The sequence below is a fragment of the Sitophilus oryzae genome, unplaced genomic scaffold, assembly GCF_002938485.1.
Source record: "Sitophilus oryzae breed Bouriz unplaced genomic scaffold, Soryzae_2.0 scaffold_1931_pilon_pilon, whole genome shotgun sequence".
Classification (NCBI taxonomy): Eukaryota; Metazoa; Arthropoda; class Insecta; order Coleoptera; family Curculionidae; genus Sitophilus; species Sitophilus oryzae.
In genome coordinates, this window is record NW_022146648.1 from 617,015 (window position 1) to 679,233 (window position 62,219).

Consider the following 62,219-nt stretch of genomic DNA (forward strand, 5'->3'; position numbering starts at 1 on the left):
CTGTTGTACTTCGTTCAGTTACGTATTTTGTTTTGAAAGATTTGTGCAAAATAGAGCTGAAGAAAATCCAAACAGTAATGCTAATATTAATCAATTTATGAATACGATAACAACCTTATTGCAACAAAATACTCAGATGTTGCAAATGCTACAAAAACAACAGCAGCAGCCATTACATGCGCCAAATCAAGAATCTCCAGTTCGAAATTATAACGTAATGGCAGATCTCTCGAAAACTATAGAAATATTCAGTGCTGAAGAAGAGCCAAGTAAAGCTAAGTTATGGTTACAGCAGTTGGAAACTGCCGCAACACTTCACAATTGGCCAGATGCGTTTATTTTCCAAACAGCCAAAAGTAATCTGATTGGTGCTGCACGCCATTGGTATTCAGGGCGAAGCAGTGAAGTTGTAGATTGGTCATCCTTCCGCATGGCTTTTATTAAAACATTTGTGTTACCAAGAATAAAACCGAATTATGGAAAAGAATGCAAGAGAGGGTACAGTCTGTCAATGAAAATGTAAGCGTATATTTTCATTCCAAAGCATCATTATGCAAAGAGTTAAGTTTATCATTCGAAGAAGAAGAGCAGATAGCTATTGGATTATGGTCCAGAGAATTAAGTAATTTTGTCATGTCCAAATTCCATATAGATGAAGATGCATTATACCAGGACATTATAGCATACGAGAGAATTGTTACTGCGAGGAAAAATAGATTGCCTGAAAGAAAAAATGAAATTAAAAAACCACAGAAGACAATTGAAGCATCTCTGAAGAAATTTACCAGTTTAGATCAAGTTAATAATAAAACCATTAAGTGTTACAATTGCAATTTGCTAGGACATTTGGCGTCGCAATGCAAAAAGATGCCTAGAGTGAGGGGTTCGTGTTTCAATTGTGGCTCAATGGAACATAAAATAAGAGACTGTCCAAAGATTAAAGGAGAAAGAGCCTCTACATCCAAGAAAGAAGTTGAAGAGAAAGAAGCATTGATGGTCGAGAACAAATTCCCTGATAGATTCACCTTGCCTTTGTGTCTTGTAAAAGACAGTAAACAATTATTTATCGAAGGTACTCTTGATTCAGGTAGTGTAATTTCTATTATTACTAATAGCATAATCAGACCATTTAATTTTGAAATCTCAGAAGCCCCATCTGTAGATTTTGAGGGTGTTAATAAATCTAAATTAGATGTTATAGGTTCAATAATGTTTAAAGTATATGTTGAAGGCATAGATGTCCAAGTTTTATTTTATATAGTACCAGATGATGCTATACCTGTTAAATGTCTATTAGGTAGAAATTTTATGACAAATAAAAATATTTCTTTAATTTTTGAGTCTGGAAAAGTCAAAATAAAATCAGTATTAAATGATAATTTATTGGAAAATCAGGAAAATAATGAAATCTTACAAATTGATTACATTGATCAAAATGAGGTTGATTTAAATATAAATTCTGAAATTGATGCAAAAAATCGTCAAAAATTAGTTGATCTTTTTGTTCAAGATTATATACAACCTGAGCGACCTGAAAAAATAGAATCTAAAATTAAAATGAAAATAGTAGTTAATTCAAATCATACTCCGTTTTATTTTAAACCTAGACGTTTATCTTTTTATGAAAAAAATATAGTGCAAGATTTGATTAACGACATGTTAGAAAACAATGTAATACAAAAAAGTACTTCGGAGTACAGCTCTCCAATAGTTCTAGTTAAAAAGAAAACTAATGATTATCGATTGTGTCCTGATTTTAGAGCTTTAAATAAAATTACTGTAAGAGATAACTTTCCTATTCCCCTGATTGAAGATCAAATTATTCAATTACAAGGTCAAAAATATTTCACAACCCTGGACCTTAAAAGTGCTTTTTATCACGTTGATATTGAACACGATTCGATAAAATATACTTCGTTTGTAACCCCAGTAGCTCAATACGAATTTTTAAAGATGCCATTTGGTCTTAAAAATTCTCCTTCTGTATTTATGAGGTACATTCACGAAATATTTAAAGAACTTATTGATCTAAATAAAATTTTTATTTATTTTGATGATATTTTAATACCAACTACAACTATACCAGAAAATATCTCAATTTTAAAGCATGTTTTTAAACTATTAGTGGAAAATCGCTTGACTTTGAGAATAGATAAATGTACTTTTTTATATACTGAGATAAAATATTTAGGATATATTATTAATGAAAAAGAAATTCGTCCGAATGATGAGCATTTATTAGCAATTAAAAATTACCCAGTGCCAAAAAATGTAAAACAGGTTCAAAGTTTCATTGGTTTGACCTCTTACTTTCGAAAATTTGTTCCAAATTTCTCAACCATTGCTGGCCCATTATATAATTTAACTAAAAAAAACAGTAAATTCAATTTTGGATCTGAGCAATTTACTAGTTTTAATAATTTAAAAGAAATATTAATGTCTAAACCAGTTTTAGCATTATACTCACCTAAAGCAGAAACTCAGCTTCATTGTGATGCTAGTTCGCATGGTTATTCCGGTATTTTAATGCAAAAACAAAAAGATTTAAAGTTCCATCCAGTATTTTATTATAGCCAACGTACCACAGAGTCAGAGTCTAAGCAACATAGTTTTATTTTAGAATTAGCAGCCATAATAAATAGCATTAAAAGATTTCATGTCTATATACTAGGCATTAAATTTAAAATTTATACAGATTGTAATAGTATCACTTTAGCACTTAAGAAGAAAGACATTAACCCGAAAATAATGAGATGGAGTTTATTTTTACAAAATTATGACTATACTTTAGAACATAGAAGTGGAAGTAATATGCAACATGTTGATTCTTTAAGTAGATGCTATCAAAATGTTTTAGTACTAGAAGAGACACCTTTTGAAACAAATCTTAGCATTAGACAATATCAAGATTCAAAAATTAACAAAATTAGAGAGGAATTAGAGAAAACTGAAAGTAAAGATTTTGAAATCAATAACAATCTTGTTTATAAAAAAGAAAATAGACGTTTACTATTTTATGTACCTAACACTATGGAATTAAATGTAATTAGAAGTTGTCACGATGATTTAGGACATGTAGGTATTGATAAATGTATTAATGCTATAAAAGAACTCTATTGGTTTCCAAACATGAGAACTAAAGTTGATGAATATATAAAAAACTGTTTAAAATGTATTACTTATTCTCCTGTAAGTGGAAAAAAAGAGGGTTTTTTACATAATATACCTAAGGGAAATAAACCATTCCTTACATTACATTTAGATCATTGCGGGCCTTTAGCAAAAACCAGCGAAAAGAAAAATCGATTTATTTTTGCTATAATTGATGGGTTTACAAAATTTGTAAAAATATACGCATGTAAAACTACCAATTCAACTGAGGTAATAAAATACTTAAGGAAATATTTTGCTGATTATAGTAAACCACTTAGAATAATCACAGACAGAGGTTCTGCCTTCACCTCTAACAATTTTTCAGAATTTCTTCAAAATTATAATGTAAAACATGTATTAATTGCGACTGGTGTTCCACGTGCTAATGGTCAGGTAGAAAGATTAAATAAATTTATTATTCCTATGATTGCCAAATTAACAGAAACTCCAGAGAAATGGGATGATATCTTAAATGACGTTGAATTTGCTGTAAATAATAGTGTTCATAGTACCACTGGAGAAACCCCTGCTAAGCTATTATTCGGAGTTCCACAGGAAGGGTTAATGAATGACGATTTAAAACAATTTCTTTTAACACATAAGGAAGAAGAAACAGACCTTGATGATCTAAGAGATAAGGCAAATAGGAATATTGAAAAAAGCCAATCATATAATAAAACCTATTACGACAAAAAGCATAAAGAAGGTAAAACTTATAGTAAAGGTGATTATGTGATGATACCTAATGTAGATGTGAATCCAGGTATCAATAAAAAGTTATTACCAAAGTATAAAGGTCCTTATGTAATAAAAAAATGTCTGCCAAATGACAGATATTTAATAACTGATATTGAAGGATTCCAGGTAACTCAAAGACCTTTTGAAGGTATTTTTGATTCAAATAGTTTGAAATTATGGTTAAAATTATCTGACACTATTGACAAAGCCATTGACCAAAATCTTGACCAATGTTAATATTTTGAATCTGCCCAAATTGATTTTACTTAACTTATTTTCCTGAAAGAGTCATATAATATTGGATTGACTTATTTTATTTTGACTTATGAAAAATAATTTAAAATTTAATCACATGAGATAATTTATGAAACATTATGATTATATAATGCAAAAATTTATGATTTTGGTTATGAAAATTATGTTATGATGTACTGAATTAGTTTTATTAGTAATATGTACTAGTTTCTAGTTTAGTCATAAAGATTATGTTATGCAATTAGTTTATGAATTACTTATGATATGATGTTATGAAATCATAAAAATATTATGTTTAGAATTAATCTTATGTATTACGATACTTATGTGTTATGATCAGAATTCTTATGTCTCTTATGTTAAATTTTTTGATTATGAATTGCTTATGTAACCTCTTATGTAACCTAAAGTATTATGTTAACGTTAGGATAGAACTATATAGATAGATAAAAATTACATGAAGTCATTTTTATTGTAAATACAATAAAAATTAAGGCTCCCCCTTTTATAATAATAAATGATATTATCTGATTGTAACATTATTTATTTAATTTATATTTCCCTATGATTCCTATGATTTGAACTGATTCAAAGCAAACAGCGGCAGTATTTTAACGCACCGTCTTTAATGTTACTTTACAACAATATTTGCCGGCAAAGCGGTCGTACTACTCGTTGGCAAAATCGGCCGCTAAAGTACGGCCGTTCTTTAACGTTACCGGTTTGTAGGAAACCAAGACTTAAGTGGTTTGTTACAATACAGATATCTAATTTAATTAAATTTTAACTAGTCTTATTTTATTTCCTCGCTATTAAGAAGCAGGCCTATGTCGGAAGCACTGCGACCTGTATCTAAGGTCTATTGGATTTTTACCCTTCCCATGTCTGCAGCCATCCCTGTACTCCGTGCCAGTTTCTGCAGGTCCTAGAGTCTGTACCAGACACTTACTTGATACAGGTTGGCCTTGTTCAGGTAGCACTTTATTGCCATATATCGTGTCAAGAGATTTGTTGTAATCAGTACATTATTCCTGTTGAGGATTAGCAGTTCCTTTGTAACTACTAGAGCACAAAAACAACCTAGTACGAATAATTGTAGGTGTCGTCACTGGAAACTGCTCCACCGGGGTAAACCTCGTGAGATGGAAGATTTCCAACAACGACTACTGCTAAACCATAGAGCACCTGCTGTGACACTGTCCGACACTGGAATATCAACGCCTTAATACTTTAGGGCAAAGTTTTTTGGAGAGTCTGGAGGAAGCAGCTGAAACCGACATCAGCACCTTCAGAGACTTTGCAAAGGGCTGTAAGTGGTTTAACGCAGAGAAAGAATGAGAGGAAAGTTCGGTACAATAAAAAAAACGGCGAGGATCCCAAACCTCAGCAACCTAACCTAATCTAGCAGTTTCTTTGTAGTTCTCGAATTGGATCCATGTATGAAGACCTTGCTATGTCTGTGCTGTCTGTTTTTCACTAATTTATAGTTTTACTACACTAAAAATGTTGTGTTTAGACAAGCTATCAAAAAAGTTAAAAAGATATGCTCACTCACCATGATCCACTGCGACCTTTTCATATCTATTGTGGTCTTCTTCTGATCCTTTAGGTTACATTCTCCAGTCCTATCCTTTTCAAAATGTCTAGTAACTTAAAGACTGAACCCTCCATCTAGCTTTTTGTCAATAGCCTATAATTGCTTATGCACTATTACAGAAAATCGCACATTTGCCAGGCTGTCGCAACCTAAACAAGAAAATAACAATAAATTGTTGTTATATACGTTATCTTCTTGTCCAGCGCTAACATTACCTTGCTAATACTAAAATTGATTACTCCTAATACTAAGAAACACGAATCATTAACTCTGTATAGCTTAAAAAACGCGAAAATTCCCAAATTCCCAGACACTAATATTTTTACTATTTTTTGAAATTTAATTCGATCGTAGATATATTATTCTCCTACACCAATTAGCATAATAATAAAGTTTCGTAAATAGTATGAAAAAAATCACGAAAATATGTTGTTTGTGGAAAAACAGATCGTAAATTTAATTGGTCTTTGACGCGATCGATATTTTTATTAGGACGACGCAAAGCAGCAGAAAAAAAAGATCGGGGCGCCAAGAGAATCATTAGAAATTCAAATGAGCTCCGAGAAGAATCCGAAATATTCGGCGCTAGTTTGTTTACTATGCTTTTCGTTTTGTAGGATTTTTTTCTTGGTTTGTAATCACATCACCGGTGGAAGATTTTGGAAAAAACACTGCGTTTCTACGCATAAAGGTGGCCACACAGATGAAGTTTGTTCTTGAGATATTCCTCAACGTGTGTGGTGAAGACCTTGAGGTTGTCGAAAACAGCACACTCCACAAAAAGTCCTATTCAAAAATAAAACATTGTGAACATTTCTGCAGAATTATTTGAATATGAATATTATATTTATATTAGGTTTTTGCTGGGTTCGGTGTGGATAATCAAAAGTCTAATTTGACGAAGTGTTGATTAACACAAAAGAAAAACACTATAAACTATTTAACACAAATAAATAAATATAAAGCTTCATTCAGAACCTCACAATTAGTGGAATAAATTAGTGGTTTCAATTACACTTTATACATTCTAGTTTACGATCATTCACAATGTATAAAAAAAAACAATTAAAATTGAATATCCTAGCAGCTTGCGGTAATCAGTTGCATCCTTATACGTAGAGAAATCCTAATATTTAGTTTAAAAAACAATAAACTTTTGATTTCTAACCACATTTTTCTCTTAACAGATGATAATCAAAGGCCAAAATAACATTCCTCGCAAATTTTGAAGTATAATTAGGGGAAAAGTTGAAAGTTTGTTAACTTTTTCCACTGATTGAAAATTCCTACCACTAATTTTAATCTTCTGAATGTTTACATTCAAATTAGAGGAGCAACCTTCTACGCTAATTGAAACCACTAATTTATTCCATTAATTCTGAGGTTTTGAATGAAGCTTATCTAATAAAACTTATTTACAAACTAATATATATATATACCGGGTGCGTCTCAAAAGTGGCTCATTCTCCATAATTGATTGACGTATTCAATTGTTTTAGTTCACTTCCTGTTTCACCGGAAATGACTGCAACTTTTGATTTTTAAATAACACCCTCGGATTTTTTTTTTTACTTTATTCGATAAAAAATGACACTCTGAATAGAATGGCATATCATATGTCCACTTTTGACATTTTCGTATATGGTTTATTTGAAATTGCAACATACGATTCATAACGACAATTTTGACTCGAAATACCAAGTGTGTGATACCAAATTATTCCTAAAAAATGCCTTTTTTAAATATGCTAATGCCACCCTCATTCCATTTGAAAAAACTGAGATGTGATTAAAAATACGATATTGGCATTTTTTATCCAGCGATGCAGGACAATATACTAAAATATTAGATGATCAAATCTGTTTTCCAAAGTTCCTTGATTAAGAATTAGTGTTTTTAACACCGAAAAGTGTCAAAAGTGTCATTTTCTATCGAATAAAGTAAAAAAAATATTGAGGGTGCCATTTAAAAATCAAAAGTTGTAGTCATTTCCGGTGAAACAGGAAGTGGCCAAAAACTACGCCAAGACAGCTGGGGAATGTCAATCGATGTCGCGAAAGGCCAAGCCCTAGATGTCATTTGCGCTATTGACAGTTGGCGTTGAAAAGACTATATTTTATTTTTATATCGAATAAAAATGATTTTTAAAAGGGGTTTTGTTTAAAATTTGAGAGAAAAAATATTTTTTTTTTGGAAATAGATTTGTGTCTATGGAAACGTTCTATTCTTTTTTAATCTTTCTATAATTAGTGTTAATTCTTGAAAAGTTTTATGTCAATTTTTATTATATGCCGTCTATAGATTGACCTCGCCAAAATTACCATCGATTGATACTTTTCCAGCCGTCTTTAACACGTATTTTTTTTCGAGCATATTATAGCATTTGTTCGAGCATTTTAATTGTAACAATTAGACTTAAAATTAATTAATTTACCACACAAACCATAAAAGCTAGTTTTGCACTAATCAAATCTTTATATTTTTAATGGCTAATTAGATGGAAGCATTAACTTACAATAAAAATCATTCCTAAATAACGGAGGTCAATACACTATAAATCCACATTAACTTTCACAATTTTAACTTGAAACATTCCATCAAACAACATTCAAGGGAATCGAGCTTTCCTATACCTTCACTTATTATATTTTCAAAATAATGATATGGTTGGAATAGACTGATTTAGTACCTATTTTACTATAGTTGTGTTAGTACAGTTATTTCATACTTTTTGTTGTTAATATTTTTTAACAAAAACTGCAAAATTTTTTTAAGATTTTCCACCCCAAAAATTCTTGTTATTGAATTCTTTGGATTGCTCATAAAGCACTAGAGTTTTTCCATTGAGAGGACATATCACAATGACATGTTTTCTGTCATTTTTTGGATGTCATGTTGATATCTTTTCTCACACGTTAGAAAGACTTTTGTAGATATATGTGTCTAATGTGACTTTAGTAGATAATACTTCAAAATTTAAAATGTCAGTGATATCAACAGACACCAAGTTTGGCAGACCTTCATTACTGTCTAGAGATTATTTTACAATTATATATTTGATGTTTCAGTTGAGTTTGTGTGATTTGAGTTTGGTTTGAAATGTTCCAGACTTATTGTGCTTCTCAAAAATTACTTTATGTTATTTGTTATATAATTTACAATTGATATTATTTAGAGGTAGTAAATCTAGAAGGATTTTTATGTCAGAATAATGAATTAAGTGCTAATATTTTTAGCGGTGCTATATTTCTACCAGAAGACACGTCTATGAAGTTATTTTCGTAAAGAAATAAAAAAAAATTGTATTAAAAACATAATATTTCGATAATGTGGCAACATAGGTAGTAGATTAAATTTAAAGTATCTATAAAAAAAATAGAAAAAATTTAGTGGTTCTCAAAATTTCAACATTTTTTTTTTATTTTTAAAGCAATATATCTAGCTATTTTGGACTTAAAAAATTAGCAACGAGAAAATAATATATTGCTTCTACCGAGATCTACCAACCCTGTATGTGTGAAAATATTTGCACTTATTTAAGACTCACTCTGTGTTCCTGTATATGTATGTTTAAAATCTGGAGTAGAATATTTTTCAAAAACATCTAAAATATACAGGGTGTTCTATTAAAAAATGGAAGTTACTTTCCTTAACTCTTTTATCGTCTTTTCTTTTTCGTCTTTTGTTTCGTCTTTTGTTACATCGCCTACATCTAATGTTTTGAACTACATACCTCTAATAGTAAGTTTACAGATATCGCACCAAATATCTCGGTAAACCCTGTATCATGTTTTTATTTTTATTATTGATGACATAACACAGCTATAAATTTTCATAACCTATAATTATCCTAATTAGAATATCACAAGATCAAAGGATCAGGATCCTGTTCTTTTTGTACAACCAAAACATTTTTTTAGAAAGCTATGCATACATAAACAACTAATACTAGTTAATAATATAATAATACCTAATAATTATTGCAAATAACAGGGGATATTCTCTCATTATTTACATTAATAACAGCAGAAATTAAATATTTACTCTATTTTGAAAAAGATATAGGTATGGCGTCAGCTTCAAGGCAAAATTACAAGATTTATGTGGAATATTCTGATGGAGAATTTTGGATCTTCTTTTTCGGGATTATTGCAAACGTTAGAGTATAAATATTACCTAGATAAGTGTCTTCTGGATATCGGAAAATCTGTAGAATGGTTTAACTCAGTAGGCAATTTAACCACTGTAACACTGTATCATGCGTCTTCTCTCCATAGTTTGTTTTTTGGTTCATCTCAATAGCTTTATTTTTATTGGAGATATTTGCTTTTAAAGAATGCTGTAACGATTTACAGCAATATAAGCATTAAAAACATGCCTTTTTGCTTTTGGCCCTTATCAACACACATATAAAATACTGGTTATTGTTTTTGTAATGTCATTGTAATGTTAAAGGCACACTAGTATTGGTTGTTTGCAGTTATTCTAGCAGCAGATATGGTTTTAAGTCCAGAAGTTGATATACCTAAAGTGATATACCTAAAAATATAGTTATATAGTTGATATACCTAAAAATATCCTGCGTCTGCTGGATCTGTGTCTATGAAAGGAATGCGGACCAAAAACATTTAAATAAACAGCAATATATTTTATACGTCGACTTGACGAGTACGTCACCGAAATCGCTCCGCCCACTCATTTTATTAGCTACTTGCAAATTTGTCGAATATTTATTGATGGGACGCGTCTTCTATTTTTTTACGAAAAACATCGAGAGAATATCGTTTCCCCGCTCACGGATACCCCGTAGCTACAGAACGGACAGACGTACTGTATACTATGTTCCATCTATGTTCAATTAAAGTAACAATAACAATAGCCGATATAGGTTAGTGTACATAATATCCATAATATATTAAGATTTATAACATGTATATTCTTTATGTTTACGTACCTGCTTATACAGGGTGACTCTTAGATGAGTGCAAATATTTTTAAGAATGGTCTATTTCGACTCTAGAAGAGGTCTATATATGTTTTATTTTCGATTTTTTTTAAATTTTAAGTTAAAAAATATATTTTGATAATATGGCAACATTAGGAAGTAGATTAAATTTAAAAGAATGAAAACCCAGAAAAAATCTACTCGTAGTGGTTCTCAAAATTTAAGCAAAAGGTCATTTTTTAAAATTTTCAAAGTAAAATAACTCGGTTATTTTTGACTTATTTGAAAAACGGTAAAGGGAATATTTCTTTCTATTATTGATATCTACCGGCCCTGTGTGAAAGTATTTGCATTTATTTAAGACTGACCCTGTATGTGTTTATAGTTATTTGAATTGAAATCAGTTTTAGAACAAAGTTATTTTTCCTTTTGCTATATATACATAACGCATCTTATTTAAGAATAATATTAATGGTTAAGCAATTCAAGTCTGTCCAACGGAAAGACCCCTGACAGTGACAGTTGTGTCTGCCATTTTAATTCACAGGCAAATAGTATTTCCTGTAATTTTTTTTGGAAGTCACCTAGTCACCTGTAGAAATCTTCCCTGGGTCGTTGGAGAGACAACTTGTTCTATTTCTTATGTAAGTTACTGGATACATACATAAATGCCTATCTATGTAGTACATATAGTCTAGCACGGAAACGCACCTGTAGCGCAATATATAAAAGTTATCATAGGTTATTTTTATTCTCAGTAAACTGAGTTGTTTATTAGGAATTAGTTGTATGATGTTTAACAGAACAAGGACTGGACTATTTACATAAGAAATTCATCAATTTTTGTTTAACAATTGTATAGCTAATAATTATAATACACAAAAAGCATTTCCTGAAGGACTAAAAATATAATTAGTGTCTTCTTCATAAAACATTATTATTTGTAATATTTTTAAATATATATTAAGTCATTAAGCAATGCCGAAGGCTAATATTATATAGAGTGGGCCTTAAATACGTGCACTTATTTTTAGGGGTATAAAATTTTGTCTTTTAAAAATATTTTCGTATTTTAAAAGTTAGCATTTAGTACTTATCATATTCAGAAGAAACTCAATCATATTCAAATCTAAATTCGACCAATGTGTACTTCCAGTCATATGACCTATGCATGCGAAGCTGGATACTTAAAACGGACATTATGAGGCAACTGCAGGTCGCACAACGCTCAATGGGAAGAAATATGCTGGCATTAACCAAGAAAGACCATAAAGGAATAAAGTGGATACGACAAAAGACTCATGTAATAGATGTCATCCACAGAATCAAATCCCTCAAGTGGCAATGGGCAGGGCACTTGGCAAGAAGGACGGACAACAGATGGACCATAAAAATTACAGCATGGTACCCACGAGGAATTAAGAGACCTAGAAGAAGACCTAAAAAAAGAAAAAAAAATACCACTCGGCAAGGGCGTGAGACAAGGAGATACCATCTCTCCCAAGTTATTTACACTGGCACTGGAAAATGTCTTCAAGAAATTAGAATGGGAAAATAGAGGTCTAAACATCGATGGGGTACACCTTAGCCATCTGAGGTTCGCAGACGATATTGTCTTGCTGAGCACCGACAAAAAAAGTTGGTTTGGTATGTGGTAATATAAAAAATATAAAACAAAATGGTTGACATGTTGGCATTATATCAATAACATCGGTGTGAAACATCGATATTCGTGGATGCTTAATATATAATATTTTTAGGACAGATATTAATGTTATGTAATAAGGTCAAATAAAAAATTTTGAATTTGTTAAATATATTTGTCTATTTCGATGTAAAATTTACCAGTAAAATACCTTTGAAATTTGGTCCGGTGTTTTCACTTAATATATTTTTTTTTTCAAAATTACATTAGTTTGGTTTGGTATGAGGTAATATAAAAAATATAAAACAAAATGGATGACATGTTGGCATTATATCAATCAGATCGGTATGAAACATAGATATTCGTGGATGCTTAATATATAATATTTTTAGGACAGATATTAATATTATGTAATAAGTTCCCATAGAAAATTTTGAATTTGTTAAAAATGTTTGTCTATTTCGATGTAAAATTTACCAGTAATTAGCTTACCTTTGAAATTTGGTCCAGTGTTTTCACTTAATCTATTTTTTTTTCAAAATTACATTTGTTTGGTTTGGTATATAGTAATATTAAAAATATAAAATAAAATGGATGACATGTTGGCATTATATCAATCACATCGGTGTGAAACATCGATATTCGTGGATGCTTATATAATATATATATAGTAAGGTGAGATGGCTGAAAAAAGTTTCACATCTGGCAACCAATGCGCCCTTTTGGATTCAGAAAGCAGGTAGGTAGACGAGTCTAAAAAGCTCGGGACACAAATTTTTCTGGCCCTCTAGCGGTCTCGATGTCGTAATCAAAATGGCCGCCAAAATTTCGAGACACGCTTCTAGATTTCCCGTTATATCTCAATTTTCCTCTCCGATATTAACAAATGTTTTTAGTGATTATGAATTAAGAGAAAACATGCTTCCCAACGGTGTATTTGGTTTTATAGTTTAGGATCACAGAACCAAAAATATTTAATTTTTTTTTTTTTTATTTTAATTTTTTTCATCGCATTTTGCTAAATAACTGGAAATCAGTTACATTTAGCTAAAAACGTGGCATATTCTTTTTTATTCGTCACAAAATTATCTTTCTAGCGGTATATATGACTTCTATTTTGTCACAAACGGACTTTGACAATTTGCCAAAATATTGTAGCGTTACACATCTAGTCGTTATGGTAAAAACACAATTTATATAGATCCTGAAAAGTAATACAACGACCTAATGACTATTTAACTATCAAATGTAATTGCTGGAATATTTAATGTGTTTGTAAAAATATACGGAAAATGGTGTTTACCCTCCTAAGTCGTGTCCCACTGTGTTTGTAAAATCAGCAATAGATAACATTGATCACAACCAGTCTTCTTTACAGCCGTTACTTCTTTCCATGGTTCAAGTGTTACTATTATTCAGCATCCTCACAGTGAAGCAACTATAGAGATTGAAAATGACAGCATTCGTATCCAGCAGTGGAACAAACAAATTCTCAATAAACAAAAGTTCAACCAAAAAAATTTATCCATGTTACAGCTTATTGCTGCAAGAAAAAAAGAAGTGTTATCCAGAAAATAACATATTAATCGTTTTGCTTTGTGAAAAAGAATCTTATAAAGTCACGGAAATCTGTACCGAAATTAAATTGCAAAGTTTAATGGACTTAACTGTTTCAAGATTATATTTATATTTAGAAGAGGTTTTTTTAACTTTAAATTAAGAGGAACGTAGCTCTCCGATTCTTCTTTGCAAATGGGGTTGTGATGGAAGCAAGCGCAATACAAACAAAAATTTCAAGATGACGCTGATTCAGATGCAAATTTGTTTCAAAGTTCTTTTGTCCCATTACAAATAATTTCAAATTGGAATAACAAAGTCATCTGGAAAAATCCCACACCATCATCGCCACGTTTTTGCCGACCCATAAGATTAAGGTTTATTAAAGAAACAGCAAACATAATTAGAGACGAAATTTGTTACGTAGAAAGTGCTGCTGCTTCCTTAAATCCAACAAATATTTATTTGCAAGATAAAGCCCTTGCAGTGAAACACGTTTTGCAACTAACAATGATTGATGCTACAGTCTGCAATGCTGCTTGTGAAAATTCATCCACTATGAAGTATTATATTTGTGGAGCAATAACGAAGGATTTTAACAACCTGAATGTTACTAAAGAAAGCAATCCGGAATCGTTTAAATTTGGCTTATTTGTTTCACACGCAAGAATTAGTGTGAAAGTTTACTTCATATTTCGTACAAACTGCCAGTAAAGAAATGGAGACTTCAGACTGAACACGAAAAAGAAACAGTTAAAAACAATGTAACATTTTTAGTTCGTTACATGTCTTTGTATATGATATATGATGTCTGGCGTATCATCACTATTGAACGGATTCCCGGCCTGAACGGATTCCCTACCGTTCAGGCCGGATAATTTATTTGACGCGCTTGGCGTAATTTTTACGTTCTCTAGTCCACAATCCTGTTATCGTTTGACTGCTCTGTGGAGGCGCTGTCAACATCGCTTCAAGGTTCGCTCTCTGCGCTGTGGACTCACTTTTGCTTTTGTCGCTCTGTAGCCATCACCAACACACCATTCCGGCTTTTAGAAATGGTAATTATTTAAATCTTGCTGTATAATCTGAATCAGCTGCTATTTCAAAGCAACAGGTAAAGATGAGATATTATCCTTTTAGATTCGATATTATTACTGCATATTTTGAAGGTAGAGTTTTGGATGTCCCAACTTAACTTGTATTTGTATTTTGCTGGCACGTTGGCGTTCCTTTTCTTTTATTCTCCAGAATGTTACATGGAAGAAAGGACAGTTTCTTTGTTTATTATTGAGCCCTCGGAAGTAATTCAAGGTAGGTTTATTGTGTTTATTACACCTTGGTAGGTTTCAACACGAGTTTCGTATTTTTAGGGTCCTATGGTTGGATGCCCTATGTACGGATGTCCTGTGGACGAGTGTCCCATGTAGGGATGGTTTATCTTATATATAGAGTGCCCCAGCGTGGATGTAGCTTGAGCCCCATGCTGCTTCTTTCCCATTTCTAAGCCTAGTCAATAGTTACGGCTGTATTGATTCATGGTGGCCTCTTTTGTTGTATTGGCCAACAGGATAGCCGAGAGACAGTACAGAGATGCGAGCCCACCTCACGCTGTTACTGTTTGAAGCATGATTGCATAAAGAACAGCTAAGTGTAGATTTAAATTCTAGTTTTCAGTCGATTTTCAGTCTTGCCATAATAACGTACATTTTAAATAATATCGTACAGACTATGTCTAGTGGTTAGATCGTTCAGAACATTTATGACGATTTAGTAGCTACAATATGATTTAGATCTTAGGTTTCATTACATTACGTCTTGTAATAGTATTACTTTCTATAGATATTATTATTGCGCTATTTTAACAGATGAATAACCAAACATAGATTCTAGAATCTACGGGTTGCAACATCTTCGATTTAACATCATACAAAATATATCAAATTAATTAAAGTAATGCTACCTTTAATGCATTTTCTATAACTTTACATGTATGGTATTTTTATAGTCTTTTCATTGAATATATTTAATATTATTTCTAACATAGCTTTACTCGACATACAACATATAACCACTATAATAATTATTAAAATTGTACAATGCTATTTACCATCAGAATTCATCATGAATGAATATAGTCACTAGTTTTAAGTAATAAACAACTCTGTTTTCTTTCTCTGTTCATGCCTGGCGCCCAATATTTGTATTTTTTTATTTATTATGGTTAGTTAGTTTCTATCCAGTGAAATACCATATCCACGACTGCTCTACCAACGAAAAGCTGCCGTTCGCAGTGGTAAACGCTATAACAAGAAAGCTGAAATTCAGGACAATTTTAAAACAACTCTTGGACTTTTATTAGATATGCCAAAACAAGGTTTGGAAATACAAACGATGGAAACATTTCTAGTGGCTATAGGGTGAATACACAAAAATTTACCTGTTATGCAAGAGAGACCTCCGAACTATCTTCTTCTTACAGTGCCATACTCTATATAGAGCGTCAGCTACCTCTCGCATGTACTTGTGATGTGTGTCATCAGTGTTTCACAAGTACACGGGACCTACAGTTTATTACCGAATCCGAACGGCACTATTTGAGAGGCTGTACAAGGCAAATATACTCAAGGTGCTTTGCCATTGCCTTCCTTGAGGTGGCGGCTCGTTGGTCGCTCTATTTAGATAAATACATATTTTTATTTAAATAAATAAAGCGACCGTACTGGCTGGGGATCGAACCCAGTACCTTCCGCTCCGCAGATCGACACACTAACGCTGGAGCAACGGCCGGCCACTCCGAACTATATGTACCACTTTATCCTTGGCATCCAATGACGCCTACTACAAATTACTTGTGCATGGTGCAAAGGTAATAGAACATGTCATTCTTCCCATCGGACAGCTGTCTGAGAGGGCTGCAGAAGCCAGAAATAAACATTTTAGGTTATATCGACAAAACTTTTCTAGAGAATCCTGTAACGTGGATATATTAAATCGTTTGCTTTTAAATTCAGATCCATTTTTATCAATGACAAGACCACAACCAAAGAAATAGACTAAACCTTTTCTAAACGAAACTTTAGAATTACTTCTTCCAGATGAACCCTTGGCTAACACAACCCTTATGGTGCGTTTAGACTTGAGCACGCACGCACTGATCCTCCGCGAATGCTCAAGTGTAAACGGCTGTGCGCGCACGCTCACTCTGAATCTGTCTGTGCGCGAGCAGCCGCGAACGTGAGCCGTCTGGTGTCGGTTTTTGGTCCGTGCTCAAAGGGATTTTATGTGTGCGCGAAAGCTCAGTTTGCACCGGCAATTTGTTTTGTCTGCGTTCGTGCGTGCGTGTGTGATTTTTTTTTGTTTTCTTTATTAAAATTATGGAGTGGATCAATGAATGTTCGTTATTATTAATTGAAGAATATGAAAAGTTGTCTATATTATGGGATGTTAAACATTCTTTGTATTTTTAAAAAATAAAAAAAAAAACGCATGGCAAGACCTTGTAAATAAAATTAATATTTAATATGTCGATATTAATGAAATTGCTATTCTTAAATTTGTATCTTTTGTTCGTAATTTTTGGTGCTATTAAATTTTGTAAATATTCAAAGTCGGGTCTGATCATTCTTGTGAAGTTTTTGAACTGATCATAGCCTTCCTCAGACACTAAGTTGTTGCAGTAAATTATATCGATTTCTAAAAATTTGGGTTTGCCACCAGCGACGATGTTTTCGATTTTTCTCCTTTTTAATAATTAAGCTGTGCATAACAATGACTGCAGCCTCGACTATTTCTTGGTCGTCCATTATTTTCGCCAACTCTGCTGTGTGCGCTCAAATGGATCACTTCATTCGTCGAAAAATAAGTTTTTAATTTGAACGGAGCCGAGAGCGCGAACGAATGCCGTGCCCGCACGCTCAGCTCGTGTGTGCTCAAGTCTAAACGCACCATTAGAACCGAATCGTCTTCCGACGAAGGTCATAGCGAAGAAAAAAATTCATCAGATGAAGATTCGTGGTTTTCCTCAAGTTCGAATTAAATTTTTAGTTGTAATTTTTCTTAAGAATATACATTTTTATTAAAACCTAGTTTTTCGACATTTTTGTTTTAAAAAGTTAATGACATCTTTGAAAAGAGCAAAAATGTTGGCTCTTACATTCAATTCTGGTTAAAACCAACAAAGTTATTTACTTCACTATCCTCAGATATTTTTGACCACCTAAACTGGGTGAGTAGTTCACCGTGCGACGCCTTCAAAAAGTGATACGAATCCAAAAAAAAGCAAACTTATTTTTTTTAAATAAATTCTTCAGCCAGTAGGCGTATAGCACCATTTAAAGGGAGTTGAAAACCTTCGAAAAACTGGATAAACCATGTAACAACAATATGTGACCAAGGATCAACTAATTCTGCAGCTATTAATTATTTATGAAACAAAACAAATACATATTGCCGCAAAAATGTCAGATCCATGCTCTGGTTTTTACGTTAAAAGGTATACAGAAAAAATGGAAACAGCCTATAAGATTCTATTTTTGTGAGAGTTTGTACAACTGTCCAATAACAGGTTCGAAGAACTGGATTAAATTTTATATTAACAATATGTGACCTAGGATCTACTAATTCTGTCATTAATTATTTGTGAAACGAAATAAATACATATTGTTTCAAAAAAAATATTGAAATACATTTCATGGATATTCCATAGATGGGGAGGAAGTAATTCACAATTCTATGATTATCCTCATTTAATGAAGAGTATTAAAAATGTATTACTTTCTAAAGACCTTTGTTTTTTGTAAATGGCCAGAAGAAGAAATAATTATTCATATTCCAAATATCTACAAGAAGGATCAAAGGCAAGTTTATTTTCGTCAGTCTCCAAAACTAGCGGATGTTTTGACACATAAAAGCAAAAAAGTGAAAGTTATGCATTGTACATAAGTTTTCAGTAGAACAGTTTCAACAGCAATTAAAGTTAGAACCCAACTAAGCTGAGAGTTAGTAGAAACACATCGGCCTTTTATTTAAATCCAAAAGCTGACGGCACAGCTGATCTAGAATTTTTTGATAAACTATTTGATAGTGTAAATGGAAAATCATTTACGTGGGGGAAAGAACTTTATAGTTTGATAACTGAGGGCATCAAAACATATACACATTTGGACACTCTCTATTAGGGCTGTGCCGATATTGACTATTTTCCGATACTCGCCGATACCTAGTACTTCAGATACCAAAGTATCTGTCAAATACTTTTTTCTTTCCATTAGATTATTGGAAACAGGAAACCACATTTTCAAAACTAAAAAAACTTGCTGCTCTCTATTTGTCAATACTAGCTGGATCTGTCTTCTCTGAACAAACTTTTTCCGAAAGAGGGTATATTGTGAAACCTACAAGAACTTTACTAACATCAGAAAATGTCCAGAGATTAATATTTTTAAAGAAAAAATTTTACCTCTTAGGTTGAGATAAACTTTTTTAACATTGAAAATGTTTCTGTTCATCTATTTCTATTTTAAATTCAATGTTTTATATTAATTCTTCAGCAAGTAGGTGTATTACACCCTCTATAAGAAATTGGAAATTTACAATTAACAGTTTCGCATATATCTGGAAAAATATTAAATGATAAAAGTTTTAAGTATATTGCTCCTCGTTGGTTTAATCAGAATCCATTAGGAAACTTGTTTTCACGAATTAGAAGTCACGGTTTTAGAAATATAAATCCAACATGCACCGATTTTACATCTTCAGTAAAAACGTTAGTTATAAATAATTTTATGTATGTATATTTTGCAGGTTCTAACTATGAACAGGATGAGTCAAAGGCTATTTTAGACAGCTTTATAGATTTTATTGAAACTCATCTCCGGCCAATTGAACCTTATCCTAATATATTGCCACCAGTATACCCTTACCTTGTGGGTGATGAACTCATACGATTTCTATTAACTATTTTTAATACAATTACCTTCACTAACAACAAACATAGCAAAATAAAACTTATATAAATGCTATTAAAGAAACAATCTGCTACTAAAGTGACAACAAAAAACGTTCAACACTTAATGCTTTATCGAGTAATTTTTGAATAGAAATATAAACAAATTTTCCTGACCTGAAGGCATTCCTGGTAATTTTTCCTTTTTTTTAATAAGTACGGATATGTTACTGCTAAAATAACACATTTTTTAAATTCGAATTTAAATTTGGATTTCCGTATTTTTGTCCATGGACCGCAACACTGTGCGATGCCACAAAAACACACCGAACCCAGCATGCATAGCTGGGAGACATGACGTAGGGAGAGTTTAATCATCGTTTGCGACAACTAATTGACGAAAACGAGACGAAGGACGGCATCCAGGTTGATACAGAGGGCTCACACGCCATCGCGATTCCTATGCAACTTAACTACTCTGGCGAAGATTCTTTTATAGTCAACAAAAGAGTCAAAATTTAAAACCTAAAGAACGACATTTTTCTTTAAATAATAAAAGTTTTGCACTATCTCTCCACAAAGTAGTGTAGTAAGTAGGCAGTAGGCCTATTGATTTTTATCTAAAATTTTCGGATTTCCTTCGCGAAAAACATTATTTGGTCGATTCAAAAAAAAATCAAATTCATAGCCAAATTAGTGAATTAGTTAAAAAATTAGCTATAAAAGATAAGTACTGGAATATTATATAAATCAAATAGAGGTTAATATATATGAAGGGTATTGTTGATTTTGATGGCAGTGAAAAAAAAATAAATTTTGTGGATAATGCTCTGGTTTTTATGCTGATGATGGAGTATAAATGGAGTATGATGGAGAGATAAAAAGTAGAAAGAGCCTATAAGCTTCTATTTTTGTGTGACCACAACATATTACCATCTTTAGTTAGAATGTTAAAAGATGTGGTAAGACATGTTCGAACAACTGCATTAAATGAATAACTGATAAAATAATGATAACCACCATAAGATTAAAAAATAAAAGTTAAGCATTGTACCCAACTAAGTCCAAAGTTAGTAAAAACAAAGGCTGTTTAACTAAATTCAAAAGCTGGCGACACATCTGATCTAGAATTTTTGAAAAACTATTTGATGGTGTAAATGGAAACTCATTTACTCATCGTGCAGGAAAAGGACTTTGTAGGTTCGTAACTGAGAAATAAAAACATATTCAATTTTAGAAAATCTTTATTCCCATTTTAAATTCAATGTTTTATATTACGGTTGAAAAAAAAACGGCATCCAGTTGGCTTTGAATAATCGATAACGATTCCCCATATAAATTTGATATACAAATTGACAAAACAATCTCTATTCCAAGCCATCTCTGACACCGTTTTCTCCTATCGTATACTACTTGCATGTGATTGTTAACTGGATCTCAAGAATAGAAAACAACCAGAAGCGTAACTCAAGAGTTTGCGCGGTAAACATCGCCTAACCTAAAAGTAGCGGTAGAACCTGCCAACGCACTGGCGTTCGCATTTCCCTTATGTTTTGCGTTTTGCTGAGAGCAGTAGCTGTTCGTGATTCGTAAGCATTGTTATTTGTGTTGTTTTATGACTGAACGGAGCGAATAGTCTGGAATAGTTATTAAATATTTGTTGTACTAGGTACATTATTTATAATGACTTCAAAGAGTGCTGGTTCAGTTTGTGCCTCAAGAATGTGCAAAAGCCGAAGTTATGTTTCGCCAGAACTTAGTTTCTTCACATTTCCAAAGGACACCACTAGGTACGTTTTGCGAATTGCGATTTTACTGGCTTTTTTTAGTAGTTTCTAGTTCTCAGTACAACTGATTATTTCAAATAAAACCGTTTAACCTAAAATTTATTTTATTAAAATTCATTTTTTATTCAACATCCATTGTAAGTAGTGTAGTACAATTTGTGGGCTAAAAGTAGTTTTTATCATCTTTTTTAGAGCTAAGATACGGGCCATGGCTTGCCAGAGGGAAGACCTGCTTGAAAAAGTGGATGCCCTTCATAGAAACTATAAGCTCTGTGAACTACATTTTGAGGCCAAGATGATAACCGAAAACTACCTGAGGAAAAGGTTACTTTCCAGTGCCATCCCCATACTGTTCCTACCATTTAAAGGGGATTCTAACACGAGTGCTAGTGATCATTCATATACGCCTTTTCCAGTACCACCATCACTACAGCCACCGAAGAAGATTCGAATATTGGAAAATATTATTATTTCACCAGCAGGTAAAACAATATTCGAGTAAATATTTTGAATAATAACAGTCCTTCATTAACACTTCTTGAATCTGAGATATTTAAAAACAATTCTTCAAAAGACAGATTGACCAAAAAACAATATTTTGCAAAATGTTTGGGTTTTATGGCGGAACTTTCCTACCACCTCAGTGCTGAATAATTATGTTTATGAATGGGGCCAGTGGCGTAACCAAGTGGGGGCGACGCACAGTGATGCAGAAGTTCCCAAAAGCGACAGAAAATCAAAATATCAAAAGTATTTTTTCTTAATTATAATTTCACTCGTATAGTTCCTAATAGACCATATTTTCAGAATGGTGAAGATTTTTGAATGAAAACGGGCCCATTATTAATCCCTGATAAGAAATGTTCGAGCTTATAAAATTATTAGCTGAAGCTAAAATATTTTAATTAAATTTTGATTAAATAAAATTAGTGCGTTTAACGTTGGTGATAAATTAGTTAAAAACTGATGGTACTCTGAGAAAGTACAATGTTTTCAACTGTTTTTCCTCATGGTAATTCTAGTTTTAACTTCCCTGTGGTACCATAAAAAAAACAATAAAGACCTTGATGTGATTAAGACCTGCTTAATCTAAAATCACATTTTATGTAAGCTAATACAAAATGCTCCAAATTGCTCCAAAAAAATATGATGTTGGTTACAATTATTAGCCTTTTTTCTTCATAACTACGAAGTTTCATGACCAACATTAGCCCACAAATACCCTTTAGGTTGCCTAACTCTCCCGAAAACCATGGTTTAGTTTCCCAAAATAAATTACGTATGACAGTAATATTACTAGGTGTTTCTTAGGTACTGTAAAATATTGTTGTTGGTTATTTTTAATTAGTTTAAGAAAGAAAACTGTAATATATTTTCTCTTATTCAATTTAATTTTCGATATACAAAGTATTCAAATTTAAAAATACTTTTTATTGTGTAATTTTAACTAGCTTTTCCCTGTTAAGCCTAAGTTTTTATTCGTTTTGTGCTTATATGACATTAAATTTAATATTATTAGAACTCTCATTAATTTTGAATAATTAATGTTAATATAAACTAAAAATACGTGTCAATGTGTCTATCATGCGTCAATATTCATTCAACAACTTTTATCAAGAATGTCATGCACCTTCTAGATACTAATTTTCTCGGATATAGTAAGAGATCACCAAGACTTCTCCTGTCAAGTAAAATAGAACAGCATCCTGAGGCTCCAAAACTTATTATAAATTAAATTATTCTATTTTTTTATCCATTTGCTAAATCCATCTTAAATATATTATCCATCTTATCTAGAAGCTTTAGGATAATTTTTAGTTTCTTTTTCTTGCGTATTAAATTGTTGTAACTAAGTTCTAATTATCATCTAGGTATAATATTTTTACCACAGGTAATTACAGATATATCTAAATTATAGAACATTTAAAAATATAACTAAAATTAAATGGTTGTAAGTGAACAACTGCTTACATCTAATGCGAAAAGAGCGCTCAGTCTTTTAGATGTTTTGGCGTTACCCTTAATCAAGGGTGTTACTTTTATTAATATCAACTACATAAAATATACAGATGTATTTACTTTCTTTTTTTTTTCTTTTTTTTTCTCGTGGAAATGAATGTCAATATCTTGAATTTAAGTAATACTTATTGGTAACTAGTTCTGAAAAAAGGATTAATTATAGTAAAAACGAAATGCTAATTCTATTGTAGGGGGCTGAAAATAAAACCCTGTATATTTATTAATGTGTTAACACAAACTTTTTTTGATTTTTTAAACTTTACAAAGAATGGAGTATTAAATTAATATGCTATTGAAGACAAAATAATATAATTAAATTTTTTACAACCCATTTTTTATTTTTTACAGCCAATTTAAGTACACACTGTATACATAATTCAATTTTCTGAATTCCAAACATCACTTATACACTTAGAAAACCACATTTAACAAAAATAATTTTAAAAAATGTAGCAGTAAGTTGAGAAATTATTTTTTGCCACTTTTCGCGTTTTCGGCATCACTGTGCGACGCCCACCCCGGTCTCCTGCCTTTAGCGCCCTTCCGCTCTTACTGTTTACATATAAAAAATAAAAAGGCAAAAAAGAAGAAACTCAACTTGAGAAAATGTGTACCATCTTAGGTTTTTTTTCTTTGGGTTTTGTCGACACCTCTTTAAATCGGTAAACAATTTAATCAAAAGAAAAGTAATAAATTATTTTTACGTTAATGTGTCAGTTAAGAGTTGCCCAGATAGCACACTTTGCGGATGAATTGCTAATAAAGTTCGAAAAGCACTCAGAGATGAAGCATTTTTAGGAAAGTGCTCAAAAAACATTTTTTAAATACTCTCATATCAATAATTATTTAAGAACATATTTCGAAAGTGCTAATACTGCACTTCATAACGGTATTACAAAAACAAGCGCAAAATAAGCATTTTAGTAGCACATGATTTACATGTTTAAAAACAACAGCTTAAAAAGTGCACAAAAAGTGCAACATTTTCATATATATTTTTAATGTGCTTGAAACGCGTCTTGTGTATGCTGCATGCCAGCAAGCTCATATAAAAAGTAGAAGAAGAAATTGAAGTCGTTTGACAGTTGACACTGTTGACAGTTGAGCGTCGGCCATTTGCCATAGCTCGTGCAATCGACCAATCAGGACCACACGAGATTCGTGAATCGTAGTGCTGATTTCTGTTTTGTTTTACATCACATCTCACATCGTTGATCTTGTAATCGTAACGGTAAAGTAAATCTAAATATATTTTTGTTTTCCTGTTGGAAGTCGTGTTTGTGAATCCTGCATTGAAATGAATTCAAAGTATCAATTATTATAATATATTGTATTGCATGCGTACTCCATCTCTGTATTTAACATTTTATATTTTTTGTTTGAAGAAAAATGGCGTGTTCTTTTGGATTATTTTACGCCTTTCTAGTAGGTATTATAATTTTGCCAATTGCCTCTTAAAAGACATTTATTCTCTTTACATGTAAAATGTACCAGAATTTTCAGAACAAAGGGTTGTGTTAAGAACCCGGCTAAACATGGTATAATGTGAATAATGTGTTAGGACAGCAACTTGTTAGAAATGAATGGTTTTTAATGCAGATTACAAGAGTAAAGCTTTTTTTGAGATGGCATTAGCCTAATCCGAACGCAGTTCAGCCCTCGGGCTCTGCCATGTACATCTACCATGTACAATTAGCCTTATTGTACTGCCCGTTGGTACTGCCATGTACATTTACTCTATGTCATTGATGATGTGAACATACACATTGAGAAGCCATATTTTACATGGCCCAGATCAGAACGATTCTATTTCACAAAAACTCTAGTTGCATTCTTTTTAGTATTGAAAATACTTCTGGCCGCGTTTATATGGGACCCATCTTTGAAAAAACGACATGCTAGAGGCGACATGGAGTTCAATAACCTGCCTAATCAACTTGTCAACACGTAAGTCGATAGCTGAATAGACCAAGGTCGTCCTAGGGCCGAAATGAGGTCTTATTAGTGTGAGCCAACTATTTTATGGATATGGATGATTAGTCTGGGAAAGCCGATATTATTATAAAAAGAATATGCGTCAAGGCATGCATGGGTTGTTAGGTACAGTGGGACTATTTTAATCTAACTCTTTCCGTATGAAAAGCAGAGGGCACATTATACGTGAAAGAGCGGAATAACATAAATAATAAATTTAGACTAATGCAATATTTTTCTTGGCGCGTAGGATAATGCGCACAATGGATGCATTAAAGGGAATGATTAATTAAATCATTAAGTTCCAAAACATATAATAATTCGGGTCTCGTCGGATCTGCTGATATATTTTGATAAAATTTAGGCTATTAGGACCTATCTTTTTTATATGATACTAATTTTTTTAATTAACAACTTAGGACAAAGAAAAAGCTTGCATGGTTTCCAGCGTCAACAGTAAAAACAAATGAATTCAAGGCGGTGCCAAATATTTATTGGGATAAGTTTTTATCGTTTAAATATTGTTGTAAATAATAATTATCATTTAATTAGTGCTAACTTATTAAATTTTACAACATAGCGAATTTTCAACAAAATCAGCCAACAAATCTTTGAGATATTAATAGGTCTATTAGAAAACACCTTGACACCCCTGTATCTTTAAAATTATACATTTCCGGGCACATGTTTATATGAACTTTTTACCTTAAAAACATTCAAAGGATCACCTCCTGAAGTTTGGCCAGATACTTAATTAACATCCTGTATAAAAAATGGCTATCTAGTGATTTAGTAAGCTTTGTTTATTTTAATAGGCAAAAAATTCATTTCATAAAAAAATAAACAAACCCATAATACAAATACTATACACCAATTAATTAATTTTAATTGTATCTAAAGGCACTTTAATAATTGAAAATGGACAGGAGCACTTAAAAATAACTTCATAGAGTATATCAAATATGCTAAAAATAATAATTCCAATAAAAACACAAATGGCACATTAAAATCTGCATTATCTGAAATCAAACTATAGCTAAACGGCTAATAAAATAATAGAGACAAGACGCCGACATCTATAACAAGATGAGCAGTTTTAATAATTATTCCGAGTTATTATTACATACTTGTTTTACAATTATTGTAATACAATAGCATTCCTTCAAATAAATTTTGATTTAAGTATTGTTAATATAGTCATATTAATGATTATAGCCCGTACGATTTCTAAAATAAATAATCAAGAGTGTTTTTATCAGAATTATTGTATGATTAAGTAGAAATAGTTAATATTTAGTAACTTCGTAAGTGTTATATTTTAATATAATTATGAATTTAATAATTAAATAATTATCTTAAGTTTAAATTGTGGTAAACTTGTATGAGTTTCAATCATTTATATTTAAAATCTTAGGGAAGGCAATATAGATTTTAGGCAGGAGAACTCAAGAGAACGACTGTGCAATTAGTAATTAAGACTACAATTTTTTTTTTACTTGCCATTTTCTTCTCGTTCACGTTGCACGTTGACTCTTCGTTGTGTCACACACAATCTGAATTTCGGATATGATGCAGAACTGATAAATTGGACCAAATTAATATAATTGCAGGTAATCAAAGACATGTTTTTGTTAACTTTGCAAACATTTAAGGCATGCAATAATTTTAAAAAATTTTGACATGAGATTACTTTATAATTCTTGGAAGTCTTGGATGATAAAGATTTGAATTATTATGAGTCTGTTTTGTTTAAGAAGCTAACAAATAATTTCAAAAACTCAACTATCAAAATATAATGGTAGCAAATTTTTAAAATCATGCATACGTATAATGTTCTATATTAATTGGGCATACTGAATGTAAACTAGGTATAGTTGCTGTAATCGATAATATATTTTGTTGCTTTTTCATATCACACAACATTTTCATCATAATAAAAACTGTCAATACCGCTACTCATATTATGGGCACCTATGACTTAAATATCATAATGATGTTTAAAAATACATAGGTATACTTACTATGAGTAGTGGTTGTGACGGATTTTACTAGGTATGATGAAAAGAAGCTGCAAACTAAATTATCGTCGAACTATATTTTAATTTGCCGCCGAAGTTTCCGGAATACAGTTCGGACCACCTATATATATATATATATATATATATATATATATATATATATATATATATATATATATATATATATATATATATATATATATATATATATATATATATATATATATATATATATATATATATATATATATATGTACACACATATAGTTTCTATAGTGTCGTGACCGTGATCGTGACCATTCATGAATCCGTACATGTTCATCTCCATCATTAATATTTTTCTTACTAAATTCTTCACTTTTTATAAAAAGCCATCACGATAAAAGTCAAATATCAAAATTATTTAACGTTGCGAACGGTTCATTTGTTCACTATACCTATCTGGAATATATTTGCGAATGGCAATTAGCGATACGTTAGACTGCCGGAGTGCTGACGTCACGAATGTCAAATTGCTTTCCAAACAAGCTTTAGTTCTTTTATATTTCTATTGAGCTCTTCCAAATGACGTCATAAGTTAATATAAAATGTAAAAAACAGGTGATTGCTGACCACCGCCGACTTTTGTGTCTGGTATTTTCAATACGCCTATGATGGTTGCGCATGTTGCAAAATCTGTGAATTTTTTTTAATCTAAAGGTGGGTCCATACTTAAACAATTTGGCCCGAACAAACTGAACAAGCATATCGAACAAACCAAATTCCAGATACTTATTTTTAATTGTTAAGCTGTTCAAGAAAGGGGCAATAATTAAATTAATAATAAATACACAAGGGAGCTAATAATAATAATTCTACACAAAATTCTAAGCATCTCTCCTGTACAGGGTGTCTCATTATAAATGGACCCCCCCTTTAACTTTTTCAATTGACATTTTAGAAAAAAGTGTCCTAAATAAAAGTTTAATGGTTTGAAAGAATTACTGTTTTTAAATTACTGTCTTTTGTGTATACAGGGTGTCTCAGAGAGTCGGGGCGTGGTCCAACTTTCTTATTTTAAAATAGAACCCAATTTTTTTTATTTGTTATATGGATTCTCCTAAAAATTCTTAATTTTTTTTAGCTTACCAACTGAAAAAGTTAAAGGGAGGTCCATTTATAATGAGATACCCTGTACAGGGTGTCCCATTTTCATGTGTTTTATGGGGTTTCTCGCTTATGAGCGGAGATAGAGACTTGCGGTTTTTGCAATGGGTACTTTTTGATGAAACTAAAGATTATCACAAGAAATTATTGCCGTCCTAGTTTTTGAGCTACTGGATGATTTTGAAAAAAATGCATTTTAGGCTCCCCGTATCATATTGTATCCCTCGTATCTCCGTTGTTTTTTAACTTATTGAAGAATATAAATTTCTTATAGGATTTTTTCTGTAGAATCCAGTGGTGTAGTTTGTTTTTTCCTTACTATAACCGTTTTTAGTTATGAAGCAAACATATGCATATTTTTTTTAAATGGAATTTAAGCATGTATTGCACTTATTTTTAAAAAAAAATTGCTATTGGCCAAAGTGTCTGAATGATACATATAAAGATATAAACGAAAACTAGTGGAAAGGCATGAAGATATTGGATTGAATAATATAAAATGTTGTATTGCCATAAAATACAAATCAAGTAAATAATTTAAATATGAAAAAAACAGCAATTATTTTTTTTTAGAAATTTACCAACGTGCACTTGAGAAAATGAAGTTGCTGCAAAATCAGTCAAATGTCTCCCAAACAGAGGGTTAAGAGTTTGAGATGGCAAGAACAAAGAAAAAAAGAAAGCCAAAAATCAACTCTAAATATAATAGCGATTATGAGGACAGCTCTTCAGAGGAGCTACCTCTTGTTCCGCCACCAAATCCCAAAAACAAGCCTGAGTCCATTAGAAATCCTGTGAATCCTGTGAAAACAATAATTACTTACCTAGTTTGTATTTTACCTTTTATTCAGGAAATTCATCAACTTATGGGCTACACTGTAGAAAAGGAGATCGCCATTATCACTGAGAATTCTGTAAGTATATACAGGTGTCCCACAGAGAAGCCCCCCTCTTTTTTGTCTCCATTATTTTTAAAGATCTCAATTATTTATGTTTGTTTGAAGTCTTAGCTGAGGTACTATATACAGGGTGGCTCGGTCTATACGACACGGTTACGAGAAAAACATTTTTTACGTAACTGATATGGTCAACTTTTTTTAGCAGTTACTGAACTATGATGTAGACATTCAAAAAAAAAAGGTTGCACCGGTCAAGTTTGCCAGGGATCCTGGACCTGAAGCAGAGACGAATTCTGAGGTTATGGTTTTGAGTCCTTCAACCAGTTCAGAGACATTTTTGTGCAATGGTTGCAAAAAGACCAAAGGTGATATACCTATAACAATTTTATTTTGCCCTAATACTATTATAATACTTATTGCTATTTGTTAGATCTGCTTCCAAAACTGATGGAAAAATTAGAAATGATTGCTGATGATGTTAAATATTTACTTCTTTGTCAAGCGGTAAACAAAGGAGATTACAGTCTCAGTAAACCATTTATGTCGTGCAAGACAAAAGAAGAATTGGTTAAGTTAGAGGAGTCGTTGGATGATGAGGGGGTTTTTCAGTCAACAGTAAGATATATGCTTATTATTATTTATAGATATTAGATATTTATAAGTATTTTAGTGTGTTGTTTTTCAAGCGGTGGGCGGAAAGGACATCATAGATACTACACGAAGGATATTATCAAAACTATTATCGGCTGAACTTGCCAATCAATACAATTGGACAGGGAGAAACTCGAAGCAACAGTTCTCAAAATTTCATAATATCCTGAAAATTTTACTTGGTAGGTTGTCCACATATTTTTATAGAGTTTGTTCTAAAGGGGAAGGGAGGTATAAGAATTGATTATTATTTCAGCAGCTGTAAGAAGAAACCCGCTATCCAGAAACGCAACCGCTAAGGACATCGAGCAGGTGACAAAACATTATCTCAGAAATTCCTTTGACCGAGGCTTGAACAGGGGAATTCGCTCAGAAAATTTAGATATTTAATAGTTATTTATATTGATTTATTACAAATAAATTTTGTAAAAATATTTTTGTGTATACATATTTTGTTAATATGCCTATGCTATGCTAAAATGCAGTAATTTTTAAACGTTTATAAGATGTGCTTATCGAGCGCAATAATGATGTATACCTATTATGCAAAATTGTGGTACTTTACATATATTTAAATCTAGTGCTTATCTAATGCTTTAATTAAGCACTGCAAAAGCATTACCTGTCAGTACTTCTAAACCTGCCTATTTTCCGCTTTTCGGAGGGACGCCGAGGCGCTTTCTAAGCGGAATTGGCATATACTTTATAAACACTGCAATGTGAACTTGAAGCACTTGCTAAGCAGTTTATTCGCATTTTTTGCTATCTGGGTGGTAAGAGTGTATGCCGTAGGGCTGCATTATTTCCACAGTCGGCATGTCCGCAATATATTAAAGCGATGCGTAATTTCTTTTTTGCTTTGATAATCGCCGATCGCCGATCATAACAAAAAAAAAACCAGACGACGGCGCGGCGGCGGCGACGGCAGGCGGCTTATTTGACGACTCAAAGGAAAAATGATACCTCCTACTGTTTGACCAGCGGATCTGAAGCTACGGAAGGAATTCGAGAAAAAAAAAACGATATTGTCACATTTATCTATAAAATTGCAAAATTGCCAGACATGAACTATAAATTTAATACATTTCTATTATATATAATGTGTTCGGATATATTTTTACGTATATTACTAAAGAATTTTAACGTACGTTTTTGTTCGATCTGTTTTATTTAATAACTTATTTCTTTTATTCTGTATAATCTGCTTATTATGAAAGGTAAAGATTTTCCAAGGATATCATTGGCAAGCTGGCATCGCCGACCATGGCCGCCTATTCATCGAACATGAGTGGCGCGAGTACGTCACAGGATTTGTTACCACGCGGTTGCCATGGCATTATCGCATTTATCAATTAACTGCTTTCTCGTTTTTCCGCACCAGCATCACAAAGTTGCCTAGAGAGAGTAAGCTTTTTTGGTAATTTGAACATCGTTCGTTCCACATATATGTTTATTGTGTGCCATGACTTTTAATAATGCCCCCCGCAAAAAAAAGCAGGAGCTGCATTTAGGAAAGACCTAAAGCAGAAAATTTTAACGCAAGCAGGCGCTTCTACCAGTCAAACAAATATCAAAACATTTTTTAAACAGAACTGTGTTTCGAAAAACATGTAAGCAGAAAAACCTATTATTAAATTGGATATATTTTTATTATTATTATTTTTTTATTTAAATTAAGTCTTGTTTTTATTTTAGAGAAGAGGCTTCTATTCCGAGGACCGCACACGAAAATATCGATGACGTCGACGTCGAAAACAAAAATATCGAAAAAGAAATTCCAAATAATCCATATTTGACCGATCTGACTACGGCGCACAATGGTTTATTTTTAAGATTTACGGGGACATCTGGCCATACAGTGGTGTTTTGAAAATTTCAAAATACCCTGTATATATAAAAACTAGATTAGTTGCTCACCTTAAAAGCAAACAAAAAATATTTGTTGGACAAAAAATTTCTTATAAAATAATTGGAGAAATTCGCAATTGAAAAGGTAAGCATTTAATAGAGATTATTTAATGTTATTAGATTTAAATTTTGTCGTGGTTCGAAATTGTTTTTGTGATAGGTGAAATGTTTATATTAATCCAACATGGATTTAGGTTCTTTGAGTAAGTTTTAAGCTGTTTTGGGCTTTTATCGGATAATTATTTTAAATATTTTATATAGCACTACAATTTGACCTTTTTATTTAGTTTAAAGGGATGCGAAAAATAAGATGCGCTTTCGATCTGACCAAAGTTAATTTTATTTTAAAGTCTGAACATTTCTCTTCAAAATCAATGTAGTCGCAAAGTGCGACGAGGTGCGTAACATTATTTTTTTTTAGTTTTCGTTTTAGGTGGCACTCCAGAAATCACTAGAATGCACTTATTTCATTTTTTGTTTCGCGTGCTAATTCTACTGATGTAAAAAGCAAAATGTTAAATTACATTAGTATATCATCTGTTGATGATAAGAAGGGGGTCAGAAGATTTAGGTCATAAGCAAAAAAATTCGGTGTTTTCTGGTAAATTATTTAATCGCTGGAAAAACTGCGGTAGAAAGAAAACACAGTTTCTTAAAAAAACATGTTATTTGGCTAAGTGAAGTAGTTTACAGTTCCAAACCTTCTAGTACTTATCTATATAAAGTTCTTCAAACCAAAAAAGGACTGTTATCCTTCCAATATTACAGTAACTGAGTCCAGTGCGCCAATAAATTTACAAAGTCTCTTAGATCATACCAGCATGCGCTTATGTACAACAGAATGAAGTTTTGGAGCGAGTTTTGAAGGATGGGGCTTTTAATTTTCAAACCGTATATAAATGAGGATTTGACGGCAGCTCACAACTTATAAGCAAGTTTTTCAAAATAATCCACATTGGACTGATTCCGATTTACTATTAACATCTATTGTACCATTAAAAATGACGTGTCAGACAAATTTGGGGGTAATTTGGCAAAATCCTCGAACTTCGTCCACACGTTTCTGTATTCCAATTAAATTTGAATTTGTTAAAGAAACACTTGACGTTATTAGGAAAGAAAAACGAAATCATAGAAAACTTAAACGCCCTTAAAAAACCTAACTTAACCGGTAATTACTTGTTGTCTGATGTAAATAATGTACAGTATTAGCATTTTATTTTGTCCCATTTTTGCCAGGCTATAACTTTTCTATTTTTGTATAGAACATTCATTAAAAAACAAATTTTAGGGTCTTTAGTTAAGTTTTATTGTTTATTATAATCAATAATATCATAATTTGCCAAATGTCACCGTTATTGGTATGAACTATTTTTTTTTAAATGGGACACCCAGTATGTTTAAAGTGTATTATACAGGGTGCTTCAAAAAACATGTGCCATCTCTTGTGGGGAGACTTCTCACGTAAAAATAAGATTAATTTTTCATATCAACATAGGTCCAATTCCGCTTTGTTTCGTATCTACAGGGTGTTCAAATCTTAATATTTTTTCGATTTATTATAATTTTCTTATATTATTTCTTTCCATGTACTTTTTGGCGTTTTGAATGAAATTTTCAGGGTAAAATTTACTATAAATGCGACATATTTTAAAGCCAAAAAAGTGTGGACATATTCACCAGGGACGTGCATATGGGTTATCACTGGAATATTTTCTTAAAAAATCATGTACGCCACTGACTTTTTTTGTCTTGTTAGCGAAATAGTCTAAGTAGTTTAATACCGATTAAAAGTTGTCTCTTGATATTTTGTCGATTTCGGCCTCCTTGTTGAGATAAACGCAAAACGATATCCTAATCAAAAAATATGAAAAAAAAGTTGCTATAAACATGAGTATGGAAATGCATAATTTTAGAGTTACAGGATGTTAAAATTTTTTAAAATTAGGTTTTTTGTTGTTATCTTAATAACCAATATTTTTTTATTTGAAGTTGCTGTATGTTGGATTAGTTAGTTTGATGTATTATTACTAGTAGAATAATGACATAGTAATAATATTTAATAATAAATTAGGTAAAGATTAGGGGATCGGCAAGACAAGAAATCTTGTCTTGACAAGCAATTTCTTGTCTTGTCTTGAAATATTTTCAAGAATTAAAAAAAACATCATATCCTATTCGGACAACGGGTAGACATCGGGCTAGTTCAAGTATATGTACGTCGTGCAAGCCAACGTGGGAACGACGTTGGGAAATTAATAAAAATGGTACGTTGTTATTTTGTACGTCGATAGATCGTTGGATTTACCGACTCGAATCCAACGACGTCGCTTTTAATAGGAAAGCGACGTCACCGGTCGTATCACCAGCACCCGACCTAAATTTGCACAAAGTTTGACGTCGCTTCATGTCAGATTTAGTTCGAAGTCAGATAGATGCTACTTGGGCGTTGATCCAGCTCTTTCTGTCGTAGAATTTTTTTATATAAACGCCATGAAAGCCACCCATATATCTTCGTCCTCCACAATAGAGGATATTAGGTTTTCTTTTTTAAATGGTACCTTAAAAATCCCTTTGATCTTTAATCTACCTGGTTCCTAGGCCGAGCATTTAAAAATGGTGTGACTGACATCGTCGATGGCACTTCTGCAATATTTACAGGCCTAGCTCTTTTCTTGAAACGATATAAATAGTATTCGAAAGCTCCGTGACCGCTAGATATCTGGGAAAGATAATAGTCTACCTGTCCGGGCTCTCGTTCAGTCCATCTTATATTCGGGATTAACATGTGTCCATTTTCGATCGTACGCCTCATCCCATCTTCTTTGCCCACTGTTGATATAATATCTCCTTCTATATTATATATATACGCCTCATATATATCTATATATGCCCACTATTGATATATATATATATATATATATATATATATATATATATATATATATATATATATATATATATATATATATATATATATATATATATATATATATATATATATATATATATATATATATATATATATATTTTTTTTTTCCTTTCCTTTCCTTTACTACCAGGTCTATTGGTGGTATACCTGCGATTACGAATACCGCTTGCTCCGCTATAGTTCTGTAGGCAGAAACAACTCTCAAGGTGCTCCGTCATTGAACTGATAGAAGTTTCTGTTTTTCTTTTTTAACCTCCAGTGCCTTTGCCCATATTGGGGCGGCGTAAAAAATACTGGCCTGGACCACTTCATTTAAAAGTGTCCTTTTCTCCTGCCTGGACGTCCGATGTTTGGCATGGTTCTTGCTAAAATTAGTGGCGAAATAGCCATTGTTGTCTGAGCCTTTACCACTACTGCATGTATTTGTTCTTTGAAATTCAGCTTTTTGTCAATTTGCACTCCTAGATACCTGAGACTTTTGAACCATTTGATTTCCGTCACATCCAATACAATCTTTGGATACGTAAAAGATCGCTTATCCGTTATTAGTACAGCCTCGGTAGTTTTATGGACAGCCAGTTGCAAATTTTTCGTCTTCAGCCAACGGTGTATTCTATCTAAACTATCGTTTACTTCAATCTCCAGTTGTTTTGTGTTACTTACCGTTGCCACAACAGCAATATCATCTGCAAATCCCACTATATATGTGTTTTCAGCCATTTCCAGTTCCATAAGCCCGTTATAAAATATGTTCCATAGGAGGGGTCCTAAGACTGATCCTTGGGGAACTCCCATTGTCATGTCATACATTTTTGTTCCTCCACACGTTAGATAGAATATTTTTCTCACTGCAAGATAGCTATTCACCATATTTTTCAGATATTCTGGGAAATCTTTTCTATCCAAGGCTTGTATAATTTCTCCCCATCTTGCAGTATTGAAAGTATTTTTGACATCTAAAGTTACTAATGCACAATATCCTTTATTTTTCCAATTCCCTTCCTTTCCACTCCTTGCAATGGTGACTACTCGATTGATTGCGTCAATGGTCGATATGCCTTTACGATATCCATACTGCCGATGTGATAATCCTCCTATGCTGTCTACATGGACCTCTATTCTTTGTAGTATTAATCTTTCCAGGAGTTTGGCACTGGTGTCTATTAGGCAGATTGATCTATAAGATGACGATTATTGGCTTGTTGGGCTTGTGTAGAACCAAATTTTGCTGATCCCATTTATTTAGGAATTATCCAGAAAGAAGACATTCATTTACTGTGTGTAGTAGTAACTCCGGCCATACATCAATGGCTATTTTAAGAACTTCGTTTGGTATGCCGTCAGGACCCGGTGATTTATTTGCCGAAAGCTGTAAATGTACTTGCTTGTTCTAGTTCGACTACAGTAAAATATTTTAGTTCCATTGTGTTGTTCCTGTACACGTTTTTTATGCTGCACCTTTAGGAAGAGTGTTTCTACTATTTGGCAAACCCAATCTAGGTCCGACAGTCCTGGTATTTTTCCGTGTCCTATCCTCTTAAACACTATTTTGTAAGGGAGTCCCCACGGGTCATTTTCAATCTCTTGGCATATATCTCTCCAGAACTGGTTTTTACTCGATCTTATAGCTGCTCTTAAAAACTTTCTCCGACTTTTGTATTCCTCTGCTAGTGTGGCGTTTCCCTGGCTTCTTGTCCAATTCCTTCTAGATCGTAAACATATCTATATCGATAGTAATCTTTTCGTAAGTTATCAATGTTCGTTGTCCACCAATATACTGAGGTTTTACTGCCTCTCCAAGACTTTCTCCTAGGCATAGAGTGGTCGCATGCTTTTGTCAACGTTTCCACTGTATAATCTAAATTGATACCCGCTGCTTTATTCCATTCTTCGTCCAGATAGGACCGTAGTTTCTCTTGGACTAACTTTTTAACAACCCAGCTTTTTCCCGGTGCTTTTATCTTCTGGATAAGCGTTGACCTGAAAATTCGATATATATATATATATATATATATATATATATATATATATATATATATATATATATATATATATATATATATATAACATATATATATACTCTGCTAACTCACATATATATATATATATATATATATATATATATATATATATATATATATATATATATATATATATATATATATATATATATATATACATACTGCTATATATATATATATATATATATATATATATACTTATACTGCTATATATATATATATATATATATATATATATATATATATATATATACATATATATATATATATATAGCATATATATATATATATATATATATATATATATATATAATATATATATATATATATTATAAGGCTTAACCTCAGTACTCTCCAATCTATTTGTCCGGAGTAGTTATTCTAATACGGGACTGCGACAGTCGGATGGCCAAGAAGGTTACCAAAGATTTTCACCTGTATTTTTTACGTGCTTACCTGTGGGTTCTTGTAAATTTACCAGAGGCTGTTGAAGAGGGCCTTAATTGTTGTGGTTTAGGTATGTAGCAGGTAAATGTAAATTGTGTGACGTCAGAGCAGTTTGGTGAAGAACTTTGATAGGTTAAAGGTTATCTCGAAATATTGTGATAAGTTATTATTGTGTACGAGAGGTTACTGGGGTCGGGTTTTATCAGTAAATATTGCGATAAGGATGTTTTTCGCTGTACTCATAGTGCGAGCCAAGCCTAGCCTTGTGAAATATATTTTATAAGAAAAGATAAAAAAAAAACAACGATGTTTATTATAGACACATTTATTTATTTGTATATATAAAATACACATATTATTTTAAAATAATTAATTAAATAACTGAATCTTCTATAAAAATTCATATTGGTCTATCGTTGTCCAGGTATGTTACGCATATGTGCAGCATGGCGATCATCAATGTCCCGTTTTACTGCAGTTTTCACATATTCAGGTACATCAGATTTGTCGGTAAGCCTTTTTAAATCTGAGCCTGTTAATTTACCGGGATTGTCAAATGCAGCTAACAATCGACCACACTCGTAATTAAATGCTGGACATCTTTTAAATTCACGCCATCTATGAATCTCGTCTGATATCTCTTGCGGAAGACTTGTATTTACCATTCTTATGAATAACTATTGTTGTCCGTTACACCGATCTGCAATCTCATCAATTTTTTTCTTTATCTTTTCTTTAAGAAAGTCAGGTATTTGTGATTTTTCAACAAGTCGTTTACAATCAGGATAGCTTAGATCTGTAGGATTTTTACAAGCTGCCACTAATCTATTAATTTCAAAATTTAGTCTCGGAATTTTTTTAAAAAATTGTTTTTGAAGCTCTCGATCTGACTCTTTCTGTGAAATATCTGTAGTTACCATTGTAGTTACTAAAGTAAAATGATATGGTCTTTATATTTAAAAGAAAACGATTTGATAAGAGGGGGTAAATGTTATCTATGATTTTTTTTTTTATATTTAATAATATATAAATGTGCGTTTTCGATTTATATTTAGTTGATGTTGAATTGTTGAATGTAAAGTAAATAAATAAATAAAACAATGTTTGCAAGAGTTTTACCAATTATTATTGTTGCTACAGTTAATTTGGTAACTTTAGTACCATTAGACAGTGGATGTGTGAGAAACGTAAAAGTTGGAAATGAAAGTGTATGTGTTGCAGAAAATGGAACATTTTATTTATTTGAACAATATGAAGATAAAGTTATATTACAAGAGTATCCTGCTTTCTATTCGGATAAGAAAATTCCTCTCAATACACCTATTGAAAATTCAAATGGTGGTTATATAGGTCAGGTTATAGGAGAATACCAAAATTATTATCCAATTGCTCCACGAGAATTTAATAAAATGTACTGTGGAAGATTCAATTTGACTGAATTAGTTGAAGATCGACCTATAGTTTTCCAAAAGAGAGAATTTAAATCAGTTAATGATTTTAATGCAAACATTACACTACCCTTGGATCCATTTTGTTTTATCTACATGTAATTCCCCACTACATTTAAGTTTATATATATATATATATATATATATATATATATATATATATATATAAGAAGCTATAAGAAGCAATAAATATTGAAAATGTTTATATCATATATCTGTTCTGGATGTTGGAGAAACATACACCACATAGACTTTATTCATTTGCAACAATTGGAGACTACTTCACCTCGAAAATCACGCATGTTATATTGTGAAAAGTGTAGGCGTTGGACTATATGGCTATTAATAGAAGAGTAAAAGATATGGATCCAAAGAATGATATAATTAAATTTTTTTGTGTCTATTGCAATTGTAAAGTTATAAAAATTAGAGATAAACCTAAAATGTTAAAATGTTGTAGGAAATGTTTTGTTTATTACATATGTGGTGTAAATAGTTTAAGAGGAATTCTTGAACAATGTATAGATAGTAAATAAAAATGCTAGATACTCATAAAATATGTTTTATTTATGCAATATTATCCTTAGATATCCAACTATTATGCTTATTATCAAAACCTAACCATTTTACAAAAACTTTTTTTCCCTTTCGTTTTAACACTTTTTCAACTAAATAAATGTCTGAATATTTCACTTTTTGAAGCTGAAGTTCATAAAATCCTCCTTTAATATCTTGATTATTTACATCTTGTAGCAAGTACGTAACTGGATTGGTAAGTTGCACTTTTTTAATAGTAAATATTTCAGTTGACCAATTAGGTTTATACTGTTTATCAAATGCTCCTCGAAACTTGGATATGCGTACATAATCACCCACTTGATATTTTGGTGTAGTAGTCATTTTTATCCTATTGAATACAGTTTTTAAGAGAAGTTTTTCATGCTTCTTTGCTACTTCTGCCGGTTTCATTCCAATTGTTCGATGTTTTCTATTGTTGTATGCATTTACAACGTTTTTTATCAAGTCTAACCATTTGTATGTCCCTTGCATGTTAAATTCTTTCCACATCATACCTTTCAGTGTTCTATTAACTCGTTCAACAATTGAAGCCTTTTTTTCACTATATACTACATAGTGGGCAACATTATACTTTTTCATCAATCCTTGAACCTCTTTACCGGTAAATTCTCCACCTGAATCTGTACAGAGATGTATTGGTGTTTGAATTTTGAAAACATTTTCAAGATTTTCAGCCACTTCTTTTGCAGTTTTCGATTTTAAGGGAAATGTCCAGACATACTTGGAAAAACAATTAATTACCACTAAAATATATTTGTATCCTTGATTTTCCTTTTCATATTCCTTCATATCCACTAAATCAGCTTGCATTAGATCTAATAAAGATTTAATAATAACTTTTCTACGCTTAAAATTAATTCTTGCCGGTTTATGTATTTCATTAACAATTTGTCTTTTTGCTTCAGTAGCAAACATGTTATTCAATAATATCTGCCTCTCGTAGTTCTTCTACAATTGAAACAATTTCATTTCCAACACCTGTATTGCCTGCTGACTCAGAAGCAACTAACAATTGTAATCTTGCCACTAATTCATTAGGATCGTCCCAGTAAACGTAATCGATTGAATTATCTGAAACGTTCATACTCATTCCACATCCTATTTTATCCTTATCATCATCACTGTCACTATAATTTTTGTTATGTAATTGATATATCATAATTGGTTCAACAATCTTTTTAAATTTATTATTATTACTTGTTATAGTCGATAAACTTGGATTAAAATGTTTCTTAATAGCATTCGTTTTGAATAGAATCTGAGTATAATTCCTAGCATCTTCTTTAGTGTAAACCTTTGGAACATTTTGATTAAAAAGCAAACCGTAAAGTCCCTTAGTACCTTTTACTTTTTTACCAGCAATTATTAAATCAGGTCCATCAAAATCAATTCTCTTATTACCTATTGAAAACTTTTCAATTTCCCTATCATATTTAACCCGAAATTTACCATCAGATTTATCACTGTTTGGGTCGTTTATAAATTTTTTTATATATTTTTGTGGTAAAGAATGATACTGATCATAGTAGTCGGTTAATGATTTATCTCTTATTGACTTATTTAATTCTTTTTCATATTCCTGCTGTTTTTGGTTTTCTTCCTCATATAAATCTTGTTGTACACCTTTTACTATTAATTTTCGTAAGTTGTACGGTTGCAATCTTTCAGAAAAACTTAATTTTCGTTTCTTTATACGTGGTACACTTATTGATGTATTTATCCCTAGTCGTGGAGTAAATTCTGTTGGTGTTGATGTAGATACAGTAGGAATTGGTTCGGAAACTATAGATTTTTCATCAGCATCATACTCGTTAGCAGAATACTCTTCTTCATCGCTTTCCTGATTATCGAAGTTTGCTACATTTTCTTGTTTAATATTAACAAGCGGAGATTTTGATATCTCTTTGATTGAAATAGGTTCTAATTTACTTTCAATTTGTTGCAAATGTTTTGTTATAGGTTGAAACAGATTCTCATGAACCGTTTGACCATGTTTTAAAATATTTATTTTTTTACGGATATCTCTTCTTTTATTAATCAGCTTTTGTTTAACAGATTTTTCTTGTTTTTGAGCCATCATCTTGATCGAACGACTTTTATTATAATAAGATTTAACACTTTACTAAATGTATATATAACTATCAAAATAATGACGGTAACGCCCACTATTAATGTTGTTATCTTTGAAAATTGAGAGAAAACCAAAAGGTTTCCTCCAACAGTAGCCACATATATGTTTAAAATTTTCGAAAGACATATCAGTACCTACATGATCTGTATAAATGTGTTTAAGATTTAAATCATCTTGTTTGAAGATAATTAACACATTAGCGTTATCTCTTATCAAGTGTTTTGGTATTTTTGTATACGTCTGACATAAGTAAAAACAGTCAATGTTGTTGTGTCGTCCCATACTAAAATATTCTCTTATTATGTTTTGATTATCACAGGCAACATCATCAAATATAAATATTGAATTTGGTTTCGCTTCGGATGGTGGAATTATATTTTCACTACTATTGTAAGCGTAATATCCCATTCCTTTAATCGGTTTTAAAAGATCTTCCAAGTATATATATTTGGGCTGATATAGCGATTTCGAATAGAGATATACATTCTCAAATTTCAAACCATTAGGATGTTCCAAGAGACTAACCATTGTGTTGGTTTTACCGCAGTTGGATGGTCCTGTTATAACACATCGCATAGTCGAAGGAAATAAAATGCTATGTTTCAAAGGTTCGCTTGTAGCCATATCATGATTATCAATCTTCAAAGTAGTCTTTTGCTTAACAACCTTCTTCATGATTACAAAGTTTACTAAAAAATGGTTATAAAAATTGATCATTATATAATTTATACTTAGTTTAAGATTAGAAAGCAGTCATGAAATATTATATAAAGCAGCAGCAACATACTGGTAGTGGTGTTATAAACACTTTAATAAACAAATTACCATTTGAGTTACATTTACCGGGATATAATTACTGTGGACCAGGAACTAAATTGAGTGAACGTTTAGAACGCGGTGACAAAGGTGTTAACATGTTAGACGAGGCGTGTAAAGAACATGATATAGCATATTCAGAGAGAAAAGTATTATCTGATCGTCATGAGGCTGATAAAACATTACTTAAAGCAGCTCTAAGTAGAACTACTTCAAACGATGCTTCATGGAAAGAAAAACTAGCAGCATTAGGTGTTTCAGCTGCAATGCACACCAAGTTAAAGTTGGGTATGGGATTGAATAAATTGACACATAAAAATAGAATGGGTTCATTCAAATCTGAACATCAACAGAGTTCAAAGATAATGGAACAAATTATAAAATCTATGCAAGTTTATTTGAAAAAAATGGAACTATTGAAAGATAAACATCGAAAATTGTTACAGCAAAAGACTAAAAATACAATTACAAAAAAACAAAGTAAACAAAAGAATAAAAGCTGTAAAGATAAAATTGTTCGAGTGAAATTAGATAGAAGTAAAAATCGTAAATTTGAAATAAAAAAGAGTAAGTGTTATGATAATGAAGATGACAATGTTGATGATTTAAATAAAAATCAAGAGCTTCCTATTTATAATTATCATGAAAAGAAAATTCAACGCAAAATTAAGAGAAGCGATAATGTACAAAGTAAAGAAAAAAAGCAAGAACCGTTGACTGAAATTGTAAAAAAAGGTAAAAAACGTAGAATTTTCGAGGATGATGATCATGAAATGGATTTAAATATAAATAGACAAAAACCTAAAATTCACAATGAAAATGAAAATCATTTATTCTCAGCCCTATCAATACAAGGTACCAAAAGACAATTAAATGATGCTGATGATGATGTAAATCAAAATACTAATAAAAAAGCAAAGAGAATAAGTTTAAAACGTTCATATGATACAATAGTTCATGATAATGATGATGAGAATGATTATGTTAAAAGATCTAAATATATATAAAGTGCTACAAACTTACATAATATATATAAAGTGTTACAAATCTATTACTAACTTAATTGAAAAATAGCAGCAAGATGACAAAGACAACGAAGAGTGAAACAATAAAAAAACCTAAAATTAAGTCTATAAAATCTAAAAGTAGGAAGGTTATAAAAAAGAGAAGAGAGCAGAAAAACAAAAATGGTAAATCTTTTCAATCGGTAACGAGTGCTATTAAAAGGGCTATACGGAAACAACAACCTACAAATCTTGAAAGTGCCTTAAAAATAGGATTAAAAACAGCTACCATTAGAAACAATGGAGATATTATTAAGACACCACGTGTTATAAAAATTCCTAAAACTGGAGGTATTCTACCATTGATACCAATTTTTGCTGGTCTTAGTGCATTAGGTGCTCTAAGCGGTGGAATCGCAAATGTTGTAAAAGCCGTAAAAGAAACTAAGGCAGCAAAAGAACAACTCAGCGAAGCACAACGTCACAACAGAACTATGGAAGCTGTTGCAATGGGAAAAGGATTGTACTTAAAACCATACAAGACTGGATTGGGACTTTTTTTACATCGAGGTTTCAAATCAAAAAACCAACCTTAACATTACCTAAACATGCTCTTAATAATTTCGAATTAACAACATATGCTAAAAAATTGAAAGTGGCACATTTTCGAGGTGTATTTATGAAAGATTGTCTACCACAAAAAATTCGTAAATTTGAATCTGGAATAGTTAATCTTGACAATATGTCAGGAGCTGGAACTCATTGGACTGCATATCGAAAAATAAATAGGAATATTTACTATTTTGATAGCTATGGTAATTTAACTCCTCCGCTAGAACTTGTAACATATTTTAAATCTAAAGGACTTTGTAACATATTTTATAACCATACACCTTATCAAACTTATAATACTGTAAATTGTGGTCATTTATGTTTAAAATTTCTAATAAATAGTTACACTTAGATATTTAGAGTTTTATTATTTTATCAACCTTCTACAATGTCATACACGTTTACTTTATCAGGCAAAGAATCCACACTTTCTGCAAGAATATATCCTCCTATTGTTCTCAGTGAAAATGATGAATATGTATTAGGATTAATAAATTTTGAAAGTTATAATTCCATTCCGAATATTGATAGTACCAATAATATTTTTTATTATGATAATAAAAAGATTGTTTTACCGGAAGGATCTTATGAAATTCAAGATATAAATCGTTATTTGCAAGAATGGTTTAAGCAACATTCAAAAGAAGAGAAAGTGGATATTTCTATACAGGCAAATCATAATACGTTACAGTGTGAACTTAAATGTAATAAATCTGTTGATTTTTCAAAGGAAAACTCCATTGGAAGTCTATTGGGCTTTAGTAACCAAATATTAGAAGAGAACCAGATACACATTTCAAAGAACCCTGTTGATATTTTTAAAGTGAACTGCATAGCGATAGAATGTAACCTTGTAACAAATTCATATAACAATGGAAAACCGGTTCATATCATTCATATGTTCTATCCTACCACCCCTCCAGGATTTAAAATCGTTGAAAAACCATCAAATGTAATATATTTACCAATCAGCATGCGCTATGTTGACGAAATTATTCTTAAAATAACAGATCAAGATGGAAGACTGATCAATTTTAGAAACGAGCTGGTAACGGTACGTTTACATCTAAAGAAACATAATGGTATTTATCTATAATAATGATTCTTATACACCGTCCAATGAAATGTATATAAAGCAAAAGAGTTTTCAGAGGCGGTTCAGTAGTAAGAATCAGTTAAAAGAATTAACACGTTCCAATCAAGAATTTCTACAATCATTAGGATTTAAATTGAAAAAGAAGTGTCGACTTCAAAATTAAGAAAGTTAGGAAATTTTGGGTAAACTTGAAGCTACGTCTTAGAACTAGTTTAACTGATTTTTTAGTTTTTTGTAATTGTAAATTCAAGTGTACCAGTAAAGATGAGTTATAACATGAACAACTTAATTGATTTTTATATAGAAACATGTTCAGCTTTTGATCGATTAAAAAATATATTCAGATCTTATCATTGTTTAAAACATTTAGATAATACTTTGTGTTGTGCAGTTGAAAATGTATATTTCCTATTTTATTGGTATACTTATTGTAAAAAGCAAAACTTTTAAATAAAACATTGAAAATAATAATAACGTATTTTATTTATTAAAATATAGATAGACTATAATAATATCTATAATGATAAAACGGTATATTTCTGTCCCTTGTACTCATCTGCATCTTCATCGTAAACCTCTATTAATTCTTGTTGTTGCTGTTGCGATGATGTTGGGTAAACCATTCTGTTCTCCAAAATTTTTATCTTTTTATGTTTGGGCTCCTGCACTTCATCAGGGCGGTGGTGGTGGTGTGAAGACTCTATTTGACTTGTTGTTGTTGTATTCTCTTCCTCAATAGAAGATTCCTGATATACTGCAGCGGTATATTTTTTATTTTTCCTTCAACTGTTGCATTTTCTGGTGAATATGATAGATATAAATGTACTCTACCATTTACCACTTTCACCTTTTTCAGCCCATATCTAAATGTACAAAAAAAAATATTTATAGAAAAAAAAACAATTGATTCAAGAATGATTATAATGCAGCATAGAATTTTATGCATTTATATATATTTTAAAACAAAGAAAAAATATATGATACGATATGAATTAATAAGTTGTTTACAGGATGCTCAGATTTAGAACATGTATCTAAATCAAAACAAATCCGTAAATTAATAATATGCAATCATTTTGTTAAAAACAATGAGTATGTAAATTAAAGATTAATTATTAAAAAAAAATATATACAAAGTAATAAATTAATCACATGCAATATATATTTGTTGTTAAAAACAATAATTATACTTATTTTGCAATCTGATGATAATTTTATTAAAATATACATTCGCTCAGTCTGTAAAAAATTGCAATGTAACGATAGATTATTCAAATTATAAAACCAAGTTCTAACACGCTTGTAATACATTGGAAAAACAAATTAATGATTCTTAGAATATTTCTACAAAAATTGATGGTGTTGCTAATGAAGTGATAAGAAAATTTGAAAGAGTAAGACATTTAATTAAATCTAGGATGAAATTTTAAAATGGACTAAAATTTTGAAGGGGTTTATTATAAATATTAGAAAATGTATTAAGAATAAACTAGATTGTGTGAAAAATGTTTATAAAGTAGAGTCTCAATTATTATTGTTATTAAAGTATAGGGAATATTTTAAAAAGAAATATATAAAGTATAAATAATAGGACATAAAAGATCCAGACATATTCCTAAAAAAGACCTTAAGAAATTTTTTAATTAAAATTAGACAAGCTCTGAAGATTTCAATGATTAAAGTTAATGTTCATGTTAACTTTTTAGCTAATTTTATAAAACCTACTAATTCTGAAATAGAAGTCAAGCATTTCACTACTAAAAATCAAATAAGTGATAATTCTACAAATTTAAAAAAGTGGTATCGATGATCTTTACTTAAAGTTAATGTAACCTTTTTAACTGGAGCAATAATTAATTTAAATATTAAGGAGATTTTGAATTTTTTAATAAATCTTTTCAATCTTTTGCATTTTAAATTAAAAAGAACTTCAAATCAACAATCTTTACTTAAAATTAATGTAACCTTTTTAACAAATTTTATGAAACCACAAACTGGTGAGACAGGTTTCAAACCAAGAATAGAATTATTTTTAATAATACAGATTTAAAATTATTTTATAATAATTACATTGAATATAATACTTAAAATAAAATTAAAAAAATTCAGGAGAGAGATTTATAAAACCACAAACAGATGTATTTATTAAAAAAAAAATTCAAAAGGGTTCTTAATATTTAAATTAATTATTGCTCCAGTTAAAAGTTGTTGTATATATTTTTTAAAATACCTTTAATGAAAAACAGGTAATAACTTCCATGAGACCAATAAGCGTTGATGAATTTTATGCCCTCTGTCCATATGATAAAAATCATAAGGTTTTAAAAACTCGAATCTCTAACCATATGATTGCCTGCAAAAAGAGGATGGAGGGTCATCATGAAAAACTCATTGAAGCAATGGAAGGAAAAACACTTGAACCAGCATATCAATATGACTCACCTCCTCCGTTCCTTTCTAGAAATGAGAGGAAAAAGTGGCGAGGGTATAATGCTGACAAGTATAAGGAGCGGAAATCTGAAAATTAAAGGTATTAAAGTACTATGACAATAACAATTTTGAAAAATATGTAATATTTTTTTTTAGATTGAAAACCCTACATACTAGCTACAAGATGTAAATAATCAAGCTATTAAGCAGGATTTTAATAATAATTATAAAAGAAAAAGATTTTTCTATACACATTATTTATTATATATTAATTATTCGATTTTTAAATTTTCTCGTGTAATGTAAGTTATTTAAATTGTTTTAGTGTGGTAAGAATTTAGTGTTAAATTATCTCCATTTCTAATAAGGATTTAGTTTTAGAATAATTTAAATGTAATGTGTAAATGTAAATTATAAAATTTCTACGAAACTAAAATATAAATTTTAATGAACCTTAGATATACTTATTTGAATAAGAACAATTTTAATAACAATTTAAATCAGAATTGCTTTAAACACATTTATTTTTACAATAATCTTATATGAAAACTGATATAATATCATACATATTATGTTTGTAGATTCAAATCTCCACACCTTGTGTACCATTTTTGATTAGGATATGGTAATAATCACACAAAATGAAACGTGTAAAAGTTAAATTTGATAAACCAATTTATGTAGGATTTTCCATTTTCAGTATGGTTATTATAGAAATGAAAAGGACAAATATTAAATTTAACAAACCAATTTATGTAGGATTCAGTATTTGGGACATTTCAAAAACCATAGTGTATGATTTTCATTACAACTACATTAAACCTCTGTATCGGAATATAATAATTGATTTCTTAATATATCACTTTTTTGTTAATAGTATATATGAACATATTAGAGAGGATATGAATAAATTTGATATTTCTGACTATCTAGAAAACAATCAATTTAATAATCCTTTAGTAAATAAAAAAGGATTAGGTTTGATGAAGGATGAAAAACTCTAATAATTAAAATATTTAGTCACTCGTAGTCAGTCGAAGCAAGTAGACATATCTGCATAGCTATTGAAAATGTTTATTATTGATGTACAAGGCTTTCAGTATGGATCGGGAAATTTTATTTCTAAAGAATTGGCAATAGTCAACGTTAACGACAATGGACATTTGGCTGCACATAAATTTATAAGTTATCCATTTGAATTGAAACAGTACAATTCAAAAGTTAGAGATCATATGGATTGGATAACTTGCAATTTCCATGGTTTAGAATTTGATGTTTTATATGGAGAAGAAAAATGTTTACTGTATGAAGATATTTCAAGTTTCATTAAAAAACACGTGTGTTCAGAAATTGTTGCTGTTAATGGGGCAGAAAAGAAGCAATGGTTAGAAAAGTTTTTAGATAATGAAATAATTGATTTATATATAGAAAGATGTCCAGCATTTGATCGATTAAAAATATATTCAAATTTTATCATTGTTTAAAACATTTAGATAGTAGTTTAGATTGTGCAGTTGAAAATGTATATTTCTTATATTATTGGTATACTTATTGTAATATCCAAAAATTTTAACTTAATATTTAAAATAATATATTTCATAGATTTTAGACAAAATATTGAAAATTAGTGTAAAATATATGTTTAATAAAACACTTAAAATTGTAATACTATCTTTAATTAACTATATACTCATACAATCCCTTTACTACAAACTAAAAACCATAAGATACTATATACATAAAATATTTAAATATTTTTTTTTACAATATAACATATATAAAACAACAATACTAAATATTAATTTTGTACAATAGTATATTTTTGGCTTTCGTACATGTCCGCATCTTCATCATATACGGCTGTAAATGATGGGGATGCAGATGCAGGTGTTATTATTCTGTTTTCCAATATTTTAATTTTTTTTTTCATCTGTATTTTCGCCAGTCCTCCTGATCTTTACATGCTTCCTTTTCTTAGGATCCTTGAATGTACTTGACTCAATCGCAAGCTTCTTCTCCTCTTCTTCCTCATCCTCTAGGGCTTCTGCTGGCACACATGTGGTTTCGTTCCCATCAAAATCGTAAATTTGCATATATTTTTTTAATATATCTAGCTCCTCATCACTTTCTACACCCAATCGGATGTATGCTATTGGTAGGTTACCAAGTTTTCTCTCCATCGTCTCAGATTTTGGGGTGTAGGAGAGTTTCAGGACTACTTGGTCCCCTTTCATTTCCACAGTCTTCCTACCAAATCTAAATTATACAAAATTAAAAATAAATATAAAGTTTTGAACAAATAACTTTTTATAACTTACCGAAATAGATGTTTGCAAAGTGTAATCAGATGGTTTGATGGAAGTGTGTGACCATCTTTACTTTTTAATAAAATAGTGCACGGTACTGTAGACATCTTATTTTGCTGTTGTAAACTGTTAATCGAATACACGCTAGCTTGAAATTATATAGTAAAATTGAAGAAAAAATGTTTACATTTTACAAACATGTGATACTGATACATATGTATTTTGATACATTATTAGTAATAAAAAATATATACAAAGTAACATATTAATAATACGGAATCATTCGTTCTTTGAATAGGATATCAATAAACATATTGATTACCATATATTAGAATAACAAAAACATGTGATAACAAGTTACTAATAATCATTCAACAGATTCAAATTTAAGAATTATTTAATTGGAAAATAGTGTGTTATTGCAATATATTTCGAAGAAAATTTTAGACAAATAATGCGTCAGAATAAATATCCTTCATTTGGAAAATAACCGAAAGAGTTTTGCATTTTTAACAATCAAGACAACTAATATTATAAACAACACCAGATTTATATAAAGGAAGATCTAAATCTTTTAATTTAGTATATAAATTATTAATCTTTAATATATGTGACTAATTATTACTATCACTAATAGACATATTAGTGATTTTAGATTATGTAAACGTAGTTGTGCATTATCAGAACATGTGATTGATACACTACATAATATTGATTTTAAAAATGCAAAAATTTTGGATACTGAATTTAATACTAATAAAAGACTTTTTCTTGAAATGGTAGAAATTTACATTAATGGTAATTGTATTAATAAAAGAAAAGATATTGAGGATCTAGTAATATATATTCTTTCTTACTCCATTTTATTAAAAATAAAAATAATATTTAAAATTTGATTTTTTCTCTATTTTTATTTGTAACTTGTGATTAACCTTATATGTTTTTTACGTGTTTTTTTATTAATAATTAAATTTACCTTTCTATGTCAAAATAATTTTTAGTAATGTCAGAAATCATGAATATTTAAGAAGATTTTAACTTTTATACAAAATTTTAGTTCCTTTCTTCCATATAGAAATTGATATATTTTTCTATTTTTATAATTAAACTTTTTACACGTAAGTTTATATAATATTATATTATATTCAGTTGACTTTTGTGATGTTTTAGCCTTGAAAAAGGAAATATATTTTCCGAAAGCTCGGCGTTTGTAATAAATTGTTTAATTTTTGCCTCTAGACCGCTATCCCCAAGAATTTTCTTCTTAGTTTTGGTTATAATTGGTCGGTCAAGACTTCCTCTTTGTATATATATATATATATATATATATATATATATATATATATATATATATATATATATATATATATATATATATATATATATATATATATATATATATATATATATGCTATATATATATATATATATATATATATATATATATATATATATATATATATATATATATATATATATATATATATATATATATATATATATATATATATATATATATATATATATATATATATATATATATATATATATATATATCGAAAAAAAGGTATTTTCCCGTATGAATATCTTGATAGTGGGATAAATTAAACGAATTAAAATTACCAGCCCTTGAGTGTTTCTATAGTAATTTAAGAAAATCTGGTATAGAACAATGTGAATATGATCATGCTATAAAAGTATGGGATACATTTAAAATTCAAAATCTTTGTGAATATATGGAATTATATTTAAAAACAGATGTATTGCTTTTAGCTGATGTATTTGAAAATTTTCGTAAGGTTTGTTTAAAAACATATAATTTGGAATGTTTAAAGTATTATACAGCCCCAGGTTTAGCCTACGACAGTTGTTTAAAAGTATCTGGAATTACTTTAGAGTTATTAACAGATATTGATAAATTAATGTTTATAGAAAGAGGTATTAGAGGTGGAATATCACAATGTAGTAACCGATATGGGAAAGCAAATAACATCTTTATGGGAAATGAGTATAACCCTACCCTACAATCATCATACCTTATGTATTTTGATGTAAATAACTTATATGGTACAGCCATGAGTCAATTCTTACCTTTTGGCGATTTTCAGTGGGTAGAAAGTATTGATTTTTATTCTGAAAATATATTGAACACCCCTAATGATTCTAATATCGGTTATATACTTGAGGTTGATTTAGATTATCCCACAAAATTACATAATCTTCACAAAGATTTACCTCTATGTCCAGAGCGTATGGTATCACCTATAAAATCATCAAAACAAATGAAACTCTTAACCACACTATTTAATAAGAAAAACTACATTATTCATTATACAAATTTAAAACAAGCAGTAAGTTTAGGTTTAGAAATAAGTAAAGTTCATAAAATTTTAAAATTTAATCAATCTCCTTGGTTAAAAAGTTACATCGATTTAAATACACAATTAAGAAAACAGAGTAAAAATGATTTTGAGAAAAATTTTTATAAGTTAATGAATAATGCAGTTTTTGGTAAAACTATGGAAAATGTAAGGAAATATAAAGATGTTAAATTAGTTACACAATGGGAAGGTAGATATGGTGCAAAATCTTACATTTCCAAACCAAATTTCCATAATCTTGCCATATTCAATGACAGTATGGTTATTATAGAAATGAAAAGGATAAACATTAAATTTAACAAACCAATTTATGTAGGATTCAGTATTTTAGACATTTCAAAAACCATAGTTTATGATTTTCATTACAACTACATTAAACCTAAATTTAATAACAATGCTAAATTATTATATTCCGATACAGATTCCTTAATATACCACTTTTTTGTTGATAATATATATGAACATATTAGAGAGGATATAAATAAATTTGATACCTCTGACTATCCAGAAAACAATCAATTTAATATTCCTTTAGTAAATAAAAAAGTATTAGGTTTGATGAAGGATGAAAATAATGGAAACATAATGGTTGAATTTATTGGTTTGAAATCTAAAATGTATACATTTAAAACGTTACAAAACAATGCAAATAAAATTGTTAAAAAGGATAAGGGAATAACAAGTGCATCACTAAAAACAATTACTTTTGAGAATTATTATGAATGTCTATTTAATAATAGCAGTATGTCTGTCAAAGAAACATTAATTCGGAGTAAAAAACATGAGGTGTATACAATAGACCAGAAAAAAATTGCTCTAACTCCATACGACGATAAAAGAATTGTAAATTATATTACAACAGATACACTTCCCTGGGGTTATATAAATTGTTAGATTAATCCACTTACTTTATTTATTTTTTTCTTTTATTTAACCCCTTATGTTGAAATTGAAACTAGAAAAACAAACAGTTCTAAAATATGTTAGAACAACACCTGCAGCATATGCTCCAGTTAAGGGTTCAGCTAGATCAGCTGGATTCGATTTAAAAAGTATAGATGACTGTATAATACCAGCAAGAGACAGAAATATAGTAAATACAGGTTTAAAAATTCAAGTACCTAAAGGGTGTTATGGTCGAATTGCACCCAGATCTGGACTGGCTATAAACAATTTCATCGATGTTGGAGGTATTTTATTTTAATTATAAAATTTCCTCTCAACTAATAACAGATATTTATTTTACAGAAGGAGTCGTAGATGAAGACTACAGAGGAATAGTTAAAATTGTTTTGTTTAATCATTCTGAGAACGATTTTATTATAAAGAGAGGTGATCGCATCGCACAGCTGATTTGTGAGAGGATATTCTATCCTGAAGTGCAAGAAGTACAGGTATTTTAAATCATTTATATAAGTAAATTTAAATTTTAATTAATATTATATTTTTCAGAGCATTTGTGATACAGAAAGAGGAGAAGGATCATTCGTTTTTAGTTAAAAAAACATAATTTCTTGATAATATGGCAACATAAGTATTAGATTAAATTTACAAGAAAGAAAATCCAGAAATGATCCAGTGGTTCTCAAAGTTTTAGCAAAAAATCATTTTTTTTTGTGGAAATTTTCAACTCCGTTATTTTGGACTTATTTGAAAGACGACAGAGAGAAATGTTTCTTTTATCGAGATCTACCCCCTAAAATACTTGCACTTATTTCTGGGACATCCTGTATAGGATGTTTTAAAACAAATGCAAAATTTAAGTGCATTCCTTGTTAATTTTCCACATTTTTAAAATGAGCTGAAGGGGTTGAAATAGTCTATTTCTAGTATTCTTTAATTTTGACAAAAAAACTGGAGCAACGACATGAAAAAAATTGAACAGATTTGTATATTTAGAAAGTTTTATGACTTACTTTTTATTACTTAACATAAAATATCTGATTTGAAGTTAAAATGTAAATCATTACGTTTTGAGACAAAAAAATATTTTAGCAAAGAAGCGGTTTGGGCCTTGAACTCAGTTTTATTTTCTACTAAGGTAAAATGTTTTTACAAACAACATATGAAGATAATTGATTAAGGCACATGTTTTAACTTCCCTTCCTTAAAATAAAAAAAGTAACAGATAGATATAATATATATTACATCGTATGACCTGAACTACAATAGGTAAAAAAGTTTCTAAACAAATAGACAATAGACTATCCAAATTAATTTATTTCCAATGACAATAATGTATAAGTTTGTAATTAAAGTTAGTTAATAAGAATAATAGGGGTAGCATATTTCAACATCATTCACTGGTCTTAAAAAGGTCAAAAAATATGCGTGTGTGTTCATAGTATAAATAAATTGTTCCTTAGGTTAGTTCTTATTGATATAATAGCAAAAAAGTATAAAGTAAAAGCTGCAATTTTATTTTTTTTAGCTAATAATTTTATATTCTAACACATATATTTTTTTAACTTTAATGTTCTAAATTGATCTTTCAAAATATAATTGTTATTTTTTTCCTAGGAAAGATTAATCATTAATTTTTATAAATAAATTTATTTCTATTAAATTTTATAGAGCAATTTGTATTACAGTTTTATTTCACACATTTTGTAATAGGTACTGTTTCGGTGCAGTGCCCCGTTGCTATCTCTGTGAGTTGATTCAAATTATGACAAATCACTACTGATCTAGAAGATAAAAATGTACCTATCTTAATATTATAATAAAAAATGACTAATTTTGTAAACTACTACCTATAATGGTTGGATGAGTTATGAATGTAAACTTCTTTACACTGGTTTCTTGAAGTTAGGTGATATTAATTATCTTCGCATCATCGGCACTGATCAATTATAGATTATTCGTCAATCAACCTGAAATATGTAATATTATTTACTTTATATTTACGAAAAATTATCATTTTCTTTTAATGAAAATTTTGAGTTTAAATTTAAATATGATTAGAATAAATATATGTCAGTATTTAACATTTTATCACAGGTGATATTCTATATTATTTGGGATTTTAAGGTAAAATGTTTAATTTTGTGAAAATATTACCTACCTATAATATTTACACGAGTTCTTGAATGTAAAATTTGTTTATCACGATGTCTAGTTCTGAATCTTGTATTGGTTGTCTAAAATTGTTTGATTTTGCTTCTAAAATTATATCCTATATTTTATTATACAAACAAAATAATGTCTATAATTACCTTCATCAGCCTTCATATCATTAAAGTTATTATTATCAGTTATTATTACGTAGTTATTTGTTAAAGTTGTTTGTTTTCATTTCATTTCGACTGTTGAGGTTAATGTCATCTGTGAATGTCATATGAAACTTTTGGTAATTAGGCAACTGGTAAATGACGTGTGACGATAAATTAATAAAACAATAATGAACGTATTAAGTTAAATATTTATATATTAATTTAACATACCTACATATTTCATGTTTATAAATTACATGATTTTTAATTTTATATATTCCTAATGAAATAAAATATATTTCGATATAACGTCTGGCAACCACGCAACCGAAATACAAGCGACACCTGTGCAAGAGAAGCAAAGTCCAAGGTCCACATTATTAAATTTAATAAAACTGAAAGTACAAGATGTTTGGCATATAACTCAATAAAAGTTTAGTCAAAGTTAATTACAACAAAAGACTAAGTTATTTTCAGTAATTTTTTACTGCCGTATAACTTCGTACCCAAAAATAAAATTGTATATTTCATAATGTACAAAAATAATATACATACCTTGGTTAGCATCCATGGGAGGTTTAGTTTTTTTAATGAAAAGGCACTTGTTGGTACGATTCGTTTTAATCACAGTAAACGATTGATAAGACAATTTTATTTCTTCTACATTTTTATCATTTTTCATAATGTTTTGTAACGATTTCGAGTATCCTAACAATAAAAGTAATTCTGTTTGTGGTATTTCGATTATTTATATCTGATATGAGAGAAAAAAAAATTTGCACGTAGAATTTTGATTATTGTCCATAGGCGAAGCATTGTGCAACATGACGGTGCTGGGCCTCATAATAGTACAAACGTCTGCCGGACTTTAGAACGCTTATTTGAGGATCGTTGGTTGACAAATAATGGACCTTTTCTTTGGCCAGCACGGTCCCCGAGTCTAACTCCATTAGATTTTTTTTATTTGAGGGGCTATTAAAGACCGGGTTAAAGCAACGCCCCTAACAAGCAAAGAAAATACTAAGATCAGGGTGCAAGAAGCATTTAATTCGCACTGAGAAGATGTTTTGCTGCTTGGCTTGGCTGGAGTGTAAAAAACAGACACTTTAGATATCACTAAAGGGTGAGGCCATTATTACACTATCAGATTTCTTTGTCAAAGATTTTATTTTATAAAAGTATTTGACAGTGTAATATGTGTGATTTTATAAAATATTGTATATTAACAATGTCAAATTTTTTATCAAATATCTATTATAAAAGATCTTTGACAAAAAATATGATAGTGTAATACTGGCATGAGAATACGAAAAATATTTTTATAAGAATATTTTATAAGCTCTTAAAGCAGCAATATTTAAAACATACGACATTTATATATTTAATTTTCTGAGAGGAGGCAATAATTTGGCTGATTGTTTTACACGTAATGTCAAAAGTAGCTAGATAAAATCAAGAAAAACATACACCATAAAATTAAATTTTAAATAACTTAAAAACTATGTATTTTAGGTATAGGAACATGTATAGTCGAAAAGTAACGATTTGAGAACCCTTTTTATTAGTAAAATAAAAAAGTTGGTTTCCATTTGAAAAAAATGAATTATGATAATTTTTAATCGCTAAATTTAATAACAGCTACGGCCAATATAATATGACATTCAAACAATTTAATTTTTGAAATGGATAGCCACATGCCTTCTCTAAATCTCACAGTGACTGTGGTAATCACTAAGTTTGACGTTTAGGCGATACAACTATTTTTTGACAGGCAGGTTTTTTTCTCCAAAAATAAAAAAAAAATTCTTAAAAACGGTTAATGTTAGGTATAGGCTGTTTGACATCAGAATTTATGAAATTTTACATGAAATTTAAATATACAATAAAAAATAGGGGTATTCATTTAAAATAAGGAAGTTGTTGTCAACTTCCGGTATTTCCGGAAGTGCCACTATCTTGAAAATATTTTTAATCGATGAGAAACAATGATATGTAAAAAATATCGGATCTAAATATTGTAGTTCTCTAGAAACTTCTAATGCATGCTCAGCCTGGGACACCCTGTATACGAGCATAAACTTGTTTGTAGAAAAAATAGTGTATGATATGTGTGCTAAAAGTGATTTCATTTTGTTCGAAGGAACACGACGCCGAAGGCGGAGTGTCCCAAGCTTCCCTTCTCTCAAAATAAAATATCCCTTTTAGCAGTTATATCATAAATAAATATTAATTGTATAAACAATAAGGAAAAATGTAATTTATTCTAACTAAATATATTCTCAAGGTTACCATGACGAAAAATCAGTGGCGTAGCGTGGGTTAGAGGGCGCCCGGGGCGGAAAGCCTCTAGGAGAGAGGTTTGCCGCCCGGGGCGCATATTCGGAATTCGCCGACACATTAGCTGCTCGGGATAGTTCGGGTGCTGCGTAAAGTGCCGACGTATTAGACTAATACGTCGGCGATTTACGATGCGCTTAAAATATTGTTACTTTCTTCGCAAGTTTGTAAATCGGATTAATTTGATCTGCGTAATTTTGTATGATCAATCAGTAATCGTCTGTATTGGTTTTCATTGTTTTCCAATGATTAGCACATTTCGAGCAGATTGCTAATTCAAAAACATGGATTTTAAGACATTACCGGCTGTACCTGATAAATAAATAGTCTCCAATAAACTGGGGTTACAGATTACTGATAAAAACAGATTTTAGACTGTAGATGCTGCTTTTTGCAGAGAAATTAAATAATAACAGTAATGTTATTAATGTATCATTAATATAAAATAAATAGTAATAGCACAGCTTTTGTTTATACTGCGCAAAAGTCTTATACGCTTTCATGTGAATGCTAGATATACCATACGATTAAAAAAAATGGCGTCAGAGCTGGCATGGAAATAAAGATAACTGTCATTTTGTATGTAAAATTATGTAAGGAATGTCAATGACCATCGTTTCCAAACCAACTAGACGCTGTTTTTTTTTTCGATCATACGGTACTTGCGATAAGTCTTAAAACTTAACTTACCCTTTATTAAGGCTCCAATCATTCTATTATCGGCATGGAAGCTTAAAACTGCTTAGCGAGTAAATTTTAGTTTATTTTTATTTTATTATAGACTGGATAAATGCCTTGATAAATGTTGGCAGAGAAATTTTTGAAAGAGTTTTAAAAACATTTTAAGATGGGCTCTGATACTACGTCTAATAAGCATTTAAGAGATTTTATCACTGCCATTTTAATGACAAACGAAAGAAAAATAGGAAAGCGAGCCGCAAAAGAACTTTACGAAATATAGACTGTCCAGTAAAATTTTTGAAAATCATATTGCTTATTTTAAATGGAATATACCGTAAAGTTTAATTTTAGTATGAAAGATAATTCCTGTTCAAGTCTGTTTTGTATAATTTATATTAAAAATATATTATTTTTTATTTTTTTATTTTTTTATATTAAACGATAACTGTTCTGGCCTATTTGGAAAATGCACAGGAATAAATTATTTATATACTCACGATTCTGTTTCAACATTTCCAAAGTTGTCTTTACTTTTAAATGCTATATATTATTCTATTTAATAATTTTTATAGAAATATTACATAATATATACTACATTACTGTCTGTATAATTATAATAACGTTTATAATAAAGAAAATCGAGGGGTGTCTCACTGTTGGAATTACATATACATTTTCTTGGCAGTCGCTGGCAGTCGCTGGCAGCCTCTGGCAGTCTTACGGCAGTCGCCTATAATTACATGGCAGTCGCTCGGCAGTCGATCGGCAGTCGCGGTAGTCACTGGCAGTCACTGGCAGTCTCTTTGAATTCAGAAGTCAATCAACAAAATTTCGGGATGTTTTGTATAAAAACTTGTCAATTTTGAAGCAAATATATTGTTTGTAGTTTGCTTCTGCGGTACAGATACGTTGATGCAGTCGACAGTCGTAACCGTCAGTAAGTAAGTAAAAATAAAAATATTACTTTTCATATTGTTGTATTATTCTGTATGTATTATAAAAATATTTCCAAAACCCCTTTTTACTTAGAATTTAATGGTTTAAGTATATTTTTTTTAAATTAATATTAATTCACTAGAAAAATTGATTTTTTATTTGGGACACTTTGAATATTTTTAATTAAATGAAAAGAACTTAAAATTACCTTTCCAAAAATATAGCACACTTAATATTTTGTTATATTCCCCGTTGAAATACAGAATTTTTAAAAGTTCGCCACTTTTATCTAGTAGGCTGTGGACCTCTTATTAATGATCTGCCCTTAATCGAAAAACAAAAATTATAGAGGTTGTTTCAAGAAACATGTGCCATCTCTCCTGGGGAGATTTATCATGTAAAAATAAGATTTTTTTTTCATACCAACATAGTTCCGATTCTGCTTTGTTTCGTAGCTACAGGATGTTAAAGTCTTAATAATGAATGAAATTGAATGGAATTTTGAGGGTAAAAGTTACTATGTTACTAGTTACTATGTCACAATTAATAAAATTATAATAAAAATAAAATTAATAAATTATATATTTTACCTAATTTATTATTAAATATTATTACTATTAGTTATCATTACTAATAGTCCAACATTGCTGTATTTCAAATAAAAAAATTGGCGCCGGGAGGCACGTATAGCCGCCAATACTAAAATATGTTAATATCTCGAAAACTGCGACTTTGACTGATTTTGATGTTATTACAAATTTTGTTGCAAATATTATTCCTAATCTTAATTTGAAAACCGCGTTTCGCTAGCTACTGTAATTTTGGAGTTACGATTATTTAAAATTTTTAACCCCCTCCCATACCCCCTTACCAACCCCCCACCCCCACCAAAAACTAATGGCCAGATTCTCGGGTGCCACAGTATCTTTGTGCCAATTTTGGTTAAAATCGGTTCAGCGGTTTTTGAGTTATCGTGTTACAGACGGACAGACGGACGGACAGACAGACAGACAGAAGACATCATGAAAATATTTTTTATTTAGGTCATTTATAACCCAAGTAACTCATTTTGAGTGAAATTAAAAAAACTTTTTAAAAAATGGTATTTAAGATAATTACAAAAAAAATAATTTTAAAAAGTTTTAACACCTTGTATCTCGAAAACTATACATTTTCATACCCATGTTTATATGTAATAACTTTTTTCATGTTTTTTAATGATGAAATTACTTATTTAAAACTTTTGCAAGTTAATGATATCAAATTTTTTAAAGGTTGCTGTTAGACTTGGATGAAGGCAAATTAATAAAATTGCGTTTATCTCATCAAGGAACGCGAAATAGACAAAATATGAAGAGACAACCTTTAATTGGCATTAAACGTCTTACACTATTGCGCTAACAAGAGAAAAAAGTCTGTGGGGTACATGCTTTTAGAAAAATATTCCAGAGAAAACCCATATGCACTTCCCTGGTGAATATGTCGACACTTTTTTAGCGTTAAAATATGTCGCATTAATAGTAACCTTTACCCACAAAATTTCATTAGAATCGCTAAAAGCACTTGGAAGAAAATTACAATAAATCGAAAAAATATTAAGACTTTAACACCCTGTAGCTACGAAACAAAGCAGAATCGGACCTATGTTGATATGAAAAATAAATCTTATTTCTACGTGAGTTTTTTGAAACACCCTGTATATACACGGTGTCCCAGAAAAAAGTGCAAGTATTTTAACTGGTAGTATAGCTCAACCCCAGAAACACCCCTATGAGGTTTTTTTCGCGAAAAAAATTATTGAAAATTCAAAATTTTTTGAAAAACTTTTTGGATTTTTTTTAGTTTTTAATTAAAAAACATAATTTCTTGATAATATGGCAACATAGGTATTAGATTAAATTTACAAGAAAGAAAATCCAGAAAAAACAAGCGGTTCTCTAAATTTTAGCAAAAAATCTTGTCTTTTTCGAAATTTTCAAAGTAAATTAACTCCGTTATTTTGTACTTATGTGAAAAACCATAAAGAGAAAATATGTTTCTTTTATCGAGATTATGCCATCCCTTAAAATACTTGCACTTATTTCTGGGACACCCTATATATTCGAAAAAATCGAAAACAAAAACATATTTTTCCAGCAAGACAAGGCACCGCCTCAGAATGCTAAAATCAGCAAATTTTTGCAGCTAATTTCGAGAATAACTGAATAGCTAACCAAGATTCCAGGCGTTGGACATAGAGCCCGCCGGACTTCTATGGATTTTTATATTTGCGGAAGAATAAAGGTTCTTATTTTTAAATTCCCCATTTATAATCTAGACAAGAACTAGAACTACTTATGCGAGGGTATCTTTCATCCCCACTGAGTTAATTAATTCCGCGAGAAATGTTCAACAACGGTCTCGTCTGTCCATAACAGAAGACGGTCGACATATCGAACAACCAAAATCTCAAGTCTTGATTGGATATTAATTTTTATTGTTATTAAATATAGTTTAAATGTGTTGATGTTGTTAAATATAATTTAAATTGTTATAAATTTCGGCATCTCTCATTGCAAATATTATTTTGCCGCCGTTCAAATACTGTTTATACAAAGAGGGGCTAATTTATATA

General features: G+C 30.4%; 3 protein-coding genes across 3 annotated transcripts; 2 read left to right on the forward strand and 1 right to left on the reverse strand.

Moving 5' to 3' along the window:
* Positions 1–29,434: 29,434 nt before the first annotated feature.
* Positions 29,435–30,718, forward strand: LOC115883523. The gene is made up of 5 exons (XM_030901893.1): positions 29,435–29,692; positions 29,880–30,042; positions 30,108–30,292; positions 30,348–30,510; positions 30,585–30,718. Exons 1-5 carry the CDS (start codon positions 29,435–29,437, stop codon positions 30,716–30,718), a joined length of 903 nt encoding a protein of 300 aa, XP_030757753.1.
* An 18,712-nt stretch (positions 30,719–49,430) lies between these two features.
* LOC115883508 lies at positions 49,431–50,196 on the reverse strand. Its single transcript, XM_030901878.1, has 2 exons — positions 50,071–50,196; positions 49,431–50,008 (listed from the first exon to the last, which is right to left on the reverse strand). Exons 1-2 carry the CDS (start codon positions 50,163–50,165, stop codon positions 49,666–49,668), a joined length of 438 nt encoding a protein of 145 aa, XP_030757738.1. The 5' UTR covers positions 50,166–50,196; the 3' UTR covers positions 49,431–49,665.
* Positions 50,197–51,661: 1,465 nt separating this feature from the next.
* On the forward strand, positions 51,662–53,632 carry LOC115883509. Its single transcript, XM_030901879.1, has one exon. It carries the CDS (start codon positions 51,795–51,797, stop codon positions 53,331–53,333), a length of 1,539 nt encoding a protein of 512 aa, XP_030757739.1. The 5' UTR covers positions 51,662–51,794; the 3' UTR covers positions 53,334–53,632.
* Positions 53,633–62,219: the final 8,587 nt, after the last annotated feature.

Bases quoted from the DNA above. Each gene is read 5' to 3' on its own strand.
- LOC115883523 (XM_030901893.1), top strand. From the start codon at position 29,435: ATGGCAAGAACAAAGAAAAAAAGAAAGCCAAAAATCAACTCTAAATAT. The intron at 29,693-29,879 runs GTAAGTATATAC...AACTTTTTTTAG, and splicing joins CCATTATCACTGAGAATTCT to CAGTTACTGAACTATGATGT. The intron at 30,043-30,107 runs GTGATATACCTA...GCTATTTGTTAG, and splicing joins TGGTTGCAAAAAGACCAAAG to ATCTGCTTCCAAAACTGATG.
- LOC115883508 (XM_030901878.1), bottom strand. From the start codon at position 50,165: ATGTCTACAGTACCGTGCACTATTTTATTAAAAAGTAAAGATGGTCAC. The intron at 50,009-50,070 runs GTAAGTTATAAA...TGTATAATTTAG, and splicing joins CTTTGCAAACATCTATTTCG to ATTTGGTAGGAAGACTGTGG.
- LOC115883509 (XM_030901879.1), top strand. From the start codon at position 51,795: ATGGAATTATATTTAAAAACAGATGTATTGCTTTTAGCTGATGTATTT.